The 71658-nt window shown below is 48.7% G+C and overlaps 1 protein-coding gene across 1 annotated transcript; it reads left to right on the forward strand.

Moving 5' to 3' along the window:
- Positions 1 to 8225: 8225 nt before the first annotated feature.
- LOC128948606 (serine/threonine-protein kinase pim-1-like) lies at positions 8226 to 52852 on the forward strand (the record flags this gene model as incomplete). The annotated part of the gene is made up of 5 exons (XM_054293377.1): positions 8226 to 8291; positions 51279 to 51359; positions 51483 to 51533; positions 51731 to 52097; positions 52740 to 52852. Coding segments are annotated over exons 1-5 (678 nt in total), but the record flags the coding sequence as incomplete, so codon positions are not given.
- Between the last annotated feature and the right edge of the window lie 18806 nt (positions 52853 to 71658).

Raw genomic sequence — 71658 nt, forward strand, 5'->3', positions numbered from 1 at the left:
GGTTGCAGAGCTGCAAAGTAGGTGGTCAGGGCCTGGGTGTGGGGGGGCTGTTAGAGGCTGAAGACAGCTGCACTCCTTGGTTTGAGCCTGCAGCATCACTGATACAGGACAGTATCCGGGGCCATGCTGCTAGGAGTAAAGCATGCCCACGGGGCTGTGGAAGAGATACCACTGATCCAAGTGTGTGCTTGGGGTCTGAAATCACGCTGCCACAGCCACTGGGGGGACAGCTATGCAAGCTGGCAGGGCTCATGGGAGCATACAGGAGTAAATGTGCATGTGCTGATCAGCTCAGCCCGGATTGCACATTCCTTCTCCTCCTCAGGTCATACTGATAGAATCTTGAACCTGACCATGAGTCCTGATGGTACAACAGTGGCCTCAGCAGCTGCTAATGAAACAGTGCAGGTCTGGAGCTGTTTTGAGATGGATCCCATAAAGAAGAAGGAGAAAAGAGAAGGCAAACAGTGCCAAAAGTGGGATTCTTCACCAGAGCATCCGCTGAGAGCACGAGATTGTTGTGGGGAGGGGGATATTTGGTTTTACACACTGTACAGTATTTTAAATGTCAATGAACTGCTTAACTTGACTTTTTCTTAATGGAGTCTTATGGAAAAAGAGCCGTGGCTCCTAAACCCAAGTCCTCCCTGAGGCTAGGGATCTGGGCAAGGAGTGGAGACCTAGGTCTTAAGGGCCAGTTTAGAGGCCCCTGAGCTTAGCACAGCCTAGCAGAAGGATGCTGTGCAAGGGCTGTACTTCTGTTTCTGTCCCAGATAAGACAGATATGTCACCTGCCCCATCTGGATGCTGACTACAAGCATAGCAGCTCCACCACAGGCTCAACTGAAAGCACAGCATGGCTGTGGCCTCAGTTTGTGTTGTCCTGGCCTGTCTCACAAGCCCAGAGACACCTTATCATGGCTCTGCAGGCAGATCTCAGTTTGTCTTGTTAGCTACAGGCAGCCATCACTGCCTGCCTATGGTGCTGGAGTAGAATAGCTGTTGGAAAACAAAGAAGGGAGAGAAATATAGAGCAACAGCTGTAATCACCCCAAAGGCTGGAAAGGGGCTGGCTCTGGCATGAAGCCTGATGCAAAACAAAAGGTTAGCTTACACTGCCACAGCCAGCCTGGATGTCATGCAAGAGCCACGCAAAGCACCACCAACCCTGTGCTCAGCCTTCAGTCACGTATTCTTCCAACAACTCTGATCTCCCTTCCCCTCCTGCTGACAGGAGGCCCTAGTGCCTCACTGAGGCTTCATGCAGGGGAGCAGGCACCAGGGCTCAGCTGACATTTATTGGGGCTTGACTCCCCTACACTTGTAAAAATGCCTTTTTTCCAGGCTGAACTGTGCTGGAGCAAGTTGCAGAAAATATATTTGAGCCCTTACCCGACCAACAACCAGCTCAGCCATGCTGCTTTGCACGGTGGAGCCGCAGTGTCTGAGGTTGCGGGGCTGCACCAGACCCATCAAGCCTGTCCTTCAGCTGCACCAGCATTGCCAGGGGCTGCTGGGGACACTGCACAGCTGATAAGCACCTTGGCCTGTACAAAGCAGCTCCACCAAGCCTGTGCCTCCCATCAGCCCTCAGTGATTAGCTGAGGGTGGATTATTAACTGTTTTCACCTTTCCCTCAGCACAGTGTCACACTGTGCCTAGCACCAGCTCGGCCTCCTGAGCCTTACAGCAGCTGGAACCTTCCAAGGTTCCGACTTGTGCTCTGCCAAGGCCAGTGAGTGTGTAACCACACCCACCACAGCACCCCCACACACACACATAAAGCTGATATGGGGGGCACAGTCTCAAAAACAGCCACTGAGCCAGCACCTTCCCAGCAGTGCTGCTGGTGCATCCCCATTTGGCCACTTGGGAAAGATCAGGAGGTCCAAGGATGGAGCTCTCCCTCAGACACAAATCCTAGGGCCACAGCTGTCTCTAAAGGGGAAGCAGGCAGGAACCCAGATGCAAGGCTGGGCTCTTCCACAGAGCTGTGCTGTTGTTGTAGGAGCCCTGCCCCACACCCCTGCACTTGGTGCTGGGAGTTAGCACAGACTTGCTTTGTGGGGCCACAGCTGATTAGGCCTTCCCTGGTCCGTGACCTGGAAGGAAAGCTTTATATGCCAAAAAGTTCCTGTCATTTTTGCAGTCCCATGTAAGAGCAGCTCAGCTTTCTCACAGACTCTTTCTTTCTCCTTAGCACATGCCCCACACCCCGATGCTGTGCATTACATAGCCCTTAGAAGACCTCTGAGCATTACTACAGAATAATGATACTGCAGGGTCTTTGACCCCATGCTGGTCTCCTACAGTCCTGGAGTGAGGAGGAGCAGAGGAAGGAAGTGGGCACTGATCCAGCAGGCCCAGTAAACACAGCCCTGTAAGGTGTGAATTCAGTTCACAGCATGACAGCATATTAATTACAAAGTACCATGGCCAGCCCATAGAAGAGCACAGCTAACAGTGTTATGAATCAGAAGCCTGACTAGGCCAATATTCAAGCAGCAATCAATTTATTATTTATTATGGCAAAGTATGAGCAATACAGCGCTGGGTACAGTGGGGGAAGTTTTCCCTCCAACTGCACACTGATAATTGAGGATTACAGGTATTTATAGGGGTACTCATCAGTTTTTTTCAGCAGTTTCTATTTCCAATCTTTTACTCATCAGCAATTTTTGTTCGAAATTTTTACATCACAATTCTATACACTACTGTGATTTTAATTTCTCAGGATGTATCTCAAAGGAGTATCCCCAGATGGTGACGGTCCCATTTCCAAAAGAAGAAAGATGAATCACATCTGGTGGGGTCCAGCTCCCCAGATGTGTGTCCACCTTTTAATTGCAGAGAATCCAAATCTCATAACAGTGATGTCCAGCTTCCCTTTGGTCAAAACCATAAACCCTTGAGGTGATGTTCATCTTTTTTTCTCAAACTGTTTTTCTCTGCTTCAATAAGGTGTGAGATAGGCATATTTCCTTTATATATATTCCAAAGCTACAGTTTCAATAATACAAGTAATATTCTAAAATTATACTTCAAAAGGTTATTATTGCAGAACTCTTTATGGATTAAATGCAAGCAAAAAGCAACATCTATAACACTTTAATTCAAATGCTCCTAAATCAACTAGGGTTGATTTGCAAACAAAAGATAGGTTCAAAAGCCTTTTTCCATGCTTTATTTTCCTCAGTTATTATTAGAATTAACAGCTCTCCCATTGTTGGGGTCCATGCATTTTGCATTCACAAATACACACATCGCCTGTTTGTGCCTGACACGAAACACAGCTTTGCATCTCACAGCCAAGAAAATGCACTCCTTGCTCTTCTGACACAGCTCTCTCTGTTCATGATGTGGGACAGCGAGTGCTGATGATGTGCAGGAGCTGATGCAAGGGACAGGGATGAGGATGCAGCAGGCACAGTGCCAAGCTGACAGAGGGATGATCTCTGGCAGTGGCACTGAAGGAGAAGAGTTTGCAGGCAGGACAGAAAATGGCTCTTTGTTTCACCTCTTCTTTCGGTGCTGCTAAGAATGTAGCCTGGAGCAAGCTGGGAACACCAGAGCCTGGAGCCCTTTCCAGGCAGGGCTGCATCAGACACAAACCAGCAGGGGACTGAGGAGCCCCTGGGGTAGCAGTGAGCAGCCTCGGGCTCTGCTCACTGCTGCTGGCATTTTCTATTGAACCATCTCCAAGGACTTCTGTTGTGCTCTGTATTTCTAAGGGTTTCCCCCCTTGGTTTTTTTTTGTTGTCTCCTGCACCTTTTTTTCTCCAAATTTTCCTACCCTGTCAGCAGCAGCTCCTGTCCAGAACTGGCTCTAAAATATCAGCAAAGTAGCTAGGAACAACAATGGGTGGAATCCTGCGGCTCAGGAATTCGTATGCCAGAGCCCTGCCTCTGCGTTATGCTTTGTCAGGACCTCCTTCTCTGTGCAAAACAAGGGACTAGTGGAGTCTTTTGCCAAAGAGCTCCTGAGAAGCAAATGTTGTGCTAGGTTTCTCAGGAGTGTATCCGTTAAGTTCATTGCCGGCAAACAGTAAGTAAGGCCAGGGTAGCAGAGCAGCTGGGAGCTGGTCACTCCCTGCAAAGGGCTGGTGCAGGATGTGGGAACACCAGGTTCCAGGATGGGCGAGCAGGGTCAATGTGCTCAAGGTGCTGCCAATGAGGTTTGGGTTCACTTAGAGAGTAGTCAGGAGCAGTGAGCACTGCAAGATCCAGCTGCAGTCCCCATCCACGTCCCTTTCAGTGCTGGCTTTAGGGTGTCTGCAGCCTGGATCCAGAGCTCCCTGGGGTGCTCCTGAGGCTGCCTTTGCACTCAGGGTGAGGATGCCCAGGAGCCCCTGAGGCCGGCAGTGGGCACCAGGGCTGGGGCTTGTGGCCTGGCAGGTGTGGCTCTGGGGGCTGTGACATGCCAGTCCATGGGTCACTGTCACTGCCCTCCGCAGCCCTGGCTAGCTCTGTGATGCTCCAGGAACAATGGCAAGAGGGGGGAACTGGCTAGGATAGGGTTTTGCCTGAGCCAGAACCTCTAGGCCAAATGCCGAGCAGTAGAAACCCCTGGAGGACCGAGTGAAGGAAGCAAAGGAAGCAAAGGAGGCTCTTCTGCGTTGTAAAGGGCAGCAATTTCATCAGGAGAAATAGGGGGAAGGTTCACAGCTGAGAATTCCCAAAGGAACAGATGTTGCAACAACCCCCAACATCCCTGTGACCGGATTTTTAAAATCTTTCAAAACAGGGGGTGGACACCATACAGTAACCAATAAGCGACTCTTGGGGTGCGGTTTTGAGGGCTACAACAAATCAGAACAAGGGGAGGAGAGAGCGTTGGGATAGGGATTGGATCTTAGGGTGAGGGACAGGGAACTTTCTGGAGCAAAGGGTAGGGTTTGGGCTGATGGATGGGGCAAAGGGGCGGGGTTGTCTTGACAGACAGGGAAAAATCTGGTGAGGAGGGAGGGGATTCCTTGAGGGACACTTGGTTAAGAGAGCATAACATAGAGGAGAAGCTAACTGTAATAACTCGGGGAGCACTTGAACATACCACTATATAACAGAACATTTGGCTCAATAAACTAACTCACTGCAACACAGAAATTCAGGCTTTCGGCAGCTGTGAGGTGGCACTATTAGAACCCGCAGCAGCTGGTGAAAGCCATCTCTCTCCTTCAGGTTCTTGCTATGCGGGAAGGTGCTGCGAGTTGTGGTGGCTGCACTCCCCCTTTGCTGGAGGATGATCTGTACCAGGGCAGAGCAGAAAGCTGCCATGGTGAGCAGAACATGCTCAGAGCATTGCAGTTCAGAGAATGGCACTGCCCCTGAAGGGCAAACAGCTTGAAAGCATAGAATTCTGTGCAGAACTGTTGCACAGATTTTCTCTTCTAGAACATGCCCATTTTTGTATACTGTAGATGAATACTCTGGGTTTTATAGAATACATGGGGTTTTTTCTTAAGTTTTTTGGGAGAACTCTCAAGTTTATTTCTGTTTGTATTTTACATCCCGCCTGCATACAGTTTTTTTTTTATTATGATTATTTTTCTTCAGTAAATACTTAGGGAAAAATACCTAAGCATTTTTTAATCCTTTGGGGTATTGTGATTAATATTCTTAGAAAGAAAACCTTGTTGAACAAGTGTGAAAACACAGAGAGAGGGAAAACAGTATAAAAGTCTTTTAGAAGAGGGCATGTAATAAGGACTGCAGAACTGAGTAATTCCTCCAAGTGCAGAATTAGCAAGATATATCCCCAAGAGTAACTGCCAAGATACTTCCTTAAACCAAGGGAAATGTGACCTGCAGCCATACGAAGCACAGCCAAAGCAATTGAAAACCTTTGGAAAAGAGGGAATTTTGCCAGTGACATCAGTCTGTCTGGATAACTGAGGGATGCCCATCAATATTGCACTACATTCCTCAATATTTGAAATGTCTTTTCTCCCAATTTCTGCAAAATGAATAAGCTGCAGTTGTTTACCATTAACTTAAGCTCTTAGGGGAATTACCAAGCACCATGTATGTTTTTCTGTAGCTGAGCAGGACTTGAGTTTCCCAAATCTTCTACAAAGCGGAAGGGAATCACACAGTTACTTGTGCTAATGTCAATGAAGGATTTAATGAAAGCAGGTGAATGAGAGCATTGCATTGTAAAACTTCCACATGCAAGAAAACAGGAGTCCACTTAGAATAAAACATAGAAGGCTAGCATAACATCAGAACAGGATAAAATGAAATTGCTAGACAGGAACTGATGCGTCAGAAATTAGGTGTATCATTTCTGATACATCTGCATGCATTTGCAAGCTAAAACAGAAAAGGAAGGGCAGAGATAATAAGGAACGAAGATTTTAAAATTGCACTGTGCAGAAGAGACACACAAACCACCAGTGTGAACACAGCTGGGAGATTCAGCTTGGAGATGGATTAGAGTGGAATCCATTCACTGGAGGTCTCTGGTGCACATGAGTGCAAAGACTGAGGAAAAAAGGAGAAAAGTTTAATTTCTGAAAGCTATTTAGATTCCTGGAAGCATTGTCTAGAGATCTAAAAATCTAAAGCCTCAGAGAATCTGAACCTAAACCATCCCCAAATGGATTGATCAGGTATGATGTGCACATCTCTGCTGTTTTCAGAGTCAATGAAATTGTCAGTTAGTGTCTGGAAATTAGGAATGCCCACCCAGATTTTATCTCCCTTACTTTAAGAACACCTTAATAAGGCACTTCAGGAACTGAACACTGGCATTCTCACCCTGCTCTATTTACTTTACATTTGAATACAGGCTGGTAGAAGGAGAAATCGGGCTTTAATTTCTCCCCAAATTACCTGTTGCACTTTCAGGTTAGGAGTAGATGTAAAATTCAGCTAATCACTCTGTCTATCCATGAATATTCCACTAGTGAACTGACCTACAGAACATCCTTTTTCTCTTTTGTACCTTCCTAAATGGTGCCCAATGAACAGAACACTCGCATAAATTGAGATGGACAAAACCTCTTGTTCGTTACACAATAGGCAACCATGTGATTGGAAAATACATGGTTGGTTATCCGTATGATAGTGATTCAGAGATACATGGTCAACCATATGATTAAGAAATACATAACCGCATAACCTAAAAATATATATATATATATCAAGTTACTATTGTTTGCTAAATTCAATCATGTATTGCGCAAATACTAACCATGTGAAAGGCTGAGGTTTTAGGAACTAAGAAGAGCTAGCCGAGAAACAGAAACTAGCCAAACACCACCCCATAAAAGGAAGGCAAGTACTCCGAGGTCAAGAGTACAGGCCTGAGGAAGACCTCAAGCCTTCATCCAGTGACCACCAAAGGGAAGAAGACGACCCCCTAGCAACAACTGGAGCATGCGCCAAGGGAAGGACACGTCTACGGAAATGGACTAGTATAAAAAGGGGACTTGTGAGATACCGGGTGCGGCAGTTGGTGGAGCGGGGACTCCCCTGTCGCCCAGCGCTGAATCTTTTGCTTATGCTGTATGCAATGAATTAATAAATTCAAATTGGAAATATATATTGCTCCTTTTTGAGTCCGTCTATAACAATTTGGTGCCGTGACTCGGATGGTGAGGGAGCGACGGTGTTTGGGAGGCGCCCCACCCCATCTCCGGGTGGCCCAACATCCGACCTTCCTACCTCACGACCACCGACAAACCTAAAACTATACTCATAAGCGAAAGGGAGACACCGGTGAACCCCTTAATCTTCTGTGCACAGAGTCCGGACGAAGACGCAGGACACGTAAGTCACGTAAGCCGTAAGTTTGGGTCCCGGGGTATAAAGGCACTCCGGAAGAAATGAGATCCGTCCAATTGGGGTTGAGATCCTGGGGCAAGGATCCTGAAGTGCAAAGGGCACTCCGAAGGGATGGAACAGGGGAAGAAGTCTCCTGCATGCTCCAGATGAGCCCTTGGAGGGCGAGAGATCCTCGAGTGCAAGCAAGTGAGGTGTACATGAGAGGGGAACCGACAGTCGGATTCCCCAAGTGAGTGTGGACCCTCAGTAGTGCGGTTCCCATTGGTCCGCGAGGACGCGGGCCACGAACAAGGGGAAGCGAGTGGTGATTTGTGTGTGAGAGGCACTCCAAAAGAATGGGACAGGGGAAAAGCAAGCCCCCTATTTCTATTAAATTTTCTCCGGCACCAAAAGATAGTCTGTTGGAGTTTATGCTAGAAAATTGGAGACATTTTCCGGAGATGATTCAGTATGATGTTGAGTTTGAGAAGAAGAAGAAACTTTTAAGAGTGTATATCGGCCCATCAGTAAAAATCCCTTTCTTTAGTCAGGAAGAAAGTGATTATGTAATAATATGGGTCAAGCAACCAGGTACATTGATGCTTAAGTTGGCAGAACGAAAGGAGTATGAGAAGAAGAGGGAATCTCCTGAGGAGGACCCCCTGATACCTCCACTCCCCCAAGATCCCTCACTCCCACTATACCCAGACTCACCGCTCGGGCAGGCACTGCTACGATCGCATTCTGTAACACAGGCATGGGAAAACATTAGACAAAGGCTGGAGAAAGTAGATAATTGGCAAGGCAGAGGTCGAGATGAATTGCTGCAGGAGATACAGCGCGTGTTTGCATGGAAAGATGTCGCCCAGGAGTTAGGGGGAAATGGGTTTGGAAAGCGAAGGCAGGGAAATAGTCAGGATACTGAAAGGAAAGGGAATGGTCAGGACACTGGGATGAAGGAGCCTAAAGCCTGCTTTTATTGCGGAAGGAAGGGACACTTCAAACGAGAGTGTAGGGTCAGGATCCGGGATGAGAAAACCTTTCAGGAGAATCAGAGAGGGCGGGAGCTAACGAAGAGGACCGAAGAAAGGGCCTTGATAATAAATCTAAGAGTAGGTCCTCAAGACGAAGAACTTGCATTTTTGGTAAATACAGGAATTTCTCGGTCGACAGTGGCAAAATTACCCCAGGGATGTGAGATACGTAGTGAGCAAGTTCCAGTAATTGGAATTACGGGAGAGGCTTTCCCTGTTCCTGTAATAAAAGGAGTACAAATTGAAGCAGGTAACAAATTTAAAGTAAATGATTTGCTGTTGCTGCCAGAGGCCGAGAATAATATGTTAGGCAGAGACCTAATAATAGCCTTAAAATTACAGATAACACCCTGTGAAGGAAAACTCAAAATTCATTCTTTAACTGAAGAAGATAATCTAGAAATCAATGACACAGGAGGGCATTCAGGTGAAGTGGGAGAAGTTTAGGATAAGGGAGTCTGGTCCCCTTAGTCCCTCCTGGTCAGCACAAACCTGAGAATTTTATAAAATCGGAAGGGGACTTAATAAACATTCAAAAGAAAGGGTTAATATAATTGATAATTCAGATATTGGAAGCTTTAAAAGGGTTCAAAGAAAGTAGCAGTAGTTCATGCAAAAGAACATCAGAAAGGGAGGGATATTAGAGTTAGAGAAATAATTTGGCTAATAAAAGAAGTAAAAAGAGCAGCCCTAATTGGCAGTTATAGGAAAATGAAGAACAACATTTAAGGAGGAAGAGTGAGTTTTTCCTGATGATGATGCCAAAAACCAATGGCACATTAGATTTTAGATAACTGGTATAAACAGACACACTGGGAAACTAGAGCCTTTTTGTGATCACTCTTTAAAATTTTATGGGTGTATAGGGATATTTGAAATTGGAAAATAAATTACCCAGGGGTGTCTTACCTGTTAAACGGTAAATAAGAAGGTGTTAAGATTAGAGAGGTCAGGGGCTCTATTTAATAGGGACTCGGAAACAACATAATGAGCCCTTGATAAAACTTAAGGTGGGTCCCCAACACTAGGAAATATCTTTCCTGGTAGACACCGGGGCTGAGAGATCAACTATTCAGTTTTTACCAAAAGAATGTAACTTATCTAAATAGCAATAGGGGATTTTCATTGGTTCCAGGATTTTTAGAACCCTGTATGTCTCCTTTTAATACGCCCATTCTTCCTGTTCGGAAACCAAATGGTACCTATCATCTGGTACACGATTTAAGAGAAATAAACAAACGCACAGTGGCCCGATTTCCAGTAGTGACTAACCCATGCACTCTCTTGAGAAAAGTGGGGCCAGACAATTTGTGGTATAGTGTAAGTAGACCTGAAGGATGCCTTTGGGGCATATCCTCTAGCAGAAGACAGTCGGAACTATTTTGCCTTTGAAAGGGAAAGATCCAGATACTGGATGGAGACAATAATTGAGGTGAACTGTGTTACCACAGGGATTCACGGAATCTCCTAATTTTATTTGGGCAAGCTTTAGAACAATTAACCATTAAAACTACAGCTCTGCAAAACCCTGCTGAATTCATAAATGGAAAATGGGGCGCAGAACCATTAGAGCGCGATTGTATAATCACCATAGAAGAACAAGTAAAAATAAGACCAGATGTGGAGGAGGAAGAATTAGACACCGGAGAAAAGTTATTAAATACTAGAGTCAGGGCCATTAGATAAATCTTAGTCAGCCCAGGCGTGTGAATTATAATCCGTACTGCGTGCTTTACAGATTCCAAATATTGTTATGGAGTAATACATACATACGAAAAAAATTATGGGAAGAGAAGGGGCTGATAAGTTCTCAAGGAAAGGATTTGGTTCACAAAAATCTTATCTCAGAAGTATTAACTCATGGTGGAAAATAACCAAGGGAAGAGAGACAATTAATTTGCTTGTCTTGTTATGATTATGTATTTAGCTAGCTAATTATGGAACATATTGCTAGGATTTATGTTTGGGGATATCTTTGAGATTGGGAGACAGGACCCTTCCGGCCGCAACTGGATCGATAGGGAACCTAAAGCAATTGGTTCCTGAATAAAATTCAGGAGAGCCCTATGGGGGAAAGGGAATGATTGCTCAAAGATCTCTTTTGGATCTTGCATTACATCAGGTAGAGCGTGGAGATTGGGTCCTGGTCCACAGCTGGAAGGAGAGCCCCCTCACACTAAAGTGGGAGGGATCCTATCAAGCCTTACTAACTACGTCAAGCTTTACTAACAACGGACACCGTAATCAAAAACCACAGAAAAAGGCTGGATCCATGCGAGCCGAATAAAAGGACCAATAGAACAATCACCTCGACCAGGGGGCCAAACTACAAAGAACTCTAAATGGGAAGTAAGCGAAGTACCAGGAAACTTCAAGGTGAAACTGAAAAAGAAACAGACCTTGAATGCTAGGACTGGGCAAAGATAAGTGGGACGGTTTGCACCACTACTACCAGGGTAGTGATGGCTGTTATTATATGTGGGAAGGAGGAATACCTGTAACAAATCTAGATGTAATAAGTGACCTTGGGGGTATGTATGAATGTTGGGATTGGGTATATTGTACCTTTTTACTGGTGGACAGGAAATCAGGAAAAATAATTGAAGAAGGAAAAGGATTACAGAGCTCAAGAATAAGGGTTACATGTAATGCTCGGGGATGTTGGGGAAGCTGTAATCCATTTGTTTGCTTCGAGTGCATAATATGTAATGAAAGGTGGTGGACCCATTGTCGTAACGGTTATCCTCCTAGGGGAGCCTGCCATAATTGTTACAGAGAACAACGAAAACTAACCGAACAGACATTGGTAACTCGAGTAGCATCTGAAACCCTTAAAGTGGGCTCCAAAAATTGGTGGAACATCTATACTAAGGGAGTAAACCCCCAGTACTACTGTTACCATTCAAACGAACCAACACTGTTCATTACAAAAATTGTTGCAGGAGTTTGCCGGGGGTGGATCCCTGACCCGAGCTGTCTAGCTCCTCAGGTGAAAGAAGCAAAGTGGTATCAATATCTTCAACGAGCCAGGAAAAAGGGGCGAAAAACTCCTCCTGAAGACTACCCTTGCTGCCGAGAAGATGGATCACCCCATAGCTCAAACCAACCAAGTTGATGGGCAAGGCAGAGGGGCTGATAACTGTGGGGGAGAGGGCCCTAAAATTAGACCTGGACAAAATTGGGACCACTCTAAGCAAAAGCAACAGTATCAAAAACGACAAAATTTGGAACAAGGAAACTATGGCAGCCGCTATGACAATTGGAAAAACTACCTTAAGACTTTTAGAATACTCTTAATAATGTTAATGATTGGGAACTGTAAATCTCAAACACATGAGCCCTTTAAATGGTCATTAATTAGGTGGGAAGTCCAAGTTGTAATCAGTAGCATTACCCAAGCGGGACCCCCTTCATTTAAAGTATATCTGACACAATTAGTCACCTTTTGGGGAGGTCAAGACAACCCCACAGATCATTGGAATACAGGAAAGAGGTATAAAGCTTTCTACATGTGCCCAGCGTCAAACCCTGGGAAAACTTACTGCAACTACCCGGGGTATAACTATTGTAGGTATTGGGGCTGTGAAATGATAGCTTTGGGATTTACCCCAGGGGGAGGACCTGACAAATTTTTGCAGGTTGGGAGAGGCCCTCCAGGATGTACACCTCCACAATATGCAGCTGGTGGAAAAATTATAGGAGAGACTCGAGTAGAACGCCCAGGATGGTGCCAATATCTGTATTTCAATGTCACTCAGCCAGACGATATAGGTTGGCTAATAGGGAAAACTTGGGGGATTCAATTATGGGGACCAGGAACAAATAGGGGAGGTATGATACTCATTAAAAAGGAAATTGTTCCACATGACCCCAAACCTGTTGGACCCAACCATGTGATAGCAAACCTAGGTAATAGCTTAGGAGGACCCAACTCTGTGATAGCAGATTCAGGTAATAGTCTAGGAGAGATGAGGAATGAAACTGAAATCAACAAGAAGCAGGTAGAACAGATAGAAGCGACTTCGACTGATGAGGGAGATAACATACTTTGGAGAATCTTACACACTACATTCGAGGTACTAAACAGTACCTATCCTAACTTAACAAAGGAATGCTGGTTATGCTACAGTGCTAAACCTCCTTTCTACGAAGCCATAGGGAACACTGCGAGGCCCAAAAGAATAAATGGGACTAATCCTGCACAATGTTTGTGGAAAAAAGGACAGGATAGAACTCCGGGAATTACCCTATCACAAGTAACTGGGAAAGGGAGATGTATTGGAACTGTTCCAGAGAATAAGAAACATTTGTGTCAAATAACTAAATCAGTGCAGGATACCTTAAGACCAGCTGAGTGGTTAATTCCGGCAGCTAATACCAAATGGGTATGTAATACCCTAGGCGTGACCCCCTGTATCTCTATAACAGCCTTTGATGAAAGTCATGAATTTTGCATACAGGTAGTAGTAGTCCCCCGGATTATCTATCATCCTAAGGAATACGTATACTCTCAAAGCCATATTTCAAAACATCATTTGCAGAAACAGGAACCCTTTACAGCCCTCAGGGTTGCGGCATTACTAACCATCGGGGGAGCCGGAATAGGAACAGGCACGGTGGCGCTTGTACATCAGCAACAGGGGTTTAAAGCTTTAAGAGCTGCTGTAGATGAGGATCTTAAGAAAATTGACAAATCTATTAATGAATTGGTAAACTCACTCCGATCACTTTCGGAAGTAGTTTTACAAAATCGAAGGGGGTTAGACTTATTGTTTTTGCAGCAAGGTGGCCTTTGTGTAGCCCTTCGGGAGGAATGCTGCACGTATGTCGATAGTACTGGAATAGCAGTAGATACCATGGCCGAGTTACGTAAACAAATAGAGAAAAGAGAGAAAGAGAGAGAATCCCAACAAAACTGGTATGAATCTTTATTTAACTATTCCCCATGGCTTACCACCTTGTTGTCCACCATCGCAGGACCGGTAATCTTGCTGTTGTTAGGGTTGACCTTTGGGCCATGTATATTCAATAAAATAGTTAGCTTAGTGAACTCCCGATCTGAAGCAGTCCATTTAATGATGATGAAAGCAGAGTATAAATCTCTAGATACCATAGAAGTAGAGGACTATTTGGACTTGAGTAGAAAAGAACTTCAAAGGTTTAGTGAACAGAATGATAAATAAAGGAAATACTTGGAACTAAGTCGATTCGAATTAACTAGATTTGACGAACAAGAGGATAAAAAGAAAAAGGGGGGATTGAGATGGACAAAACCTCTTGTTCGTTACACAATAGGCAACCATGTGATTGGAAAATACATGGTTGGTTATCCGTATGATAGTGATTCAGAGATACGTGGTCAACCATATGATTAAGAAATACATAACCGCATAACCTAAAAATATATATATATATATCGTTACTATTGTTTGCTAAATTCAATCATGTATTGTGCAAATACTAACCATGTGAAAGGCTGAGGTTTTAGGAACTAAGAAGAGCTAGCCGAGAAACAGAAACTAGCCAAACACCACCCCATATAAGGAAGGCAAGAGCTCCGAGATCAAGAGTACAGGCCCGAGGAAGACCTCAAGCCTTCATCCAGCGACCACCAAAGGGAAGAAGACGACCCCCTAGCAACAACTGGAGCATGTGCCAAGGGAAGGGCACGTCTACGGAAATGGACTAGTATAAAAAGGGGACTTGTGAGATACCAGGTGCGGCAGTTGGTGGAGCGGGGACTCCCCTGTCGCCCAGCGCTGAATCTTTTGCTTATGCTGTATGCAATGAATTAATAAATTCAAATTGGAAATATATATTGCTCCTTTTTGAGTCCGTCTATAACATAAATCTCACAGAAAATCCCCAAAATTGCTGAAATTAACACACAATTCCATGATAAAAGCTTCTGAGAAAAGGCTTGACAGGATCACTGAACAAACTGAAACTTGGAAGAGAAACACGCATTTCTGCACTGATCAAGGGGAAAGAAAAAGAAATGCTGTAAAAATTCCAAGTGGAAGGTAAGGAGAAACACAGGAAGCAGAGAAGGAACAAGGCCCTGTCAGATGACCTGTGCAAGGTAACTTTGTGCCCCAGCATTGTTAGAGGTCATTCCCTGTCATTGGTGCAAGCAGCTGGAGACATAAATGCTGATTGATTTGTGGGCCACAGTTTTGATAAGTGCAGAGGTGGTTCAATAACGTGACATGAGGGAGTTCCCTCAGAGCAACTGGGATGCCAGAAAGAAGTGAACAGCTCACCACAGCCCGGCCCGCTCAGCTGCTTTTCCTTCTGACCCCCCTGGGGAGGCTCTGACATTTCCTCTTCCCTGATGGAAGCGCAGCTGCTGCCAAGGGAAACGTCCCCACACTCACTCAGTGTTCCCTTTGCTTGGCAGATGTCCCATCTGCTGTCCCTGCCCAGGAGAGCTGCTCTGCTCGGGAGGAGGAGCCCGAGTGAGAGCCTGGGAACATCGGCGGCTGCAATCCCTCCTGATCTAGCGCTGTTTATGGATGTGTAGTTAGATTTGGATAGTTACAAGTATAGGGATATTTACATACACTGACTGCTATTTGCATAGGGATAGTATGTGTGTATATTGTTATATTGATGCGTGTATATTCATCTGTTTACATACTTGTACAGCTCTGTAGCTGTGCATTTCTATTGCTGGGGTTGTATTGATGTTTTTATTGGTCCATTGACATTTGTGTATTTATAGACAGCTTTGTTATGTTTGTATTATATTGTCATGTTATATGTCATGAAATATGTAATGCATGTTTACATCTCTATATTATTATGCCTATATATGTATTTACTTCTATTTATTATGTATGGAGTTGTATAGTTCTAAAATTCTATTTATTTAGTTCTGGATCTGAGATTCTTTAGAGAGGGATATTGATGTTTCTGTATTTGTATATGGGCTGTATGGTTGTAGTAATATGTAATAAATTTAATTGCTAAACTTCAATTCAGTAACTTCAATATTTGTGTACAGTGAGTTGTTGCAGAGGGTTGCAGTAAAGTAATTTTTTTTTCACTGAAGTTGATATTTGCATATATTTACATAGCACAGTTCTCAGAATAAATTAGATTTTAATCATAAATTGATATGTCAGTGTTTCTATATTGGTAACACAGGTGTTGTAATTTAAAATAAATTTCATTTTTAAACATAAGTTAATGTTTGTGTATTTGTACATTAGTAGTGCGGGTGTAACTGTCTGCAATAAATGCAATGTTTCAATGAAAGTAAGCGTAGATTTGTGCTACCCAAAGCCATGGGCAGGTGTAAATGCTGGAAGATTCTGGCCATGCCAATCTCCGGCCATGCCCAGCACATGCCCCACCTGCACTCAGGCTGGGCAGGGGAAGCGCAGATTTGGGCTGGCAGCAGAGCCCCACGTTGGCTCAGAACTCGCTGCAGAGGCTGCTGAGAAAACTCCGGGGCTCCATGAGCACAGAATCCAAGCAGGAGCCACCCGGGGAGGACAAACCCCTCATCCCACAGGCAGCTCTTTAGGAAAGTGCTCCAAGTGTGCCCCTGAAGCTCATCCCGGAGACCAGAAGCCAGCAGGGATCCTGAGCCAGCTCTGCTGCCTTTGGCACCACTTTGGCAAATGAGCTGCAGCAAGGGGGAGGCAGCAGCGACTGTGACTGCTGCAGGCCATGGACACAAGTGCTGAGATGCTCCAAAATCCAGAAGGAGGCTGGAGAGCTGGGAATCAACTTGGCATTTCAGCGCCAAGCTCTCACAGGCACTGAAATGATGGAATCCCTTTGTGTGAAGTGACCTGGAAGAACTGACAGGGAGTTGCTGCTAGGATCAGCAGTAGCAGAAAGCAAAAATGTACAAACACTAGGAGATAATCTAATATCCCCCACAAGCAATGGCTTCAAAAATGACCTCATACATTCATCATATTATATTAATTATATTTTATTATAATATATTACATTACATTACATTACATTATATTAATAAAATATATAATACATAATATACATAATATTCATGAAATTTAATGCACATGTATTTTTGGACAATTTTATTTTTTGATATATATTTTCATTTAAGATACATATTTGAAATAGCCTTTCAGCTTGGGAGAGTGAAGATTTACAACAGTGCAAAACCATCTGCACACACAGCAGTCAGCCTCCGGGTGTGTGCATGCACACCCACCCACTGTGCTTGCTCTTCTCAGCATCTCGGGGCTGCTGTTTGCACAGAATTGGGATGAATTTCACTCGACAGAGACACGAGTGGGCTGTCCAGCTTGTCATGAACACTCATGTGGCAATGAACAACAGAGAGCTCTCAAATCCCATTATCACATGTCATTTCATTCCTGCTGGGCAATGCGGAACTCTAAAAAAGACAGAGAAAAGGGGTGGAAAACATTGGCATCATGCTACTGCTGGTGTCCTCCTGGAGGAAAATCTGTTGGGTTTCTTAAGGTGGTAGCTTTCCAAAACCTAGGAAAACTGCTCAGCACTGGTAGCCCAATTGTGAATGGTTTTCTTGACTTGGCAAAGCTGGGGTGTTAACAATGGACTCTGTCCTTGGTCCAAATCACCTGCCCTCACCTGCAGACAAAAGCACCACCAGCAGCAGCAGCTACATCTGTCAGTTTTCTCAAAAAGCTGTGTTAAATTTGGGAGAGGAAAGGAAAACACATCAGACACTGTGGATTAATGACAAGACTCAGAGGAACAGTTCCAAAGCAAAGGGCAGCAGCTTCTCTCTGGGCCACTCCTTGTGCCCCAAGGCAGCTGGGCTGCCCTGGCTGCCCAGGACCCTGCGCCCCGCGGGCTCTGCAGAGCTGCACAGCGGGGAGGCAGCTTCGGGCACCTCAGCCCCTGGGCAGGAGGGGCTGCTTGCTCTGCAGGGCTGCCTGTGGGCAAAAGCAGGGTGCTGGCCTTCTGCTCTTGGCCCCAGCCTGGCCTTGCAGGGCTAATCCTGTTCCCTGTCTCAAATGTGCTAAGGACAGGCTTGTTTGTTTGCAGCTCTGCACAGGTGTGATTTGCACCACAAAGTACTGAAGGACTAAGGCCTGAACAACAGACCCTGACTGAAGCCTCAACAACAGGACCTGAGCCAAAGCTGCCCTCTAGATGACCTTTCCAACCCAATGTTCTATGTACCTGCTCCTTAACCAAGTGTTATTATCAAAAGGATCATTGCATCCATTCACTGGTGAAACATGTCTTCACCTTTCTGCATGAGGAAAATGGACAAGGCCACACCTGGCCTTGGTTCCTCCTTGAGCCCTGGCCAGCCCTGGGGAGAAAACCAAGAGGAGAATGACACCAGCTGTGCCTCAGCAGAAGCTCTGGCACATTGCTCATCCAGCACTGTCAGAGCCGGGCTACTCTCACAGCGCACTCGGGAGCCTCGTGGCCGCCAAAGGTGGAGGCACCGCAGGATTTCCCGGTTCCCGGCCGTGGCTCTGCAGGGCTGGGCTGGGACAGCTTCCCCCAGCTGATGTGCAGCTGTGGATGAAGGGGAAACCATTGGGCTACCTGGTGATGGATCTTCCTAAATCACCAGAGGCACCCTTTTGTAATAATGCTGAGGTGCATTGCTTAGATTATCCTTTCCTGACTCTTTTTTGCACTTCTGCATTACAGTAAATTACACTGTTCCTTCAGCTGGTGTCTGTGTCTACATCTCTGACCCTCTCCACCACCAAAACAAACACACAGCCAGTTTAGCACGTGACCTGCCTCTCTGCCAGCCCATCTCTTGGCAAACACCCCTGGTGGCCATCTCCAAAAATGAAATTCCTACTTTGCAACTTCCTTTTCTGCAGGCAGGTGAGAAATGAGCCACTCCCAGCTCTGGACACCTCGAGAAACCAGCTGCTTTCAGCAGTCACAACCTGGAAATATCAACCTCCTTCCTTAACCTGCCACTGGGAGCTCCCAGCAAGAGGCCTTTTGTCCAAGGATACCCACAGAAGAGCTGGAGAAGGGAGCAGTTTGAAACACAGCTGCTTCAGAGTTTAAACCTGCCTTTATCAAATGAGCACACACCAACCTGTCCCAAAGGGAAAGCAGGCAGGAGAGAGAAGCTCCACTGCCACAACAGCAAACTCTGTGCTTCCTTCTGTTTCAGCTGGAGAGTGGAGGGCATGGGCTGCACCTCACTTTGGGAAGGAGCCCTGGGAATTGGCCTGATCTGGGAGGGCAGCAAAAGGAATTCCCCAAAAAGTAGGAAAAGATTCTCTGGAAGGAATACATGATGACAACATTTCTGCAGAAAAGCAAAAAAAAAGAATAATTGAAGCATTTCATGAAGTGCCCAGACTGAAATTTGTTTGCCAATACGACAACCCCAAAGTCTCTGTGGTGTGTCAGCAAGCTCAGGAATGAACCTGCAAGGCTTGGATAAACATCATTGGTGTACGTCCTCCAGAGCATCAGCAGCTTCCCAACAAGATTTCAAGACTAAGGGACAAAGCTTCCCCCTTCAGCTCTCCACAGCAGCTCCAGGGAGTCTCTCCCCACTGCAAGATCTCCTTTGTCAGTCTACAGTGACAAGAGTTGGCTGCAGGAGACATTTGCATGGGAACTCTCCCCAGATTGGGGGGAAGAAAAAGAAGAGGTGATTCCTGAGGAAAGAAAAAGGCAACGCCCTTTGGGAAGACACCAATGTGAGTTTGCTATAACTCTAGGCCCGAAATCCCCTGAAGAAAGCCCCATCCATCCATGGGGCAGCACTTTGGCTTTGATATCAATGCTGACAAAATTGCTGCCCATTCCTGCTGCCGTAGCTGACTCCAATTCATGAGCAATGTGCCAACTCTGCCAAAGACAGGCAGACACGGTGAGATAAAACCAGCTAGTCTGCTGAAAAGGAGTCCACATGAATGTTTTCTAACTCCCCCTTTTCATCCTTTCTGCAGCCAAGACAGAGCAATGTCCTTCCTCTCTGCCCCCAATGGTGACCCAGGCATGGGGTGCAGCGTGGGGACAGAGCCTGTCACTGCTCCCAGTCCCCTGCCCTGCCCTTCCGTGCCTGCCTTGCCCTTCCCTGTCCTGCGGGATCCTGCTGTGCTGTGCCGAGCCTGGCCAGCGGTCACGCATTTCGGGAATGACCCTCCCCTGTGCCGCCCACCGGCGTAATGAACACACCACTTTCTGACTTTGACTAGTTAGAGAGGCTTTGTCCCTGATTTTCAGTTTTAACAATTCAGGGAGCTTTTGTTTTCCCTGACAGTACAGTTGCTGCCAAGGGAAACACACCCTAAGACCAATAGTGACCCAGCCTTCCCTTTGCTTCCCTTTTCCTTCCCTCACTGCTACACAGCGCTCTCATACCAGGACCTCAGTGCTGCCTCACCTGAGGATTCAGAGCTGCCTCCATGCCCTTCCAGGCTAAGTGCAGGTGCTCAGGACTCTGAGGTTTTCCTGGCTTCTTGGGAGAAGGTGTTTGCTTCATCTGGACTTCTTGGGGTTTCCTCGGAGGAGCCAGGCACAGGCAAATTTCATCTCCACTGTGAGCTCTTCATTCTGCTTGTTCCCATGAAGCTTAAATGCCAACCTGAGCTCATCATTCCTCTGGTTCCCGTAGACCATCACAGCCCTTCCATGGCCTCTCCAGAGAGAAGCAGCTGCACATCTTCAGAGCAGCAGTTGCCAGCCCGCATCCCATCAGGGAGGGAAAGAGCTTCTACCCTTGCTTTCCAAGCAGGTCCTGGTTAATGACCCTTTAAAATGTTTTCCTGCTGTGCTCTATCATGGGTAGATCTCAAGTGAGAATCAGGTAGAAAGGGTCAAGTCGCCTAGGAAGGGGGACCTTGAAAACAGAAAGATTCTCTGCCTGCTTTTCCTGTCCTTGCTGCAGATTTGGATGGTGTTCTGGGCATTTTGCAGACAGCCTCTCTGTAGGGGTACAAGGGCAAGGTGGAAGATATTGCCTAACAAGTGGTCAGTGTTAGGTGCACTCTCCTCTTTCTTTGAATGAAGCCATACTAGGACTCTGATAGGATATTGCAGATGTTTAAGACTGCCTGCCCTGCAAATCAAGCCGTGCCATTTGACGCTGGCAGGGGCTATGTAGAAATCACGAATGGGCCGGGACTGCTGAGGAACACGCCTTGAGCAGTTTTATTTTCCAGCATCAGTCTCATTACATGGGTATGACAATGGGAAGATGCCAGCAGCTCACATCCCAGGCAGCAGACAAAGAACTTAATGTTACAACTTACTTTATAAATTTTTTGACCAATCACACAAAGCAAAAGCACATTGACAGTAGTTCTATCCAATCACTATAAGCACATGTTCCTTTGGTTAAAACAATGCTTGCTTATTTCGAATACAATACCTACGTGTAAGCCTTAAAACACAACACACTGAGCTCCATTATTAAGCTTCAACCTTCCCAATATCTTGCTAGATAAACTTTTCTGTAGCTTAGAGAGTTATTCTAGACCAGCGTTAATACACAGACCATTGTTCTATTTGTCCTTGCTTTTCTACAGTTTAAATAATTTTTCTGCTGACCTATCTCATGGCTGCTGCTTGGCTCTAATCACAGTTCTACTGTATCTGAGACCTGCCTATTTCAGCTTTCCCAAAACCCTCTAATTTTGTGGATTCCCTCAGAGGACTCAGTGTCAGAGCCTCTGGAGAAGCGTGGAGGGCAGGGCTCAGGCAGGTTGTGCCAGTGCAGGATTTGAACTCAAGGCACCAGGAAGCACCAAGCCTGCAGAGAGGAACTCAACCCTTCTCATCTCCCTTACTGCCAGAGGCAGGCTCAGAGCAGCCATCTCACCCCTCTCTAAACCAGTGGGGGCTCTGTCCTTACCAGGCTCCTCAGGCTCCTGGGAATTGTTCCCACAGCTCTCGGTGCCAGGCGAAGCTCCCTCTGCTGCAGCTCTGTCCACAGGCTCCCCTCCTGAGCACTCAGGGGCAACATTAATATTCCCCTTGAAAGAGAAACAGAAAGGAAGAAACCCTTCTCACCACTTACACAAAACACTTGGTCCAACAACTCCATGGCTCACACACTTAATCCCTTGTTCCTAACAAGAACTCTGGGCCCCAAAGCCCTTCAACAGTCAGAAAAATTTGACTTCTCAAACACAGTCCAAAAGCTGTCAAAGCTGACAGTGACAGTGTGGAACATGGGGGTGACACTGAACACATGGAATGGCTGCTAAGGAAATCCATTGCTGCTCTGTTCTGTAAGGCTGCATGTCTGACAGCACTAACATCAGTCATCATGTCACTAATTGCAATGGAAGTCGCACTGTCTTCTTTCTTCAGCCAACACCCCAATCGGTGTAATGGTTTCAATGCCTTGCCCGAGGCAAGTTGATGTAGAAATAAATTCGATGTACCTCATTTTGCAGGGCCCTAGGGTCTGAAATTGCTATTACAGTTTTCTTTATAATGATGGGCACATCTTTTTTCTCTGTGTTTTCTCTTGATGGCTTTTTTAACGATAGGTGCTATCACAGTGAGTTGTCTGATGCTACATGGGCCACATTTAATTTCTGAGGGAATGTCCTGCCAGGCTCTATCTCCACAAATGAGCCAATATTCTGTTGCTCATTGTCATGGGGACTCATCTAGGTCATCCACTCGTCAGCAGTTTCACCCTCAGGGGGCACTGGGGTAGTACAATTGCACCACAAACTTGAGTATCTGTCCTCAGGATGATGGGGTATAACATTTAACTGTGGATCTCCCTGGTACTGAAACTCAGCACAAATTCCATCACCAATGAACCAGGAATTCCAATTCTTGAGATTCAGAAGGTGCTTTAAGAAGATCAGGGGCCCAATGATGCCAGCTGGTTATGGGATTGGTCTCGTTGGCAGCCTCGCACCAATATTTGTCACCATTGGGTATTGGCTACTCCTTGGCTGGCACAGGCACACCGACCAAACAGGTTGCAAAGGGTTTGTCTGGGCTCAAATTGGTCAAACACATGGTGTCTGAGCCTGCTGACTTGGCTAAAGCAAGGCAAGCATTCATTTTTGGTTGATCTACAGGCATGTATGCACAGCAAAAGCGAGCAAGAAAAACCAACAAGTGCCAGTACATCATTTGATCAAGCTCCATGTTCCTGCTCAGCTGTTTTTTGGCAGAAGCTTCCCCATCTATTTCAGTTCTCAAGCAAATCTTTTAGCACTTGTTCAGGGACTGGCCAACTATAGGGCACTAAACTGTCCCTCTAACCTTCAATTTTTACAAATTTGGCTATCTTAGAATTCTTTTGAACACAATGGACACCACGCTTTTGATGAAAGAGATCTATGATACAAACCATTTTCGCAGTCCAAAAATGAACATCAAACTCAAGATTTGTAGCTTTCACAGGCTGAACAGGGAACGTCTGGCATGAACCGTCGCTTCTCCGTGCGGCTCACGTCTGCGTGCTCATTTCCCTGCTGGTGGAATTGTCGGTGCACTCTTGTGTATGAGACAGTTTCACGTCCTTCGCGGGGAGCCAGTTAAGTCTGGCACCTGTGCAAATACAAGCCTACCCTTTGCCCCGAATGATTAGCGAAAATGGTCCTTCAATTTGCCCTAACTCAAGGTTTCTGATCAAAACTGAAGGATTTTCTTTCAATTTTTCCTGTGTGCTGTTTGAAAAGTGCCTCAAAATTAGAGGATTAGGTCCTGCAAATGAGCTATTCAAAACATAAAGACATATAAAGCTTTGCTCAACCTTATCAGAGGTGTTGCTTGGGCCACTTCCCCTTTTGTTGACCTAGAATGGGTTTTAGAGTGTGGTGCATCCTTTCAACAATTGCCTGACCTGTATGGGAATAGGGAATTCCAAAAGTGTGGCAAACGCTACAGTCCATCAAAAATGTGGCCAATTTCTGAGCTGTGTATATGGGACCATTTGTTGTTTTTCATCTCGTGGGGGATCAGTTTGGTGAGCTCTGGACCCAGTGACACTGACAAGAACAAAAGCAAAAAACAAGAGGCGCTCTCTCTTCCCAGGACCAAAGTCCCACAGCTTTAATGGAGAACAGCTCCAGGAGAGAAAGGGAGTGTCCAGGAGAGGAAAGAGGATGTCCAGTGGAGGAAAGAGAGTGTCCACCTTGTGGCAGGAGATTTTAAACCCTCGGGGAAGGGGGTGGTAGAAAGGAACTACCATAGTTCAACATAATAAATCACCACACTGTAGTTTTCTGCATAAATTGCTGCACTTGTTGCAAACAAAATCCTAAAATCTCCCCAAACACAACCGTGCAGTCCCAAATGACCACAGTGTGGGAGAAAAACCACTCAACCCCCTTGTATACCCAGGCACCAGGTGTCACAGGGAGCACCAACCCCTGCAATTAGAAAGTCCACACACACAGGCTCACTGGGAAAGGAGTATCTCGTTACGAGGGGACAGAGTGCTCACTTTTCTCAACACAACACACACCATAAATCACAACAGATCCATCCACATCATCTTCCTCAAACATTCACACACTGAAAACACAACCACAATTACGACACACAGGAAAGAATGCAGCAATAAAACAGGATTTGCTCCATTCACCCCCAGAATTGCTAGCAGGTCCTTATTGACACAGAAAATCCTTTCTGCCAGCAGCCAGACCCAAACCCAGACTGTACAGGCGTGTGTTGTGTGCAGGACGTCTCTGTGTGACTTATGAACAGCCCTTCCCCTGTGTATGCCTTACGGGTTACTTTATACAGAGTTAAACGTTCCCTTGCTCCACAGTCCCAGCAGTCTTGTCTGTTGCCCACGAGGAACAGCCGAGAGCGGAGGTGCCTCCAGGAAAGGAATGTCCTGGCAGCGCCCAGAGACGTCCAGAGCCCGGTTGTTCTCGCTGGAGCAGAGAAGCGTTCCTGCCGCGGTCACCAAATGAGGTGTGGAATAGAACTCACCACAGTTAAAGGTAGAAGGTGGTATGTTTATTACAGCCCGGCACAGGAGGAGTTGTCTCCTAAAGACATGTGTGAAGAATCACTGGCTCTCTCTCTCATCTCTACTCATCTAAAATATCTTACACATTCATATAATTCCCAAAAAACCTAACACATATTCATTAGATAACACTGCCTACCCTCCTTTGAATTAAAATGTATTATAATTGAGTCCAAAGTTCCTTCACATTTCTGCAGTCTTTCACTTCAAATGGGTTGGTGGGTTTCAAAGTGGGGAATGGTCTCCTTCTGATGAAGGCCAAGACGTCTTCCTCAATTTGACCTCTTTCCTTATGACCTGTTGGCAGGCTTTCGCACCGCTTAGCTATAGCTGAAGTTTCAGAGCCCAGATGCAGGCTACGGTCCTCTTCTTTGTCACAGAGAAATCCACATCCCATCCTGCTTCTTTAAACATAGTAAAGACAGGCAAGTGATATATTACCCTAGCCTTAACTACCTTACCTGCAAAAAATTAACTATCCCTTATTATTTCTACTCTTCTTCCTATACTCTTTCCCCATAACTAAATCTTGCTAAAATTTTAACTCTTCCAGTTCTTTTAAATCCTGGATTCATTGGCCTCATCTCACTTGTCAGCCATGTGTGAGCCGATGCTATAACTGGGAAATTCCACTCCTGAGCAGGAGATACAAGGCCTGGTTCTGAGCTGGAAGGGTGAGAAGGATGAGATGCACAGCGTTTTGATCCAGGGGATGTCCTGAAAGTGCACTGCCTACCTGCCCCTGCTGCTGAGCACCACGCTCCACCTCCTTCTCCTGCTCAGCAGATTTTTAGGAATCCAGTGGTTGCTGTGCATTATTTGCTATTGCAACAAATAGAATGAATTTTCTTTTCAAGCCCCGTTTTGTCCCGGGTTATTTTGGGCATGGGTCTCCTCCTGAACCTGTGACAAAGGCCAGCAGGGACCTACAGGACACTCCTATACTCATGTCAGTAAATATGTCAGATACTTAAAGCACTGAGAAGTGCTTTAAGTATCAATAAGGCAAAAGGTATCAATGAGTTAATAAAACAATTTGGGGGAATATTTAGCCTGTGAGTTTCAGCAAAGTATTGAATATGTCTTAGATCCATGGATACAAAGTAGCAAGTGAGATTGCTGGATGTGCACGTGTTAGGGATGTGATTCCCCACACACCCAGTGCTGGGATCAAGGATTGTCTCTCTTCTAACCCTGAGCTGGCAGCAGGGATCAGGCTCTGCTTGGTAACATTCATTTTGAAGACTTCTGTTGAGCAGGTAAGAATGGTCAAAATGAAATCTTGTCCAGCTGTTTCCCTTTGGTTTACCTGTTTGAGGGTTAAAATTCTGTGCTGCAGGTGTGCTGGGTGTGTGCAGAGCAGTGCAGCCCCAGAAACTCCTTGGCTTGCCCACAAGTTGTCATGCCTTGTTGCCAGGTGTGCCCAGCTGTGGCAGGAGAAGGAGCCCGCAGCACAGTGGGCACCGTGCCCTGCCCAGCCGGGGCTCTGTGGCACAGAGCAGCAGCAGCGCCAGCACCGTTCAGCCTGCTCCTGCCTTGGCTTCCCCTGGCACACAGAAGCCTCTGGAAATCAGCACCGCCAGTGGCATTCCCAGCTTGGAGCAGCTGCTGCTGGCGGGAAGATGCTGCCAGTCCGACTGCTGCCAAAGGGGAAGAAAGGCAGAGATGTACCCGCACTGGAGCCCTGGGCATGTCCAATAAAGGTGCAAATATGTGGGGAGATTTGTTAGGAAGCATTTCAGCTGTGATGCCAACAGTGGCTTCTCTCCTGGTTCTGTGTGTTCTAGACAAGTAATGCAATGGTTGGCTCTGACAATTAAAGAAGCAGATGTTATGTGGATGTTCAAATGTGCAGTGATGGTATTGTAATATATCCTCCCATAGTCCTCTTTCCCGTCCCCCTTGTAACAGCCTTGGTAGTCAGGGCATTTGGGGAGGGCTGGCTTGTGACCAGCAGGCAGGGTGTAACAACACCTGACCTCCAGTCAGGATGCAAGAAAGTAATCTCCACCAATGGACAGCAGAGAAAGAGTTGACTGACAAAACTTTTGGAGGGGCTATGGGTATAAAAGGCAGAGCATCCTTTTTGTAGATGAGCATATGGCTGCTAGTCACAGAGACTCCCAATGCTGCAATTTTTCCTTATTCAGTCCTTTGTTAAGGTTTAGTAAACCTTTAAAATGTTAAAAGTGAGAGTCATTTCTCACATCTGTAATGCTGTGGGCCATTTTCTTGGTCTGGTTTCCTTTGCTTGTGTCCCATCTGAGTGCTCAGCTGGGGTACAGGCAGTAGGTGCTTGGGGCACCCTTGGTATTCCTCTTGGATCCCTGAACAACAGGGTTTGGCCCATGAGGGGAGTTTGTGCTGCTTTGTGACAGAGAAGAACTTCCCAGGCTCGTTTGTGTTTGCTGTAGGGAAGGTTGATGATTGCTTTGCATAAATTCACAGACTAACATGCTTTGTGATGCTTTGCTTTGTCATACTTTACTTTGTGATATCAGGGCATGGTTGCCGCATTTTCATGGTGACATCAGAAGGTTGCCTTGGTGCACGGAAGGTCTCAGTGCCAGAGCAGCCCTAGGGCTTGCTGAGATCAGGCGCATCTTCCTGATTGTGGCCTTTGTCAGCGTGTAGCTGCACTCTGACAGGAGTCTTGGTTTTTGTAGTGTTGGAGTAGACTTGAACAACAGTGCTACAATGATTGAGCAACTCGCTGCTGCAGTTTGCACTGTGTATGGCACTGTTTATTCTGCCTATTTCATTACCAGCCTGGCAAGTAAGTAGAGGTTTCAACTCTGTTTAGATTAGGGTGTAACCTAACCTGGCTTTTGTATGTCTTCCTGTTCTTTCTTGGTGGCTGAGTTTCTGATTTTGAAACAGAAAGAGCATTAGGATGCCAGTGGTTTGGTAAAGCTCCTGTCAAGGCATTCAGCTAAAAAGGGGGTGTCTGTAGCCACAGGGGCAGCATTTGCAGGGGAACCTGCAGGGCTTCCGTTCCCTCCACGGGAGAGTCTGTGGCAGCAGAGTCTGTCATTTCCTCAGTTTGCTGCGACAAGCAGGACAACTTACAAAATGCAGACTGGGAGGCCTTCTCAGAAGGCCTTCTAAAGACTTTGTAGTTCTCTCCAGAACTCAGGGAAAGCTTCTTTTATTCCAAATTTTGTAATGAAAGGATTTGACTGTCCATTTTGACCCTTGGCTGAGTGCTAAAAGAGTGATTCCCTTTGCAGTGAAGTGCAAACACCAAAGCAGTGAGTGTCTGCTCCTGAGCCTGGAGCTGCTGCTGTGCTGTTTCACAATAGAACTGCCACAGCTCAGGGGGATTTGGGGCAAGCTTTTCTGGGTGACTGTTTTCAGCAACTTAATGGGAATTAGTGCATGCAACTTCTTTTTTTTTAAAAAAAAAGTACCTGAAAGACAAGAGAACAAAAGCTGCTTTATCTGTTGGACAGAACAGAATAGAAGCATTGAGTGTTAAAGAACAATTTGCATTTTCTTGATCATATTTGTATTCATTTACTGGCTGAACAGGCTGAAGTGTAGGCACAACCAAGATTATTGTCCTGATCTCTTGCTGGCTGTGTGAAAGAACTATGTCACGTGGAGGGATGTCGATCAAGAAAAATACTCTCTGTTTGGGTTGACTTCTTCTCTTCTGTGAGATTCAGCAGCCCAGGCAGTTTTCTCACAGCACTTGTTCATTTTCCGTTGCCCACTACAAGTCACCTGAAGCGTGTATTCAGAGGTGCTGATCCTGAGGTGAGTGAGAAAGGAACATTTCATGTTCCTGGTGCTTAAGAATTGTAGAGCAAGCTGTGAGCTTGGCCTGTGGCAGTAGAGTGTAGAGGGCCAGCTAGGAAGGCTGAAAGAAAATCCATTTCCATGTCTGCAGCAGCAATAACAAAGGCATCCATGGCTATTTCCTAATTTTTCATGTCAGAACTTTCAAAGAATGAAAAGCTATGTTGCAGAGAGAATGTTGCTTCTCGATAGTAGCCAGGGCGTAATGTCTAATTCAGAACTATTAGCAATTCTGTTGAATTAGCCCATTTAAATTTAGCCACAGTGACTTAGAATCCCATTGTTATCAAAGTTTCTGATTTGTCCTTAGTAGAGCTGGTTGTAGAAATAGAGCTGAATAGAATAAAGTGCTGAATAGAAATAAGGTTATAAATTATAGGTAACTTTCTGTCCCCCACACTGCTGTCTGTCCACAGATCACAGAACCAACAGCAGTCTCTCCTCTGGCCCCCTCTGCTCATGGAGAGGAGGCCGAAGAGGAGGCAAATGAGGTGGATGAGCACCAGCCTCCATCAGTGCTCACACCACAGCCTGAACATTCTGAGCCAGTAAGTGCCAGCTGTGTGTGCTGCTGCCTTTAGTGCAGGGCAGAGCTGCAAGTTTCTGACCAGCCAGCACTTTACTGTTGCTAGCAGGGCTGAGGATGCTGAGTGCTGGAGTCCTGCCAGGACCCAGTGATTGCCCCCAGCCTGTGACAGCTGGACAATGGGCTTTGGTCTGTCATGTTTAGGCACCAGCTTCTTGGCATTTTGATAGGGGCCAGCCTGAAGCACGAAGGCTCCCTGTTCCCAGAGCAGGGAGCATGTCACAGACACTGTGCTCAGCCTTGTTGGATACACAGGGGACACTGTGGCTTGGAGAGACCTGTCCCCCTGCACAAACTGGCCAAGTAGCTGCAGGCACAAAAAAATGTTGATCTGACCACACAAGTTCTTTGCAGTACTTTGTCCCCACAAACTTCTTGGGTGTGCTTACTTGGGAGTATTTCAGAGACACACTGGGGATGTAGAGTTGCTGCTTGAAGTCAGGGATTTTGGTGCCTTTGTTGCCAGGTTGCTCTTTTGCCTCTTCAGACAGAGCAGCCAGTAGCAGAGCAGATAGGTGCTCTGAGTCTGCCTGTTTCTTGGTCCTTGATAAGCACCAAGGAGATGACTGTGTTGTCCATGAAGCTGTGGGGGGCCATTCTTGTCTAGTGTGGCAAAAGAAACAAAGTGAGTAGTTCTGAATACTTCTTCTGAGGCAAAAACCAGACGCTGACTTTGTCTGTTGATACTTTCTATTGTGTAGTCTGCTTTGAAAACTGTATTGGAGCCCAGAATGGGAGCAAAGCTGCAAGTCCTTGACTGCTTTCTTGTAATGCTAAACCCAGGATGTACACCTTGCAATGGTGCCTGCTGGATCTGAAGTGAAATGGGCACCTTTGTGGCCGGGGAGCTGCGTGGCCCAAAAGGACGCAGGGCTGGCGGCCTTGAGCAGCTGAAGATGAGGCAGCGTGGGGCCAGGGGGCCAAGAAGGCCAAGGGCACGGTGGCTGTGCCAGCAGCAGTGGGGCAGCAGGAGCAGGGCAGTGAGCGTGGCCTGTGCTGGGCAGCGCTGCGGCCACAGCTGGAGTGCTGTGTGCAGCTGTGGGCCCTGGGAAGCAGAGAGTCATGGAGGGGCTGCAGCGAGTGCACAGAAGGACAGGGGAGCTGGGCAAGGGGGTGCAGCACAAGGTCAGGGAGGAGGTGCTGAGAGAGCTTTAGCCTGGACAATGGGGGCTCCTGAGGGACCTTCAGGCAGACTTCCATAGATCCCTGCCTTAGATCCATAGATCCAATGCTCAGCACAAGGGCTGTTTCAGTGCCAAACATCCCTTCACTGCATCCAAGTGCTTTAGACACTGGAGTAGGTAACACTTTCATATTTTGTTTGTTTGTTTGCTAGAAGGGGAAGCCTTGTGTAATTTCTCCTTCTGCAGGGAGCAAGGGAGCTTTTTCTCAGTTTTCCTGCCCTTTTCCAGCACTGGCAGAAACACATCACTTTCAGAGTAACGGCTCCCGTGTCTTTTGGCAGCCCAGGGAATCAGTGTGTATTGTGTTTGAGAATTGAGCAGGAAATCAATGCCCTTGCATTCCAGCTGGTGCTCAGAGATCACAGGAGCTGGGAGGGGCTGGGCTGCATTTCTGATTCCAGCCACTTCAGCACCACCAGTGTGATCGAGTCCAAGAGAGGAACTTGCCCGAGAACAGAACACAAAGAGTGCAGTTCCCAGTGCAATGCTCTGGGTGTCTGGTTGCATTCCATAGGGACCCACATGCTCCAGATTCCCCAAGAGTGTGCTTTTTTGAAGCAACAGGAGAGCAATCTCAGGATTGTAGTTGAGCGGGGCACTGGCTACCAAGTTCTGATGTGTGTAGCAACAGAGAGGACAGTAAAGAGAGATTTCAGTCATGAGATCTGTCTGTCTATCTACCTATCTATCTATCTATCTATCTATCAAACTATCTATCTATTTATCTATCTATCTATGTAACATTTACATAATTGAACCTTCCTGGCTCGGGTCCAAGGCAGCTGGAGGTGCAAAGGTCACCTAAAGCATCCCTTTCAGGAGAGGATTAGAGACATGCTCCCTCGACCAATTCTGAGCAGGTGGAGATGTTTTCCCCTCCAGATATGGTGGGTTTTTTTCCCCTCAGAGTTGTTTTCCTCCTCCGGCCTCTTCTGCCCTCAAGTCCCCAGTTAATTCTTTCAATTTCTGCCTGTCCTAGAGAGGTGCAACAATTCCATGTTTAGGTGGTGTTTGGTGACTCTGGTCACACATGCATTATGTGACACATGGTTTCCTTCACTGTCATCCCCAGGGCTGTGTAAGTGCATTTGTTCATGGGGCCTTAGGAGGATCTTCTTTCCCTCAGCAGCAGCAGCAGCAGCAGCAGCAGCAGCAGCAGCAGCAGCAGCAGCAGCAGGGAGCGGTGGCAGGGTCAGGACGAGGAGGAGGTGGCTGCCCTGGCCCTTTGCTCCCGGGCCCCAGGCCAGGAGGGCTCTGGCTGCAGCAGGGCGCTCTTCGGGCAGCCCCTGGCAGCCTCTGCACGGAGCACGGCACGGAGCTGCCCCGTCCTGCTGGTGCCACTTTTCTTCAGCAATACCCTAGCTCCTCCTCACAAGGAAAAAACTCCAGCAATCTAAAAAGAGATCATTCAAGTACAGTTCTACCTGCCTTTGCATTGTAGTTCAGGGCATGTGTTTTTTTGTCTATAATTTCATTATTTTTATGAAAACATGCATTCACATCTTCACATTTTTGTGGTTTTAATTATTCATATACCTAAACACTCCGTTTTAAACTCTTGATTTGCTGCAGTTGGTAATTTTGAGGTAGTATATTTTAAAATGTCACAAAACAACAGCTTTTGGGTAGTTTTTCTCACTCTTAAAAAAACCCCATAAGCCATTTTAGTCTCTGTCTCTCCAAGTTGGTTCATATCTGCCTATTTTAAATCAGGGCTACAATATTTTTATAGGATTTAGAGAGGTCCAATGAAATGCACACCAGTGATTCCTCTTGTGGAACATCACGGCCCTACCATAAAGCCTCTATTTACTTTTTTTTTTCTCTCATTAGCTCAACTGCAAACACATGTTTAGTTGAAAACTTACACAAGAAGAGCAAAATCAAAATGATGTGATGGGCCGTTGGGAGCTCCTTGCTGATCTTTCTGCTTCTTCAGCTGAGCAAGGCTCCGATCCAGGCAGAGATTGCACTTAGTGCTACACAACCATTTGGCTTGAACTCTGCTGATTTCTAGGAACAGCTGGAGGCCTCTATCTCCCCAGGATGTTTTGGCTGAGCCAAGCTTTGCTGGGTTTTGGCTGCAAATACCTTTTGCCCTTGCTTTCTTATATGCACAAGTACCATGGCTGGGCAAAAACTGCCACGTGGGCCATCTTCCAAAGGCACTTTGGTCTGGAGTTTGTGAATGAACGAGAGCCTCATCCACTTCCAAACCACATGAAAAAAATTATGAAAGAGAACTTCGCATCCTTAACAAACAACTGACAATTCACAAGTGGATCTAGAGCTTCTTTACGCAATGAAAAGGAAGGCAATCTTCCAATGGAGCTGTGCTTTCGCGAGTTTTTCTTCTGACTCCCACTCCCAGCTGGCACTGGAAAAAGTCACGTCTCTGCAAGCGTCAGTGTCTTCTGTCTGCCTTGAGTTTTTTTGCTGCAACAATCAGAACAGGCATCAGGCTGGAGAGAGGCTCAGCTGATGCTAGCAACAGGAGCTGCCCCAAGGAGAAAAAAGACATGAACTTTTACCTCCCAAACCCATCTCCCCAGAGGCTCAAGCAGGATTCCTCTGGTTCCCAGAAATACAAAGAAATAGGGCTGAGAAGACCCTTTGCAGCTATGTGTTCATGCCCAAGACTTTGCTGATGGCATTTGAGTTTTGCCTTTTTTCTTTTCTGTCTTTTCTGTATTCCTTGCACATCAATTTAGAGCTCTGTAGGCTACTCGATTAGTGACTACTTTTCCAGGTCCTTTTCCATGGCCTTTGCCTAAGCAGAAAGACAAACTTCCAGAGCTCCAAGCGCCAGGGGGTAGAAGGCTCCAGTGTTATCTTGGTTCTTCCTGGGACAGACCCCTCCAGGGAGCTGGTGGACTCACCATCCCTGCAAGCCTTTGAAGGAAGACTGGATGTAGCACTCGGTGCTGTGCTTTAGTTGAGGTATTAGGCCATAGGTTGGACTCCATCATCTTGAAAGTGTCTGTCTTCCAAGCCAGTGATTCTGTGAGTCTGTGACTGAGGCAGCTTTTCCTGCAGCCCTGGAAAGGGCTGCGGGGGCCCTTGGCCAAGGACGGGGGTCAGGGCTCATGGAAAAGAAGCAAAGGGCTCAAGGCAAAGGCTGACAGGGCAGAGCTGCCCCAGCGCGGCGCAGAGCGAGCCTCATGTCCTCCTCCTCAACCTGGCCCTCTGCGCTGCCCTTTGCGGCGCCGGCGGCTCCTCTCGCTGCGGGGCTCCAGGGCGTGCCCGGGGCCGGGCCCCTCGTCTTCGGGAAGCGCCGGAGCCTCGGAGGCGAGCGGCTGCTGCTGTGGCCAGCAGGGGAGAGCTGCGGCTGCGGCCCCGGGCACGGCGAGCTGCCGCTGTGGCCGGCTCCTGCCGCGGCTCCTGCCTCTGCTGCGGGCTCTGCTCCTGCCCTGTGCGCACAGACACGGCCGAGGGCTGCCCGGCAGCTCCATCCCGCTCCGCAGCGGGCCCGGCTGCTCTCTGCGGCTTCTGCCCGCCGCTGCCGGCCCCGCCGCGCTCCCGCCTGCCTCTGCCGCAGCCGGGCCAACACAGGAGGCAGCACATTACGGCTGGCTCGGAAAAGCCCTGCCCGCAAACCGCCCGCCATGGCCTCGGCCTCAGGGCACAGGCTGCCGGCGTCCTCGCAGCTGCGAGCCGGCCCGGGCCACCTGCCGGCCTCGGCCACAGCTCCCGCCTGTGTCTCCACGGCCGTGGCTGCTCGGCACAGCAGGCCGAGCACAGCCAGGGCCAGCAGCAGCTCCTCACGGGCCCAGGCCCTGGGCGCTCCGAGCCCACCCAACCCCGAATTCCAGCCCTGAGGGGCTTTGCGTCCCAATGCATCCCCTGGGGACAGCAGAGTCGGCCACTGAGCTCAGCCCATGGTGACACCACCAAGTGACCAATGGAAAATTCACCAAATCCTCATCAGAGACAAGACAAAACTCCCATGGTGCCTGACAGCCTGAAGCAACTGCCAATTCCAGATCATTCCATCCATGTAGGAAAAGAGGCTTTTGCATTAAAGCAGAAAAGAGTTATCGAAAAGGAGGGCAGGAACAAACAACAAAGTTATTTGGACTCATGCTTCTTGTGTCTGTTAGAAAGGCCAAGAAAATGCACTCCTTGCTCTTCTGACACAGCTCTCTCTGTTCTGTGGGACAGCGAGTGCTGATGATGTGCAGGAGCTGATGCAAGGGACAAGGACGAGGATGCAGCAGGCACAGTGCCAAGCTGACAGAGGGATGATCTCTGGCAGTGGCACCGAAGGAGAAGAGTTTGCAGGCAGGACAGAAAATGGCTCTTTGTTTCACCTCTTCTTTCAGTGCTGCCAAGAATGTAGCCTGGAGCAAGCTGGGAACACCAGAGCCTGGAGCCCTCTCCAGGCAGGGCTGCATCAGACACAAACCAGCAGGGGACTGAGGAGCCCCTGGGGTGGCAGTGAGCAACCTCGGGCTCTGCTCACTGCTGGTGGCATTTTCTATTGAACCATCTCCAAGGACTTCTGTTGTGCTCTGTATTTCTAAGGGTTTTCCCCCTTGGTTTTTTTTTTTGTTGTTGTTGTCTCCTGCACCTTTTTTTCTCCACGTTTTCCTATCCTGTCAGCAGCAGCCCTTGTCCAGAACTGGCTCTAAAATATCAACAAAGTAGCTAGAACAACAATGGGTGGAATCCTGCCGCTCAGGAATTCATATGCCAGAGCCCTGCCTGTGCCTCATGCTTTGTCAGGACCTCCTTCTCTGTGCAAAAACTAGGGATTAGTGGAGTCTTTTTGCCAAAGAGCTCCTGAGAAGCAAATGTTGTGCTAGGTTTCTCAGGAGTGTATCTGTTAAGTTCATTGCCGGCAAACAGAAAGTAAGGCCAAAGTAGCAGAGTAGCTGGGAGCTGGTCACTCCCTGCAAAGGGCTGGTGCAGGATGTGGGAACACCACGTTCCAGGATGGGCGAGCAGGGTCAATGTGCTCAAGGTGCTGCCAATGAGGTTTGGGTTCACTTAGAGAGTAGTCAGGAGCAGTGAGCACTGCAAGATCCAGCTGCAGTCCCCATCCATGTCCCTTTCAGTGCTGGCTTTAGGGTATCTGCAGCCTGGATCCAGAGCGCCCTGGGGGCTCCTGAGGCTGCCTTTGCACTCAGGGTGAGGGTGCCCAGGAGCCCCTGAGGCCGGCAGTGGGCACCAGGGCTGGGGCTTGTGGCCTGGCAGGTGTGGCTCTGGGGGCTGTGACATGCCAGGCCATGGGTCACTGTCACTGCCCTCCGCAGCCCTGGCTAGCTCTGTGATGCTCCAGGGACAACAGCAAGAGGGGGGAATTGGCTAGGTTGGGGTTTTGCCTGAGCCAGAACCTCTAGGCCAAATGCCGAGCAGTAGAGATCCCTGGAGGACCGAGTGAAGGAAGCAGAGGAGGCTCTTCTGCGGCATTAAGTGCAGCAAATTCATCAGGAGAGGCGGGGGGAAGGTCGTGCAGGCAAGAATTCCCAAAGGGAACAGATGTTGCAAAAACCCCCAACATCCCTGTGACCGGATTTTTAAAATCTTTCAAAACAGGGAGTGGACACCATACAGTAACCAATAAGCGACTCTTGGGGTGCGGTTTTGAGGGCTACAACAAATCAGAACAAGGGGAGGAGAGAGCGTTGGGATAGGGATTGGATCTTAGGGTGAGGGACAGGGAACTTTCTGGAGCAAAGGGTAGGGTTTGGGCTGATGGATGGGGCAAAGGGGCTGGGTTGTCTTGACAGACAGGGAAAAATCTGGTGAGGAGGGAGGGGATTCCTCGAGGGACACTTGGGTAGGAGGGCATAACATAGGGGAGAAGCTAACTGTAATAACTCGGGGAACACTTGTACGTACCACTATATAACAGAACATTTGACTCAGGAAACTAACACAGTGCAACACAGAAATTCAGGCTTTCGGCAGCTGAGAGGTGGCACTATTAGAACCCGCAGCAGCTGGTGAAAGCCATCTCTCTCCTTCAGGTTCTTGCTGTGTGGGAAGGTGCTGCGAGTTGTGGTGGCTGCACTCCCCCTTTGCTAGGAGGATGATCTGTACCAGGGCAGAGCAGAAAGCTGCCATGGTGAGCAGAACATGCTCAGAGCATTACAGTTCAGAGAATGGCACTGCCCCTGAAGGGCAAAAAGCTTGAAAGCATAGAATTCTGTGCAGAACCGTTGCACAAATTTTCTCTTCTAGAACATGCCCATTTTTGTATACTGTAGATGAATGCTCTGGGTTTTATAGAATACATGGGGGTTTTTTTCCTAAGGTTTTTGGGAGAACTTTCAAGTTTATTTCTTTTTGTATTTTACATCCAGCATGCATACAGGGTTTTTATTATTAATTTTCTTTAGTAAATACTTAGGGAAAAAATACCTAAGCATTTTTTAATCCTTTGGGATATTGTGATTAATATTCTTAGAAAGAAAACCTTGTTGAACAAGTGTGAAAACACAGAGAGAGGGAAAATAGCATAAAAGTCTTTTAGAGCAGGGTGTGTAATAAAGACTGCAGACCTTAGTAATTCCTCCAAGTGCAGAATTAGCAAGATATATTACTGTGATAAATAGGTATGATTTGTGCTGATAAAGATTGAAACAGTAATCAATAATGATAACAGTAATTATTATTTGAGAATAATAAAATAGTTAAAAGTTGTGATGCCAAGGAGGAGAGGGAGAGGAGGGGCTCCACCCCCCCCGAAATGAGCCTTGCTTGGTCTTATCCTAGGCAAGCTATTACAGCTCCAGAGCTCAGTCTCCAAGGGGACTGGGTGCCAGAAGCCAGCTCGCTCTCAGACCAAGGCCGCAGGACAGCCCTAGCAAGCAGGGAATATTCAGCTCTTAGTGATTAGGCAGCTCTTGTGATTTCAGCATTGCTTGCTAGGTAGCTTTTCCCTTGGCCTAAGGCTCCAGCAGACGGTAGAGAGAGAAGAAGACGCCGGCTGTTCCACGTGTATGGCTTTATTGGAGGGTCCATGAAGGGTCTCAGCTCTTCTTCTTCCGAGTTAGTAGGGGTACAGTATGCTACTTTTATACCCTTGGCCTGGAATCAATCCTGACCAATGGCAAAGGTGTTAGAGTGACCATAAGTGACCAATAGTAGGGTTAACAACATATTGCCTTACATGGCTATAGGGATAAGGTACAAGGCGGATGTCCCTGGAGACAGGAAACTTCTTTGCTGCTGTGTCAGCATTCTATTCTCCAAGGGGCCCTGGCTAAAGCTGAGGGGTTTACTACACCTCCCCCCCCCCCCCCCCCCCTTCCCAGCAGGTGTTCTCAAGGACCACAGGAAAGAAGCTGAAGATACAGTTGCTAAAAATTACCAAGAACCTGGTTGGGTACCAGAAAATGCTAATTATATGGGATTTATTGCCTTGATATGTAGATGCAGTGATACGTTAGTCTTGGCTTACATTGTACTGGCTTGATGCGCATGTGTAACCCAAAGGTGAATTAAAAGACAAAGAGGAAGAGGAGAGGTCTTCATCCAAAAGGACCCCCAAAGACTTGTGTGAACACCAAACCGAGTGGTGGCGCATGCGTGATAAGGGTGGTAATGAGGGCGGAAATAGAGATACGATGAACCGAAAATGAGAAGAGATGGTATTGACACATGACATATAAGGGGTGATTTTCATTTGGCAAGCTTGTACGTGAGGTGGCAAGAGTCCCAGAACTCTGCCCTCCGTACCCTGCGGTTATCGTTTGCTTATGCGCTATTATTGGAACCAAATTATCTCTTATTTTTATCAAATTATATTGTATCAAATTTTAATTTTTTTTATTTTAACTATTGAATTAAAATTGTTACTACTTTTAATACTTTTTGGCTTTTTTATGATGGGATAATTGAGCAAACATAACAATTTTTGTGCCGATACCCGGGACTCTTTTAAATCCAGGGAGGTGGATAGCTTCTGGGAAGGAGCTCCCCACCAGACTTTTAAGTGGTCCCAAGGCTAGACCACTCTCCCTTGGGAAAAGAGAGTCTTTTTTACAATAATGCATAAGCAAATCAGTTTTTAAGAGCGCGCAAGAAAGGCTCCCATCAGAGTGCCGGCTTGTAGGAGAGAGAGTACCCATAGAAAACTGCTTTGTGCACGAAGACCCTTGTGAGAAAAGGAGGCTGTGAGTATCATGAGGTTTTGGGTCGGGGGGCGGCTGTATGCATGTGTGAGTGTGTGTGGAGTGTCTGAGATGGGGGCTGGGCAGTCCCGGACCCCCGAAGTGAGTGGGACCTCCCAGTACCGCGTTTTCACGCTGTCCGAGAGGAGGCCGGCCGGGAAAGGAGGGAAATGAAAGAAAAGTGAATGAGTGGGGACCCCGGGAGGGTTTGACCCAGGGGGAAGGAGGGGATCCCTGGTCCAGGCACCTGTGGGAAGGTCCTTGGGCAGGAGGGATTGACTCAGTGGGGAGACTGAGAGAGTGAATGAAGAGGTTCAATTTCTTTGGATGGGTTGGTAGCAGGCAATTTAGTATGTGATTAGATGGTGAGAGGACGGGGCTAATAGATTGAGAAAGAGGAAGAGATAGGAGTGGAACAAGTAGATTGCAGAGGGAGAGATAGGAGTGGAACAGGTAGATTAAAAAGGCAGTGTGGCAGAGTAGTAAGTGAGGAAGTTGAGTCATGAGGTGAGTGTGGGAAACTAAGACTCTCCTGGTACCGGGAATTTCTTAGTTTGTTGCTGCCAGAAATGGGTCAGGGAAAAAGTTCCTTGACCCAGGGGCTGCGAATTGTAGGAAAAATTCGCAGTGGTTTGAGGTATCTGGGAACCGTGAGGGGGGTTCTCGGGGGGGGGCATTCCTCAGGACAGCCCACTGGGGATGATGATACGGTTTTGGGATGAATGAGAATCCCAAAGGAGAAAAAGTAAACAGAAAATAGTTAAGTATTACATGTTTAAATGGACAAAAGAAATGATCCGGAAAGATAATTTATATTGGCCCAAGTTCAGATCATTTGAGGATTGGATTTGCCAGGCTCTAAATATGTATGTGAGTTCAAAAGTCCCTGTTAATCAGGAAGAGAGTAAGTCTGCTGCCTTTTGGAGTCCTGAGGGGCGGCATCAGGAAGAAGCTGGAAAAATTAGAACACTGGCAGGACAGGGGACTTCAGGAGTTACTGAGAGAAGCACAAAGGGTGTGTGTGAACAGAGATGAGGAAAAGCAGAAAGCAGATGCCAGAATTTTGGTGGTGGCAGTTAGAGAAATGCAGGCAGCTTTGAATACAGAAAAAAAGAAAAAAAAGAAAAAAAATCCGCAGGGAAAAACAAACTGCAGATGTCAGGATCTATTTTTAAGAACACAGGACCTGTGTGTTTTTTCCCGCCACAAGAATGGGCACTTACAAAATTCTTGCCCTGCCTTGAGGGGTGCAGGACCCACCTGTTTTTACTATTATAAAAAGGAGCACCTACAAAAAAAGTTGCGGGAAGAAACAGCATGATGAGGAAACTTTTCCGGGAGGTCAGGGGCTCTGTTTAATGAAGGCGACAGAAATGCCACCAGAAGAGCCCTTGATAAGTTATATTTTTAGTAAATATAGGAGTTTCTCAGTCGACAGTGACAAATTTACCCCAGGGATGTGAGATAAGTCGTGAGCGAGTTTCAGTAATCGGAATTACGAGAGAAGCTTTCCCTGTTCCTGTAATAAAAGGAGTGCAAATTAAAACAGATGATAAATTTGGAGTAAATGATTTATTGTTGATATCAGAGGCCGAGAATAATTTGTTAGGCAGAGATCTAATAATAGCCTTAAATTTACAGATAAAACCCTGTGAAGGAAAACTTAAAATTTATTCTTTAACTGAAGAAGATAATCTAGAAATTAATGACACGGGTTGGCATTCAGGTGTAGTGGGAAAAAGTTGAGGGTAAAGGAGTCTGGTCCCCTTAGTCCCTCCTGGTCAGCACAAGCCTGTGAATTGTATGCATTACTCTGTGCATTATTAATACTAAAAGGGCAAGAAGGGACTATTTTTACAGACTCCAAATATGCTTTTAGTGTAGTACATACTTTTAGAAAAATTTGGAAAGAAAGGGGACTTATAAACACTCAAGGGAAAGGGTTAGTACACGGGGAATTGATAATTCAGATACTTGAAGCTTTAAAAGGCTCAAAGAAAATAGCAGTAGTTCATGTAAAGGAACACCAGAGAGGGAGGGATATTAGGGTCAGAGAAATAATTTGGCTGATGAAGAAGCAAAAAGAGTGACCTTAAGAAAAAGAGATACTGAAATAATGATCTTACAAAAACTAGAAATTCAGCAGGAGACACTTTCCCTTCCGCTAGCAGAACTGGCAACTATAAAGAAATTAGGAGCAACATTTAAGGAGGGAAAGTGAGTTTTTCCTGATGGCAGGATTATGATGCCAAAACCAGTGGCACATTAGATCTTAGATAACTTGCATAGACGGACACACTGGGGAACAAGAGCCTTTTGTGATCACTTTTTAAAATTTTATGGGTGTATAAGGATATTTGAAATTGGAAAGCAAATTACCCAGAGGTGTCTCACCTGTCAAAAAGTAAAAACGAAAGTGTTAAAAACCCCTCCCTCTGGAGGATGCAAAACAGCCAACAAGCTATTTGAAAAGATCTAGGTTGATTTTATAGAATTGCCTAAAGTGGGTCGGTGGAAATATTTGTTAGTTATAATAGATGAATTAACTCAGTGGGTTAAAGCATTTCCAGCAGCTCGGGCTACAGTTCAAACTGTAGCTAAAATATTGTTGGAACATGAAATTCCAAGAATGTGATAATATGGTGGGATTTAAGTTGATTTATATTAACCCTGATTTATTAAGAATGAACTAGGCATCCTGGATGGCTGCTAACCGCAATTCCCTTGAGCTCGGAGGCAGAAGAACGCCGGTGGAAAAAGAATAAAAGACTTTCTGAACCAGTGGGAACGGCCTAAAAAGATTAAAGATCTCCTTCAGGGTCATGCACCAGCAACATTATTAGAATTGATTACAGAACTGCAATTCCAGAAACTGCGATTGATAACAGCTGTTGTTGAAAGAGAGCAGAGACAAGTAAAACATTGGGAATGCAGTAAACATGGTTTAAAGTGTCATCCCTGAATATGTATTGTTTGCACACTTTGCTTTAACTCATGGTGGAAAGTAAGAGAGAAGAAAAGAAGAGACAATTTATTTGCTTGCTTTGCTATGGTTATGTATTTAGCCCGCTAACTATAGAATGTATTGTTAATAATTTTTTTTGAGATACCTTTGAGACTGGGAGATGAGACCCTTCCAGCAGCAATTAGATTAATAGAAAACTTAGATCAATTGGTTCTTGCTATATTTGCTATAGCACAAATAAGAGAACGAGCAACTCATAATATTATAGACCAGTGTCTCAAAATTGATAGTTGTGGTGGAGAAGAAGTCTATACACCACATCATAGGCGCATTCCAGGGGCACATTGGCGCCGCGAGTGTGCCTATTGGAGATGGTGACTTAATGCATTCCCCGCCCCTGAAGCACAAAATAATTAGAAAAATCTTCTTGTAGTTGGCACATCCCTGAAATTTTGGAAAATACAGGTTTATGGTATTCTGGCCTAATCTTTTCCCTGTTCTTTTTGTTTTAATTATTGCTTCTTAACCAGCTAGAACTGGGAAACAGCATTTAAAAAGAGACAAGCAAACTCTGTGGGGCTATGGGTACCAAAAATACTAAAAGCACCGGTGACTAGATGCCGGGATATTACCTTTGCTACCGAGAAGACTGGCATCTCGGCCCTTGGCTGCAACCCAAGGGGCCTTGAGAAAGGTAAAATGGTAGATTTCCTGAGGATTATTTTCACTGTGATCATTCTGGTACCCTGGGCAGTTGGCCAAAGCCAGAAAGCCACACTGGACAGAGTTTCAGCAATGAAAAAGCAAACAAGGCAAAAACCAAGTCCCAGCAATTGCAACATTTGTGACTATTGTAATCAACCTGTGTGGATTAAGGACAAGGTGGAATCTGTGTTTGTAACACACCCATATGCTAGTTCTGCCTGCTACAATCGCAGCAGTGTTATAGATGTTTGTATTAAGGAAGGAAAGATGTATTGAGTAGAAAAAAAATTGGGATATAATGGACGAGCTCCTTATCCCCCTAGTAATCAGATTGGCCCTCAATATGAAAGGTTTTTTTGTTTTGAAAGAAATCATAATAAAGATGATCCAAGTATAAGAATAGGAGGCCGGGCACTAAAAGAAAAATTGAAAAAGAAAATAAAAGAAAAAAAAAGAAACAAAGGGGAATAGAAGAAAGAACAAGAGAAAAGAGTCAACAGAATTAGCTAAATTATATAAACAGCTAAAACAGTACTACAAAGATTGGAATTTGCCAGCCTTGAATAAGAATCGGTTTGTAGGATTGATGCAAAGGATTGCTACAGAATTGGAATTATCCAAATGTGAGATTTGTAGAGGTCTAAAAAATGGCTAAAAGATGGCCGTAGAAAAGTGAGAGCTTAGCTCCAGAGCAATTTTTAAAGTAGAACCACACCCAAATTTCTGGAACATTGAAGAGACCTGAAGGATGGATTTTAAGCCATCAAGTAATTGGAACCATTTGTATAACTTGAGAAGGAAGGAAATTTAATAAAATAGTAGGGCATACTCCTTGTCAATCCACGTTGGTGGTTAATATGGATAATCATTCAAAAATTTGGCGACCTGAAAACCCCATCGGATATTGGGGACCAATAAAAGAAATAAATTGTGAATAAGATTAACAGACTAATTTATGCTGGTACAGAAGTCCTGGAGCTAACCCCTACCAGTCCATCAACAGCCTGAGGTCTTATTGGGAACAACCTGAGAAAACTGATAAGAAATGGAAAGCCCCAGATGGGATATATTAAATTTGTGGGCAACGAGCATACAGTGAGTTATCTCAAAAATGGGGAGGAACTTGTACTTTGGGAGTAATACAACCCTCCTTCTTTGTTTTACTGAGGTCTAGGAGCAATGTGCTAGGAACTCCACTGTATGAAACCATGCAGTGGAATAAAGGAGATTTGAATTTAAATTTTCCAACAGCAGGAGGGAATCAAAACTGGGGGGAGGACAAATAGCCTTCAGAACGAATTATAGCATATTATGACCCAGCAACATGAGCTCAGGATGGGTCATGGAGATATAGGACCCCAGTTTATCTGTTGAATCGATTAATAAGGCTCCAAGCAGTAGTAGAGGTGGTCTCAAATCGCACCTCCGATGCTTTAAAAATGTTGGCCAGGCAATATACACGAATGTGGGTGTTTGTGTACCAAAACAGGATCACCCCAGACTATCTGTTAGCAAAAGAAGGAGGAGTTTGTAGGAGTTTTAATGAATCTGAGTGCTATGTAGAAATTAATAATTATGGAGAAGCTATCACAGAACTTGCAAAAAAGATTAAAAGAGTAGCTCATGTGCCGGTACAAAAGTGGAATTCAATCTTGAAAACTGATTGGTGGGGTAACCTCTTTAGAAGTGTTTGGAGGAAACTGTTAGAGTTCATGTTGTTATGCTCAATTCTAGGACTTATGTTTCTGCCTTGTATGATTTTGTATTTTATTAGGCTAATTCACTCAGTGATTCAAAAGATGCAAATTTCAACAATGTCTCTAGATTCAGAATCAGCAGAAAAAGTAAAACCAAGATCTATAATGGTATTAAAAGCTAAATCGACCCCTGTTAAAGACAAAAAGGACTTAAAAAGATTGAAATAGACCAGGACATGCTAACTAAACTTGAAAGTGTGAAAGACTAGAAGCAGTAATAGAAATGCTAGAAAAGTTTGAAGCTGAAAAGAGACAACAAGAAAACCAAAATTCTGAAAAATATAAAAGACATCAGGGCACAGCTTTTTAAATGCAGCATGAATCATAATGATCAAAAAGAGAAATGAGAGATTTGTGATAAATAGGTATGATTTGTGCTGATAAAGATTGAAACAGTAATCAATAATGATACAGTAATTATTATTTGAGAATAATAAAATAGTTAAATGCCAAAGAAGAGAGGGAGAGGAGGGGCTCCATCCCCCCCCCAGCAGATGTTCTCAAGGACCACAGGAAATGAGCTGAAGATACAGTTGCTAAAAATTACCAAGAACCTGGTTGGGTACCAGAAAATGCTAATTATATGGGATTTATTGCCTTGATATGTAGATGCAGTGATACGTTAGTCTTGGCTTACATTGTACTGGCTTGATGCGCATGTGTAACCCAAAGGTGAATTAAAAGACAAAGAGGAAGAGGAGAGGTCTTCATTCAAAACGACCCCCAAAGACTTGTGTGAACACCAAACCGAGTGGTGGCGCATGCGTGATAAGGGTGGTAATGAGGGCGGAGATAGAGATATGATGAACCGAAAATGAGAAGAGATGGTATTGACACATGACATATAAGGGGTGATTTTCACTTGGCAAGCTTGTACGTGAGGTAGCAAGAGTCCCAGAACTCTGCCCTCCGTACCCCGCGGTTATCGTTTGCTTATGCGCTATTATTGGAACCAAATTATCTCTTATTTTTATCAAATTATATTGTATCAAATTTTAATTTTTTTTATTTTAACTATTCAATTAAAATTGCTATTACTTTTAATATTATTGGGTTTTTTTATGATGAGATAATTGGACAAACATAACACTTTCCATTTTCATTTCACCTGTGGAAAGCTGTTTCACTTCCCCAGGAATCTTCTCCACACTCCTGTCTGCCCTTTTCAAGAACCTTTCCTGGAGAACGAGGTGCAGCTTCTGTCACAAGATGTGCCCCCAACTGCAGCTTCTCTTGACTTTCCACACCGTGAGCAGCACGACTTCTGCAGCAAAGCAAGACAAATGTTTGGATTCCTTGACAACTTGTCCTTTCTTTTCCTTGTGGGCTGGACAGTTGTGCCATTGCTGAGTTTTTCATTGTGCCTGTTCTAACCCAAGAAAACAGGAGGTTTTGTTGGGGACTTGCTGGGGAATGCAAGCCTGATCGAATGCAGAAAGAATCTCCAGGACACTCTGGGAGCTCCCTGGGCTGGGCTCAGGTTCCCGCTGGGACTCTGCAGAGGGCAGGGCTCCAACTGGGATCAGCAGCAGTGCAAAATACCTCTGGGCATCTCCATTTTCTGCTGCTCCGAGGAAGCAATGAAGCCAGCCAACTTCAGTATTTTCGTTCTCCTGGTGGATTTTTTCATTTGATTTGCCACTCCAGAGGCAATTTCTGTGATGGTCTCTGTAGGTTGATTCTATTTCAACAGCACCAGCAGCAGGGCTGTGTTTGAGTGCTGCAAAAGTGGTCTGTGATGCTTTCATTCCCCTCGACTTGGTGCTCAAGGACTTGTGAGCATTTCAGTCTCTGCTAATCATGATGCCTGTGACAAAAACACTGAGTTCACCATCACAAAAGCACAGTGGGCAGCAGTGATTGAAAGAGGCAAGTGCAGTTGTACTGATAAAATTCAGGTGGCAAGCAGAAGAGGGCCAAGAGCAACCGTGATCTGGAATTCCCAAGGCAAAGGCACCAGCAGCCTCCTGCTGTCAGCTCAGGGTGAGTAAAAGAGCCTTGAAAACAGCGCTGGAGCCAGATCCTTTCTTCCTCTGAGGGCTGGCTCAGGGCAGCACAGGTGGGCCCTGAGCAGTCAGGGCTGTGTGTGGGTGCTGGCTGCTCTGCTCCAGAATTGAGCTGTTAAAAGCCCTTGGGAGCCGAGGCAGGAGCAGGTGGGAAGGGGCCGGCGCTGCTGCTGCTCCTGGCCGGGAGCCCCGGCTGGGCCGGGCCGGCGCCCCCTGCGCTGCGGCTGCTGCTGCTGCCAGAGCCGGGCGGGACTCGGGGACAGGGAACGGACACGGGGGGACAGCAAAGGCCTGGCGGCTGCAGGGATGGTGGCGCTGGGGCCAGCGCCAGCACAGAGCTTCAGCCCGCAGTTAACCCCGAGGGAAATGCTGGGGAAACGCTCCATTTCAGCTTTCTTTGCTTGTTGCTGTAATGAAGGGACTGAAATGAAAGGCGAACAAGCAGGGCCCGACCCCTCCTCTGGGAGGGGCCCCGGGACTGGGTCTGTAAGGGGCCGTGAGGGGCTGTGAGGGGCCGTGAGGGTGTTATGAATCAGAAGCTTGACTAGTCCAATATTCAAGCAGCAATCAATTTATTATTTAATATGGTAAAGTATGAGCAATACAGTGCCAGGTACAGTGGGGGAAGTTTTCCCTCCAACTGCACACCGATAATTGATGGTTACAGGTATTTACAGGGGTACCCATCAGTTTTTTTCAGCAGTTTCTATTTCCAATCTTTTACTCATCAGCAATTTTTATTCCAAATTATTACATCACAATTCTAAAAACTATTGTGATTTTAATTTCTCAGGATGTATCTCAAAGGAGAATTCCCAGATGGTGACGGTCCAGTTTCCAAAAGAAGAAAGACTAATTCCATCTGGTGGAGTCCAGCTCCCCAGATGTGTGTCCACCTTTTAATTGCAGAGACTCTAAATCTCATAACAGTGATGTCCAGCGTCCCTTTGGTCGAAACCATAAACCCTTGAGGTGATGTTCATCTTCCTTTTTCAAGCTGTTTTTCTCTGCTTCAATAAGGCATGAGATAAGCATATTTCCTTTATATATATTCCAAAGCTACAGTTTCAATAATACAAGTAATATTCTAAAATTATACTTCAAAAGGTTATTATTGCAGAACTCTTTATGGATTAAATGCACGCAAAAAGCAACATCTATAACACTTTAATTCAAATGCTCCTAAATCAACTAGGGTTAATTTGCAAACAAAAGATAGGTTCAAAAGTCTTTTTCCATGCTTTATTTTCCTCAGTTATTACTAGAATTCACAACTATCCCATTGTCGGTATCCACACATTTCTCATTCACAAGTACACACATTGCCTGTTTGTACCTGACACGAAACACAGCTTTGCATCTCACAAGGGGTTGTGAGGGGCCGTGAGGGGCTGTGAGGGGCCATGTGGGGCTGTGAGGGACCATGAGCAGCTGTGAGGGGCCCTTGCCCCTCTATGGAGACCTGTCATTCCTGTCCAGGAACCCATGGCTGAAATGGAATTCCACCCCAAAACTCCCCATATATCCAAGGGTTGCTTTCAGACAAAAGCTGCAAGGACAGACAGGTCTGGCTTGCCTTGGCCTCTGGGGACTGCTTCTCATGTGCTTTCAAAACCCTGGAGTTCTGTGATTTCCTTCCTATAGGAAAGAACTGTCCCCATTGTCCAGGTGCTCCTGGCCTCAAGCACTTGACCACTATACAGGGATGCAGTTTGACAAGAAAGTCTCACAGATGTGTATGCTTGGCTGAAAGATTTTTGAATGTAATGTCTGAAGACGAATATAAATGAAAGCAAGTTTTGATATAAAAGAAAAGAATTGATGAGCCAGTCTTTTTGGATAGCTAAGAAGGTAAAGTGTTAGTTAGAAGGGGTTTTTCTGACTTAGAGCAAAGGATAAGCCCACCTCAAACAAGAAGATTTTACCAAGCAGAAAGATAGCACAGGCAAACAAGTCAGCAAATTTTGCAAGTAGAAAAAAGGTCTCAGAATTTTCCACTGCAAGAAAACTGGAAAACAACTTTTAGCTTAAACTGTAATGTACTAACTTTTAGTGATTGGAGAATAGTAACATGAATATGGTAATGATAGTAGCTATGATTGGCTATAGGTAAAAATTAATGTATAGATTGGTTCTATTGTGTGAAGATGCTCAGCAAAGAAAAGTATATAATGCATTTGTAACCTAAACTAAGGGTCTCCAGGCCTGCAGCTGGAGCTGACAGCTGTAGCACAGCTCTGTCACCCATGACTCTGGACTGCTGTATCACCTTGGATACAATAAACTGCACTTTGAAGAGCCGCCTGGAGTCCCACATCCCTCATTTCAGCTCTCACAAACTGGTGTTGCCCGGAACTGCCATTGCCCAGATGCAGAAATTTCCCAGTGCTTGCAAAGCCCAAGTGCAGCAATTTGCTGGCACAGAAATACAAAACCTGGCAAATACCTGGGGCCGGCACCACCCAGATCTGGTGTTTTCCAGCACTGCCAGTGTCCAAACATGGCAATTTCCTGGTGCTGGCACAGCCCAATTCCAGCAAATTGCTGGCAAAGAAAGCCTAAATCAAGCAAATTCCTGGATTTAAAAGGGATTTAAAGCAACCCAATCTCATGTTTGCTGACACCGCCAGTGCCCAGATCCGGAATTTTTCAGATGCCTGCACAGCATAATTCCAGCAATTTGCTGGCAGAGAAGGTTCGCATTTGGCAATTTCCCGGTGCCAGCACATTCCCCACCCAGATCTGGTGTGCACTGGCACTGCCAGTGCCCACATCTGGCAATTTCCTGATGCCAGCAAAACCCAAAGGCAGCAATTTTCTGGCAAAGAAAGCCCAAACTTGGCAGCACCCAGATCTGCTGTGTTTGGGTTGGTTTAAAAGAAGGAGACCTCGGCTTAAGGCTTTGGGAAAACCCTCTTTAGGGTGAGCAGGAGCTCCCGCCCATAATCCTCTTGTTCAGGTATGCAGATTGTTACTAGAAAGTTCTGAGTTCTCTTTGCTACCATTGGTTACTTTTTGCCCCAAAATTGTAATATTCTTAATCATTCCTTCCTCTTGGATCCTTCCCTCAGATCCCACCTTAACCCCTCCCCATAAATAAATGTATAAATATCCCTGCTAGATCCTGGACCCAGGCTTTTTTCTGCTTCGCTCTCTGTACTGTGCACGCCATCCTGTTTGTTGTGTTTGCCTTCAGTAAAGTTCTGTTTCCACACAACCAGGTGAAAGCAGTCTCTGTCTGTAAAGTGGCCAGAGCTGGTTCTCAGGGAAACCACTGGCCAACGGTCCGGACGAGGACCAGAAGGTTTCGCTGGTGTTTGCTGGCACTGCCAGTGCCCCGATCTGGAAATTTCCCTGTTCCAGCACCACCCATGTCCAGCAATTTGCTGGCACAGAAAGCTAAAACCTGTGGCAGCTTCCTGCTACTGGGTCTGGCACCACCCACATCTTGTGTTTGCTGCACCAGTGCCCAGATTTGGAAATTTCCCGGTGCCAGCAGAGCCCAAATCTGGCAGATTTCTGTCACTGGCAATGACACCACCCAGATCTAGTGTTTGCTGGCAGCGCCAGCACCCAGATCTGAAAACTTCCTGGTGCTGGCACAGCCCAAGTCCAGGGATTTGCTGGCACAGAAAGCCAAACTTTGGATATTTCCAGGTTCTGGCATCAGCATCATCCAGATCTGGTGTTTGCTGGGACCGCCAGTGCCCAGACTTGGAAATTTCCTGATGCCTTCACAGCCCAGGTCTAGCAATTTGGTTTTAGCTAGCTGGGGCAGAGAAGTTCCTCGGACTGTGACTTTCCTTTTTCTTGGAATTGTTTAAACCCGCTCTGGAGGGAAGTCTTTTCCTCAGCTAGTAGGGGGAGGGGCCACTGGAACTTGCTTTCTAGACTGACCCCTTTTGGAGGTTTCCTTCCAAAATTTGCCTGAAACCAGCACAAACAGTCACAATGAAAACTTCACCAGTGGCACAACTCCCCAGCCCAGCAGGAAAAGAACGGACATGTAAAGTTCTCCTAACATTTGTCCTGCTTTGCTGCAGAAGTCCTGCTGCACACACTGTGCACTGTGGAAAGCTAAGAGAAGCTGCAGCTGGTGGCAAATCTTGTGACAGAGGCTCAACCTTGTTCTCCATGAGAGATTCTTGAGAAGAGCAGACAGCAGATGATTCCTGGAAAACTGAAACAGCTTTCCAGAAGGGAAATGAAAATGAAAGAAACAATCCAAGATGTTTTCCTCTATTTATTTCTATGCTCCTCTTTTCCATGTTGCACTGCTTCTCCATCCCATTCATTCCAAATGCACCTCACCTCTAAAATCTGTGACTTGGCAAGTTTTAGACACTCTAAAATCCCATGAGCTACACACAGTTTTCCTTTCCACACAGGAAAGCAACACTGGAGGTGTAAGTGCAGTGTTTGGGTCAGGTAGGAATCCTACCCCAAGGGAAGGTGCCCCGACAGTGTCTGACCCTCAGCAAGGACAATGCTCAGCAGCAAGCGAGGGGATCGCTGTGCCAGTGTGCAGGAGTCAGGGCTCTGCATCTGGGCTCAAGGCTGCAAAGTTCCCGTGTTTGGACAGACGGAGGGGCTGTCCCCGGGGCGCGCGGGGCTCGAACGTGGGGCTCGTGGGGCGAATGGGGAACAGACACGGGGACGAACGGCCCCGGTGCTTCAGTTGCAGCAGCGGCAGCAGCGGCGGCAGCAGCAGCGGCGGCAGCAGTAGCGGCAGCAGCAGCAAAACAGATAATTTTGAATAGTCTTTCTCTCTCTCTCTCTCTCTCTCTTTCTCTCCCTTTCCCGCTGTTGGGCACCCTACTCTCGGGGTCCCTTGCCCAGCGTCCCTCTCCTCTCCCCGCCTCCCTCTCCCCTGCCGGGCTCGGCCATGGCCCCGGCCCGCCCCCGGCCCCGGGCGGGGCTGCCCCGTGCCCGGCCCCGGCCGTCCCGCCGCGGTCTCGCCTCCGCCCGGCTCAGGCTGTACTGGCGGTGGCGCTGCTGGGCGGGCATCAGTGCCTGGGGCCGGGGCGGCATCGCCGCCCTTTGCCTCCGCCTGGCCCGAGCCCGGCCCCGGACCCGACGCAGGGTCAAGTCCCGACCCCGGCCCCGGCCCCAGCCCCAGCCCCGCCCCCGGTACCGGCCCCGGCCCCGGCCCCGGCCCCGGCCCCGGCCCCCGCTCCTGCCGCGGCCCGCGGAGGACACAGGCGGCGCGGCCGCTCCCGCCGCCTCCGCTGCGGCTTCCCCGGCCCGAGCTCCGCCGCTCGGCAGCGCGGCCGCCAGCCCCGAGCCTCCCGTGCCGCGTTCCGAAGATGGAACGCCTGGGCATGGCCGGCCCGGGGCGGGTGAGGAGCGCTCGGGGGCCGTTGCTGGCCCCGGGCCGAGCGCTGACAGCCGCGTCCCGCCCGCAGGGACGGCGCAGGAGGCCCTGCAGGAGCGGTACAGGCTGGGATCGCTGCTGGGGCGCGGCGGATTCGGCAGAGTCTTCGCGGCCACGCGGCTCTCGGACGGCGCCCCGGTGAGCGGCGGGGCCGGCGGCGGGCGCAGGAGGAGGGGATGGAGGAGGAGGAGGGCGGAGGGCGGAGGATGGGGCTCGCAGTGCGGGCGGCGAGCTCACCCCGCTGCTGCCCTTGGCTTGCAGGTGGCCATCAAAAGGGTGCCACGGAACCGCGTCCGGCACTGGGGCGAGCTGGTGAGTGAGCGGGGCCAGCAGCCGGGGCTGCCGGCCGGGGATGAGCCGGCGCCCGGCACGGTGGGAGCCACCAGGACGCCCCGAGAGAGAGCGGGCGTGGGGCCAGCGCAGGGCGCAGAGCATCCCGGGCTGGCTGAGGGCTTCCCCAGGCCTGGCACGGCACCGGCCCCACTGACGGCATCGTGCTCCTCCCGCAGCCCGACGGCACCAGTGCCCCGCTGGAGATTGTTCTGCTGGCCAGGGTGTCCACTGGCTTCCCCGGTGTGGTCCAGCTGCTGGAGTGGCTCGAGCTCCCCAACTGCATCGTGATGGTGCTGGAGCGGCCAGAGCAGTGTCAGGACCTGCATCATTTCATTCGGGCACGGCGGTTTCTGCCTGAGGAGGTGGCACGGGAGCTGTTCCGCCAGGTGCTGGAGGCCGTGCGGCACTGCACCAGCTGCGGGGTCCTGCACCGCGACATCAAACCAGAGAACATCCTGGTTGACCTGGACACCGGGCAGGCCAAACTCATTGACTTTGGCTGTGGCACCTACCTGCAGGACACAGTCTACACTCACTTTGCAGGTGAGCCTGCAGAGGGCTGTGCTCCCGCTGCTGACATCTCATGGCCCAACATCTCCCAGCCCAAGCTGGCTGTGGCAGTGGGGATTCTCCCTTTTGCTGCCAGTCAGGACACTGAATCTTCAGCTGGGTTGCTTTAGAGCAGGGCTGGGTGGGCAGCCATCTTCCAGCCCTGCTGGCAGCCTTTGCCAGCCACTCTGCCCAGGACTAGGGCTGGGCCGGGGCAGCCAGCCCAACCAAAAGCCCCGTGGGTTGGGGTAGCAGAGAGGGAGGGCGGAACCTTTGCCCCAGCCACTTTGGTATGCAGATGACAGGAAGGGCTTGGGCTGCTTCACTCGCCCTGTTTCCCTTGGCTTCATATTATTTTTGGGGAAATGCAGGCAGGGAGGATAAGGGCATGTTTTTTCCCCAGCATGGAGTGGGTTTTTCCTTTGCATGTCATGGTCAGGCCTAGCCAGGGCTGCCCTCTTCCAACACCAGAGGCTTCTTTTCCAACCCTAACTTTGTGCACAAGTCCCAGATGCTGGCGAGAGGGCAGTGGTCACGCTGTGTGCCCCTGACGCAGCCCCCGCACACCCAGGGATGCTGGGGCCAGGCTCTGGGAGCAGCAGCATCCCCCTGATGAACTCCATCTGTATTCCATAGGAACACTGTCCTACAGCCCCCCGGAATGGAACGACTTTGGCTGGTACCATGGCGAGGCAGCAACAGTCTGGTCCCTGGGCATCCTACTGCATCAGATGGTCTGCGGGGAGCACCCTTTCAGAAGGGGCCAGAACCTCAGCTGGGGCCAGCTCCCACTGCCACAAGGGCTCTCTCAAGGTGGATCCTCTTCTCTGGGCATGGGGGGAATCCCAGTGCTGGGAGCCAGCAGCGGGCTAGTGGGCATCCTGCTCTGGCAGCTGCTGAGGAGGTGGCACATGTCCTGCTCTCCTCCAAAACAGGGAATTGATGGGAAAGTTTAGGCCCAGCTCTGAGCACATCCAGCATGGCCTGGGCGTGGGAATAGGGGGGCAAAGCAGACAGGAGCCTTCTCTGGCTGACCGGCAGTTTCTGCTTTCTCTTCCCAGAGTGCAAAGACCTGATCAGGTGGTGTTTATCCGTGAACTCCTTGGACAGACCCACACTGGAAGACCTGTTCTGTGATCCTTGGATGTGGGATATTCCTCTGCCATAAAAGAAGGGGGAGAGCCACAGGCACACTTTGATCCATGGCCCTGGTAAGTTCCTGCTCCACATATGCCTTGGCAATGAGAAGCAAAGGAACCCAGAGCTTTTTGTGCTGCCTGTGTCACTGCACCGGGGTCATGGAATGGGAACACACAGCCCTTGTGCTGGAGCTGAGCTGCTCTGCCCAGCACTGGTGGCCGCCATCCCAGCTGGTTTTGCTTGTCCTGGTTCCCTGACAGTTGGGGCCCTGGGCAGAGCCCTGAGAGTCTGGTCTGCCCCCAGGGAAGGAGAAGGAGCCCCTGGAGAAGCTGTACCGGGTGGGGATGCTGCTGCTGCTGCTGCTGCTGCTGCTGCTGCTGCTGGAGACAAGACATCAAGGATGACAAGCTCTTCCTCAGCGTGGCCACTGGAGGCTGAAGGTGGTGCACTTTGATTCTGGCACCTTCTTCAAAGCCAAACTCCACAGGGAATTTGCAGATGAGTCCCACCCGGGAAATTCTGCCAGATCTGGGCATACCCCAGCATGGCGAGGAACCAAAGGCTCCCCCTTTGCTGGGGCAGATGCAACTCATTCTTCAGTGGCTGCCCAGCTGCTTTTGGCAGGGTGGGGCATGGGCTGGGGTGGGTACGAAATGGGATTGGGCTCCTGGCCCTGCCAACAGCCCCCAGCACCCACTGTGCCCTGGGCTGGGGCTGGGGCAGCCAGCCCGACACAAACAAAGCCCCATGGTGGGAGCAGAGGTGGGACTCCAGAACCTGTGCAGAGCTGCTTTGCTGTGCAGGCAAGGAAGGGCTTGGGCTGCTCCACTGCCCTTGTTTGCTTTGGGGTCACCGTGATTTTGGGGGGCAGTGCAGGGGGGAAGAGAGAAAGTGTGGGTTTCCCACAGCCATGGCTGGGTTTTTCCCTGGCATGCAGGGGTTGGGCCTTCCTCAAGACCCTGACAGAGATAAGACTTTTTACCAATTTTCTTGTTTTCCCATTTTGTCTCTAAACTCTTTTCAATAATGTGTTGTTTGTTATTCCAGAGGAAGCGTTCCAGGTGGTCCAGTGTGGATGGGGAAGTGCTTGGGAGCAGCTGTGGTGTGGATGGGCCGTGCCCCTGGAGAAGGCTGAGGCCATGGTTTGGGAGCAGCTTTTCTTCCAGCCATGGGTGGTGTGAGGTGGGTTCCCTGTGTGCTTGGCAGGGTGGGATCAGAGCTTTTGGGAGATGGCAGCGAGCACAGGAGTATCCTGCTCCGGGCAGCTGCTGAGGGCTGGATGTGCCGTGGCTGGCTGCAGGCTGGGCACATGTGCTGCCCTCCTGCTCTGTGCCTTTGGCAGCAGGGATGGGCAGCTCTGGGCACAGCTCTGGGTGCAGCCAGCATGGCCTGGGCACCGCAGGCCTTGGCACAAGGGCACAGGAGCCCTCAGCTGATGGGCACTTTCTGCTTTCTCTCCTTGCAGCCGGGCTCTGCGGGTGCTGAGGCTGCTCTGGGCTCTGCCAGGGCTCTTCTGGGCTCAGCCCTGGGCCCAGCTGGGCTGGCTCTGCCCTCACATTGCTCTGACAGCTCTGCATCAGACGAGCCCATTGCGAGCACAGTGCCTGAGCTTTCTGCTTTGGCAGGTGAGTGAGACTCTGCTGCAGGCCCAGAGATTGCAGCTGGGGACACACATGCAACTGGCAAGGACCCAAATTCTCCACAGTCCCAGCTGAACGCCTGGATCTATACAGGGTGTTTTGTGTGTCCCGTTCTTCCTTCTTGATTGGCTGGAATTGTGCAATTGCACTTTCTTCCTCCTCTAGAAGTGCCACGAGTGGGCCAAAGCTGGCGAGTGGGCCGTGTTCCTGAGGTACTGCAGTCTGGAGCTGATGGATGGAGAATTGCCCTTCTGCACTGCCAAACCAGAGCAAAAAGCTGTCAGTGGGACTTCGTGTCTCTAAGAAACTCCTGGCAGTTACAACAGGAATGTGCAGCTCATTTGCAGGGTGAGAAGGAAGGTGATCTTCTAAAGGATTTGGGGTTTGACAGAGTTTCCATTCCCAGTCCTGCTTGGAGCTGGAAGGGCACAAAGCAATTTCCTCTTGCTTCGAGCACAATTTCAAATACCAGTGTTGGGAACAAAGCCCAAAATCTTTTAAGAGGCTGCTGAGGTCAGTAAGATGGATCCATGCCATCAGCACATTTACAATGTAAAGAACTGAGTTCTCTTTTGAAAAGATCATTTACCTCTTAATGCAAAGAATGTGTCTTTGCCTTTATGTTTTGTTTTTTTCACTAACATTGTGTTATGTTTTTTCACTAACACTTGGATTTTATTCTTATCTTTTACAATTTACCTAGTTTTTTCCTTTTTCCTTTTTTTCCTTCTAAATAGAAAACATGTCCTACAGAAGAAATGTCCTTTGCTCCTGGTTCCTGTGTGGAGCAGCTCCCTTTCTGCTGGCTGAGCTGCTCAGGCAGAGCCCGGCAGCTCCTGGCCCTACAGGGCTGAGGCTTTTCCCCGTTGCTGGGCACAGACTGATGGAGCAGCACTGCTGAACACGGGCACACAGAGGGACCAGCAGCAGCTGCCTTTTGCCACCTGAGGCTCCAAGGCCCAAACTCTGATCAGCCAGGGCTGGAAGAGACTGGCAGGATTTGATCCCTCTGGCCTGGGGGTGCACAAATGACCCCACAGCAGCAGCACCAGCAGCAGCAGCAGCAGCAGCAGCAGCAGCAGCAGCAGCAGCAGCAGCAGCACATGGAGCTGACTTTGAGCACAGCCCCTGCCCCTATTCCCTCCCGTGTGCAGCGGTGTCACAGCAGCCTGAGGCACCTGGGAGCCCCCAGTGCCAGCAGGGACTGGAGATGGCAGCCCTGGGCTCCTGGAGGCTGTGCAAGGAACAGAGCTGGGCACTCCCTGTCCATGGGGAGCTTCCAGATGGAAAAGGCTGCTGTACCCAGGCAGCTCCAAGGGCACAGAAAGGAGGCTCTGGAGCACTGGATCTGTGCCAGTGCCACAGTCTTTGGCAGCAGCCAGCGAGCCCTGGGGGAACAGAGGGCACAGCAAGAGGGACAGAACCAGGCAAGGGCTGAGACTGGAGAGAGCCAGGCCTGGGAGCAGGAACAGCTGCTCCATTGCACTCTTGGAGAAAGCTCTTGGCTGGTTCAAAGCGCTGAAAGATGTGAAGGGCAGAGAGGAGGCCACAGCAAACAATGCTCCTGTTTGCACAGCCTCCCCTCTCCGTGTCCCAGAAGGAATTGCATGGACTGTGCTCTTCTCTCCGATTCGTCTCGTTCAGCATGAGCACCTCAGCACCAGGAGCTGAAGGAGCTGAAGCCTCAGGCCACAGGAGCTGGGCAAGAGGAGACTTTCTGAGCAAAGTAATGCTGCTAAAATAGCCCCAGCGGAATGCAGTGGACATTAGCATGGAACCACAGAATCCTTTCTGTTGGAAAAGCCCTCTGAGCTCACCCAGTGCAGCCAGTCAGCCAGCAGTGCCAAGCCCAGCACTAAACCACGTCCCTGAAGTGCCAAGGTCTGGACACCAGCCCTGAGTGCGGCCTGAACAGCAGGCCCTGAGCCAAGGATGGCCTCTGGATGAACCTTCCAAGCAAAGGTTATCTTTGTATCTGCTCCCTGATGAAATATGCATGGTCATTAGCACTGAGATACATGTAGCCACTCATTAGTGAAACATGTATTGACCTTCGTGTATTTAGAAGCCAGACAAGGCCATGAAATCTGACATCTGGCCTTGTTTGGGGCTGTATGGTCAAAGTCAGCTCCCTTGGTTCCTCCTTGAGCCCTGGCCAGGCTTTGGGAGGAACCCAAGAGGAGGATGAAAGCAGATGTTGCCACACTAGCAGTGCTGTCAGTTTGTTCATTCAGCACTGTCAGAGCTGGGCCCTCTCCCAGCAGGGTTGGAGCCTCACCTGGGGCTGGAGGCACCTGCAGGAATTCCCAGTGCCCAGGAGTGGCTCTGCAGCCGTTGGCTGTGACAGCTTCCCCAGCTGCTGTGTGGGTCTGGGGGATGGTAAAGGCTGAGGGTAAATGCTGCTGGATCTTTCTTAATCACTGCTGCAATCTTTGGTGGGGATTGCTGGGTGCATTGCTGAGCTGCTCCTGTTGCGATTCTTTGCTGCTCTGAACTGCAGGAAATGACACTGATTCCTTCAGCTGGAGTCTGTGGCTTTGGTGCTGACCCTGCCCACTGGCAAAACAAAACTGGCACAGTCTGGCCAGATCCCAACAAAATGTCACTTGTTCAGTGTAAATGGGAGGAATCGAGCCCATCAGAAATTCCCAGCTGGGAAGCCCTTTCCTGGAGTTCCCTGGCTCTGGAGTGGGCTGAGGTTGGAGCCCCGTGGGAGCAGTGGGGCAGTCGGGTAAAAGAAGCTGCACCCCTGGATGTCTTCAAATGCAATCCAAAAATTGCACATGGAAAAGGAAAAGACCTTGTGGGTTTGGGCAGACAAAGATGAATTTGTTGAGAGTACATAGGAAACAGCACTTTCAGAAGGAACAATGATTGTTGGAATGCTCCCACATGGAGCAAGAGAAGAAGGTTTTAATCTTGAACTGATATGCATTTGTGCAAGTGAAATATCTATATACATAATAATTATATATGTATTTATAGTATAATAAGACCTCAATGTATCTATTTATATAAATTTATTTATGTCTGTATCTATCTCTATTTCTATATCACTATCTATCTATGAAATTATATAATAACGTGAAATAGTGCTGACAATACTAATTTGGTAGCTTTGGCTGCTCAGGGATGTAACACTAAATACCCTACAGAACAGGACTGGCCAGGACCCTAATGTCAGTGGTCAACTTTTTGAGATTGTATACAATGAAAAAGGGAGAAAGGGAGAAAATTGGCTATTTTTGCAGGGGTTGCTGATACTGTGGTGCAGGGTGCTTTGTCTGTTCCTGTGAAAAATACTGTGATTTTGCCTGCAGGGTTTTTCATGTACCAGATTATGCACAAGCTGCCGGATTGGTTGCACGGGTGAAGGGGTTGTTAAAAGAGCAGTTGGAAAAATAAGGAGATGGGAACCTTTGTCCATGGAGAACCCATCTCCCAGATGTGCTCCATGCCCTTCACAATGGCCCACTGGGGAAATGGAACCCCCTGGCTGTGCATGGCTGCCCCCAATTTGCAAATCCAACCATGAGCAGTGAGACTTGGGCTGCCTGGGAAATTGTTCTGGCTGTGATGGCCCCTGGCAGGGCCAGCCCAGAGGCTGCAGGGCTGGGCCTTCATGCACTGGAATTAATTAGGAGAAATTCAAAGCCAATGAGAGCTGTCAATTCTGAAACAGGAATTCAGATTCCTCCAGGACATTTTGCTTTGGTTACTGCTCCCTTGGAGCTTGGCCTTGCAAAGTGTTCCTGTCGTGGCAGGAGGAAATGATGCAGAATATCAAGGAGAAATTACAGTAATTCTGTAAACAATAGTGCCAGGATTGGATTAGTCAACCCTGTGACAGGGTAGTACAATTATTGATACTGCATTTTTAGGAATGATTGTGAAAAAAGGAGATCCACCTCCAATCACCACTGTTTGTGCAAATAAAGGGTTTGGGTGCAGCAGTCCTAATAATGGAGCCAGAGTGTGGGTCCCGAGGCCAAAAGGCCCTCCCAAGGCAGCTGAAGGAGCAGCTCCTGGGAAAGACAACTCTGAGTCCTGAAACCTGGGCAGGAACAATGGGAATGTGTCCCTGCATCCAAGGATTCTGTGTGAGAACAAGGAGATCTGACAGGATATGGTTTTACACATCCTGCCAGACCAGATCTCCCTGTATGCCCCAAGGGCCCCTTTGGAAAATTTTCTGATCCACAGGGCTCCATGTGAAGGCTGCTGTGACACTGAGGGACTTGCACAGCAATTCCATCCAGGAGCCTGGGTGCCCCTCAGGGACTGGGACCCGGCCCCTTCCAGCCAGAGGGGAAAGGGCTCCCCCCAAGCCTTGTTAGCCACAGACAGCATGGTAAAGCTGAACAGCAAAGGGCCTGGGGGCATTATTCTGGAATTAAAAAGGTGCCAGCTCCATGCACAACAGAATTCTTGTTCCTAATTGGAATGAGATTGAGAAAAAAGAATGAAGAACGGTGTCACTAAAGTACTGCTGATGTCTGTAAGGTGTACCTTGATAGTCAGCCAGAATCTTTGTCTGCCACAAACACCTCTGGTGTTTCACCAAGGGATTGGTCATCAAAATGTAATGATGGGTTATGATGGATTGCTGAGCTTCTTTTGTAATTCATTGCTAATGATGATGTGCTTTGCTGAGCTTATCCTTTTGTAAATCTTTGCAGCTGTGCATGATATAAATGACACAATTCCTTCAGTTGGTGTCTGTGTCTTTGGTAGTGACCCTGCCCACTGGTGAAACAGGGCCCCCTCTTGCCTAAGTGTTCCCTGGGAAGGCAAAAGCCCTCCCTCCAAAATTCCCCCCTTCCTCCCTGTTCCCCCCTTCATACCCTGAGCATGATGTGCTCTGGTCTGGGCTATGCCCAGGTCAGTTGGGGTCCCCTGTCCTGGCTGTATCCCCTGCCCAGCTCCCCCACAGCCCCAGCCTCTCCCCAGCGTGGCTGGACGAGGGGCAGGACAGGCCTTGGCTGTGCTGCAGCTCAGCAAGAACAAAACCATCTCTGCGTGCTCAGCCCTGTGCTCAGCACCCGGCCCAGCAGTGTCTCAGTGCCAGGGGCTGTGCCCTCAGTCCCTGCCAGGGGTTTCCATGGCAACTGCCAGGCCAGGTGACCCAGGTGTCCCCCCAGTGCCGGTTGCCATGGAAACAGTGCCCAGCCCTGCCCCTTTCTGTCTTGCTGACCTGGCCTTTGGCCCTGGCAGTGCCATTGGCTGCTGGTTCCTGGTGCCTGAGCGGCCAGCGCGGCACAGGACAGGTGGCCATGGCACAGCCCCCAGCAAGGGATCCCCTCTGGCTCTGGGCACTGACACCAGCCCTGAGCAAGGGCCAGGGCAGCTTTCCATGGCCACCAACCATCACAACAGCTCCGGCATTGGTTGCCATGGCACCAAACCAAGGAACGGGTCCCCGTGGCCATTTCCATGGCACCTGGTGGCACCAACGAGTGTCACTGCAATTGTACCTGGAACAGCCCTGGCACTGCTTTGTCCCAGGGTTGCCATGGCCGCTGAGGACAGCAACAGCTCTGCAGGCAAGTGGCCATGGAACCTGGCTGCAGAAATGGCTCCTTGGGCTGGTTTCCAAGGAAACCTGAACTGATGGGGGTTGCCATGGCACCCAAACCCAGCAGTGGGGTCATTGCAGTGTCCATGGCAACAGTCCCTTGCAATGGCACCACTGCATGTTGGGATGATGATCCACCCTCACAGCTGGCCCAGGGCAGGTCTGGAGTGCTCCTGGTGGCAGCTTGGGCTTGGCACACACTTGAGGAGGATGTCTGTTTGCAATGGGGAAACTCAGGAGTTTTAGATTGCTTCAAAAATCAAAGAAGGAAAATCCCTCTTTGGCTGTGTGCAGCCAGTTCTTCAAGCAAAGCAGGTTCCAGGTGAGTGAGGAGAGACACAATGGGCTTGGGGAATGTGGAGCAAGGTTGTCTACACTGGCTCAGAGCTCAAGGCACAGCTTCTCTGAGCAGGCCAGGGCTCCTTAGGAGAGTCCCTGGATCAATATCAGTCACTGAATGCTGCAATCACCTCTTGTGTAATAGGAACAGCAATAAAAGACACCCTTTAAAATAGGACTACATATTTCCTGGAAGCTCTTTGAACTATTTCTCCATAACTGTCAAAGGAAACCGTCCTAATGAACTGCACTGGAGCAGAGGGAAATCAAGGCAGAGCCAGGGTTTGTCAGGACTTGCTTGATCCTCATGAGCCTCACTGTGCATTTGGAGCTGAGCCCTTGAACATCAGGGCCTGGCAGGAGATTGCACAAACCTTGCCAGGAGTCAAAGGCAGAGGAAACACCCCAAGTTTCTCCAGGCATTCATGGCTCCCACTGAGGTCCCTCTCCAACACAGGCTCCTCATGCACTCCTTGCAGGAGAGAATTGGTGGCCAGGATGGCACAAAAACCTCTCAGACACTCAGTGTGGAAAGGAAAATCCAAAGCATCTTCAGCACCTTGAGTGTCTCAAAGCATTAATGAGCCCCACTGAGTGTCAGTACAAAGCTCTCCAGGGACTAATTAACTCAGATAATTGGGGCCATGATTGGACAAATATCTCCCAGAGTCTATCCCAAGGGAAACACTAAGTACCTTAAAAGAACTGAAGTACCTTGAAGCATTAATGAGCCCCACTGAGTGGTGTTACTGACAAAGCCTCTCTAAGAACTAACTACAACACATAATTGGAGGCCATGACTGCACAAAGCTCTCAGAGACTCCAAAGCAAAAGCAAAACTCCAAGTCCTTTGAAAAGCCTGCAGTCCCTGCAGGGAGCATTCAGGAGCCCCCAGGGCCATTGCTGAGCAAGGCTCCCCAGGGACTCCTTCCAGCAGATCCTTGAGGCCACTGGGATGTGGGCTAGGGGGAGATGCTGAGGACCGGACAAGGGGGTGACAGTGCCCAGCCTGGCTGGGGCTGTGCCAGGAGGCCCCAGTGCCTCAGGACAAGGTGTCTCCTCCCAGCCCTTGGTGACACAGACCCTGCTGCTGTGCCCCAGGGCACCAAGACTTGGCTTCTCTTTGTCCGCAGCTGCCATCAGTGCCTGCAGTTCTCTGCTCTGCCTGGGGCCTGGGGACACTTTCCCTGTCGTGTCCCTTACAGGGATCTCTTCAAAGTACAAGAAACTTCAGTGTTTCAATAGAACTGAGTTCTTGAGGGTTCTTGAAGGTTCTGTGACATCCCAGAGCTGGCTGTGACATCACAGAGTAGGGTCTGAGGCCATAGAACACAGTCTGCCATCATAGAGGGTGGCTCTGTGGCATCAGAGAGTTGGTTGTGACATCACCTGGTGGCTGTGGAACATCATAGAGCAGGCTGTGACATCACAGAACAGATTGTGACATCAGAGGGTGACTTTGTGACATCAGTCTTCGGTGATGTCACAGCACTGCTGTATGACATCACAAGGTGACATCGAGTTGGCTCTGTGACATCAAAGGGGCAGTGTCACATCACAGAGAAGGCTGTGTGACATAACAGGGGCTCTGTGACATCACAGGGGCAGTGCGACATCACGGGGGCTGTGTGACATCACGGGAGCTGTGTGAGGTCACTGGGAAGGTCACTCTGCCCCGGCCCCCCTCACAGCTCCCCCCAGAGCACTCCAACCCTGCTCGTGCACAGCGGGGTCCCCTGTCCTCCCGGGTCCCCCCACCTCTGGCCCCGCAACCTCCCCCAGAGGATGTTCCACGAGATCGACCCCAGAGCCTGACACGGGGACGGGTGACCGGGGCCCTGGGGGTGGCACAGGGGGACAGGGACCTCCCGGCAGGGTCCCTGTGTCCCCCAGAGCCAGAGCCTGGGCCAGGGCTCCTTCACCCTGTTACGAACGAGGGCTTGAGAGCGCTGAAAAAATCCCCAGCAAGGGATCAGCAAAAACCAGATTTAATATTAAGGGACAGCAGCACAAAGTTCCTTGGCAAGAGTCGTTCTGCTCCTGACTGGACTCTTCAGGCACACCAGGGAAACAAAGCAACAACAAAACCAAACAGAATCCAGGCAATCAAACCAGAAATTAGAGAACTGAGAACTGAGAACTGTCCCTCTGTGTGTGTGTGTGTGACACAAGGACAGCAAGGGCAAGGATAAAAGGAACACGGCCTGAAAGCTTAACAGAGCTCAAACTTAACCGGACATTACTTATACATTAGCCTTAACTGATAGTTTCAACCTCACAATTTAGCAAAAGAGCAGAGCGTAACAGCATGTAACCTAACTTAAACCTATGACTTCCCAATTTAACAGAGGAATAACATTTAACAATATTGAACTTAACATAAAACTTATATTAAAGGTAACCACTTAGCAAAAGAAAAACTCTCAGCAGCATTTAATTTAACTTAGGCCTTGTGATTTAACCTTCCCTACAGGCCTGACTGACTCAGCTATCCAAGGCACAACAACTCCTCAGAGAGCAGCATTTCTGCCACATTTCCCCAGCACAGGCACTCGTGTGTGCACACAGACACCAAGAGTCAGTGCAAGGCACCTGTGAGCAATTCCCCTGAGGGCAGGAAATGCTCACTGTGGATCCTTTGGCATCTCCCTAGTGGGCAAAGGGTTGAGCCTGGAGGAGTGGGGGGATCAGCCCAGGCTCTGTGGTTGTTCAGGATCCTCGAGTGCAGCAAACGGGAGAGTTCCCGGCTGGGAAATGCCCCACCCAGAGGGAGTCGCTGGCCCAGGAGAGCTCCAAGGGCTCCTTTTGGGGTGCTGTGCGCAGGGCCCCAAGAGAGAGGCTTCAGTCCCAGCAATGATTCATCCTGGCCGCACTTGGAATCAACAGCTTTCTTTGGCAGTGTGAGAACAGGGATGTTGTGCCACTGAGGGAACAAAAACAGTTCCCAGGGCTGCTCCTACAGAAACCAGGAGCTGGTTGGGCAGCAGCAGTGGCTGGAGCAGTGTTTGTGATGAGCTGCAGAGGAGCTGAGCCCAGGGGCTGTTGGCCAAGGCCGAGGCCCAAGGAGCATTTCTCAGCTGGCAGGGCGGCCTGAGAAGGGGAGGGGGGAATGCAGCAGCACAGGGCCATGGAACCAAGGGACCATTGTGACACTGTGGGGCCCTGTGAGACCAAGGGACCATTGTGACACTGTGGGGCCCTGTGAGACCAAGGGACCATTTTGGCAATGTGAGGCCTCATGGTGTCATGGAGACCACTTTGACATTGCTGGGCCTCATGGAACCAAGGAGACTGTACTGACGCTGTGTGACTCCATGGCATGTAGGGATCATCATGACATTGAGAGGCCACATCGGGCCAAGGGTCCATTGTGACACCACCGGGCCTCATGGAACCATGGAGACCATTATAACACTTTGTGGTGTCATGGAACCAGGCAGCCATTGTGACACTGTGGGACTCCATGGAACCAAAGGTTCACTGTGACATTGCAAGGCCTCGTGGAACCATGAAAAGACAAATAAGACACTTTACAGCCTCGTGGAACCAAAGGGCTATTGTGACACTGAGGGGCCCATGGAATCACAGAGACCATTGCGACACTCAGGGGACTCATGGAGACCATTGTGATACTATGAGGCCCCATGGAATAAGCAAAGCATTGTGAGACTGTGAAGCCTCATGGAACCAGTGAGACCATTGTGACCGTGGGAGGAGCATTGTGATATTGTGGGGCCACGTGAAACCAAGAGGCCTTTGTGACACTGCAGGGCTGCATGGAACCAAAGCTCCAGGGTGACACAGAGTGGCCTCCTGTCATCAATGATCCATTGTGACACTGTGGAGCCAGAGGAGACCATTGTGACACAGCAAAGCCCCAGGGTCCAAAGGTCCATTGAGACATTGCAGACTTCATGGAACAGAGGAGTCACATGACATTGTGGGGCCTGGGGAACCATGGAGACCATTGTGACGCTGCAAGGGCTCATGGAATCCTTGGGACCATTGTGACACTGCAAGGGCTCATGGAATCCTTGGGACCATTGTGACACTGCGGGGCCTTATGACACCTGGGGGCCACTGTGACAGTTTGGGACCCCATTGAACCTGGGGGCCAGTGACACTGCAGGTCTTCTTGTAATCAAGGGGCCATTGTGACACTGCTGGAACCCATGGAATCAAGTCACCATTATGACACTGCAGGGCCCCATGGATCCAAGGCACCATTGTGACAATATGGAGCCCCATAAAACCAAGGGAAAACAGAACAGGTCTGGCTGCTTTGGCTTCCCATGGACTGCCTGACTGGTCCAAGTGACCTTTGCATGTTGAGGGTCACTTCTCATCTGCTGCTGAAACACTAGGGCTCTGTGCTTTCCTTCCCAATGGAAAAGAACTATCCTTCTGCTCCAGGCACCCATGGCCAGAATTGGGATTTCACCTCCAAAGTTCCTTATATCCAGAGATTGTTCCCATAGGCATATTGCCAGGATAAGTCTGGCTGGCAGTAGTTTCACAAGGGTCACCTCTCATCTGTCCCCAAAACACTGGGGGAGGCTCCATGCTCTCCTTCCCATGGGAAAGAACTGTCCTGCTTCTCCAGGTGCCCATGGCTGAGATTGGGTTTCCACCTGCAAATTCCCTAAATCCAAAATCTGCAATTACTGACAAGTCTAGCTGGCCTTGGCCTACTGCGGCTCTCACCTGCCTTCCAAATCTTGGGGCTCTGTGCTTTCCTTCCTATGGAAAGAACTGTCTTTCTCAGCCAGGTGCCCATGGGCACAATTGGGATTTCACCTCCAGTATTGCCTGTTGTGATAGACTGGAGGAGATTGTTGGCTCTAAACATTTTGTATGTGGGGGAGGAAGGGGCAGGTCCAGCCTTGCCCTGCCCTGTAAGCACAGCCCTTCCCTGCCCTGTGACCCCAAGGGGCCTCCAGTGGGTTTACGGTTTCTACCTGACCTGCGGCACACTGAACCCCCAGCACCACCGTTCCACCCTGGACACTGGGGCCCTCTTGGCTCTACTCAGTGCTGCTGCTGTACTCGGGGCACCCCAAACCCTGGTAGGGACCCGTGTCCCCGCACTCCAGGGATTGTGTGCGACTCACACTGCCCCGATCCTCCACGCACCCGGAGCTCCGTTTGGGGTTTGCGTGCTAACTCACAAATTCACCTGCCACCTTTACTCGAGTTTGGTGCACAGGGAAAACACCAGCCAGATATCTGCAAGAGGTCAGGAATTACACAAATTTTTACAGGCAAAGTACAAAAAGCCAAGAAACTTTGGAAGAGGATTTCATGCAACATCCAATTACAAAGAAAACACTTATCATAGCAATAACTTCATTAACTTAGTTCATTTGACATAGAAATCAATGAACACGTAAGCTGTTGAGGTACCCAAAAATGTTCCATATAAAGAGCATTAGAAGGAGAAGAAAGAGAGAGAGACAGACAGAAGCTCTATAGAAAGACACACATATGACTAACAGCTCCTAGGGTTCCAACGTGTGTGAGACACAAACCCCAGGAGAAGGCAGAGTCCATACCAGGGGCTGACCTTGCACTCCATGTTTTTAAGCCTCCAGGCCTTTGTGGGCCTCTCCCCAGGTGGGATTTCTGATCACACAGGCAATCAGGGCTGGGTTAGCACTGTACCCACTGTGAGACTGATTGACAGCTCATCCCAGAGTGTCTCAGGATATTGATCTCATCCATCCTCTGATAGTGACTATGGTGACAGTGGGGAACCTCATGGAACCACGGGTCAGTTGTGACCAGGTGTGTCCAAGGACACCATGGTGACATCAGGGAATCTCGTGGGAACAAGTGGCCATTGTGATGCTGTGGATCCCCATGGAACCAAGGGAACATAGAACAGGCTGATGCCTTCAGTTTTAGCTGTCATATTTCCAGATTCTCTACTGCATTAGTCTGTAACTCTGGACTTCATACACAGGGTTAGCAAGTTCTCTTCACAGTGTAGTCAGACAAAACAATCCTTTTCCAGCCCCAGAACCGGACACTGTTGCAGTTTCAGGCACAAAAAGTGCAAATAACAGCGAATTGAGAAAAGCAAAATGGGAGGATGGGACTGCATAATCTGAGGCTGTAACTGGACAACTAACCCCAATATTTAAATGGACCAAACCTTATAAAAGTGTGAAAACTCCTGACCAGTCATCTATTTTGAGTGTAGCCTCAACTGGGCTTTTGTCCTGCTCAAGGTGAATCCTTTGAAGGCCTTTTAATTAATCCCAGCAAGAGGAAGAAGCCATGAGAAAGCTGACAACTCTTTGTGAGAACCGAGATGTGGAGCAGTGAAAAACAACTTGTTTTTCCTGAGAAAGAGCTCTAGGACTGTGGAAAACAACCTACTCTCCCTGAAAAAGAGCTGTAAGACTGTGATTAACACCAGCCACCTGTATAAACTGTATTTTCCCTCTTAGACAGAAAAATGAAAACTATCTCTCACAAACAACTTTTCTTTCACATACACACCAGGGGTTTGAGTGACCAGTCAATACTGGGTAACAACTTGTTGCTGACCAACTGGGGATAGACAGAAGATGTTCTTAAAAAACCCTACAAAAAGGCCTATAAAAAGACCGTATAAAAATAGCACAGGATCGCTCCTTTCTTTTTGCACCATATAACATGTCCTGCATCCCTCTATATCGGGCGCTGTTGCAGTGCCCTTTTATTTCATAGCTTTTTGGATGGTCTGTTCCAGTTCACCCCCTGTATGTTGTCTTTCCCCAAGCTGGATTATTCCCAGGTTATATCCCTCCCCTTTTACCCTTCAATCATTATAATCCTCACCTTGTATTCCAGTGCCTTCCCTATCCATCCCTGTAAACTCTGCCCCTGTTCTGGACCCTTCCCTGTCAGTCTCCTGTAAACCCCTCCCCTGCAGGTTCCGCCCCTCGGGAATTCCCCTCATGGATGATGCCCCATTGGCCCATGTGACCTGCCCTCTCCACCCCCTTATCCCATTGGTCCCTGAGATGTATTCCCCTCCTTTTGCTCCTCTCTCCCTGATTCCCTATTGGCTCAGCGATCATGCCCACCCACAGTTCTAGTGCTCTATAAAATCCTGAGCACACTGGTGCTTGAGGCTCTTTGGTGCCTGTTCCCTCTGATGAGTAAAGCTTCCTCAGAATCTCACACCAAAGGCCTCCCTCTCCTCTTTAGTCTGCTCTCTGACACTGACACCATTCCAGCTGTGGAGCAGGTGGCTCCAAGGTTCAGCTCTCCCTGTTTCAGGGGAAGCTGTTCCCCACTCATGGCATGCGGCGCCCCTGAGACAGCTGTGTACTCCAGCGCGGTGTCAGTCCGGGGCTCCTGCTGGGCTGAGTCTGCCCTCAGGCAGGGCTCAGCTCCCCCACAGCATCTCGGTGTCACCTGTGAGCCCCGAGGAGAAGACACCTCTGTGCCCTCTGCTCAGAATTTCACTGCCAGGACAGCAGGAATGCAACCCAAACCTGCCTTCAATCTGCTGGGGTGGGCAACTCCTGCACCAGCGGCTTTCCGGCCATTCTGCTGCTCATGGCCAAGACATTTTCCCTGCCCCTCTGCCAGGGGAATGCCCTGTGCCAGTTCTGCAGTGAGGCTTCCTTGGGGCGATGCTGGCACCAGTGGTTCCTTCAGTATTGGAACTGGAGTCAGCGAACATGACTGGTGAGCTCTCAGGATGGCCGGGGACAACTGATCCACCTGGCCCACCCCAAAATTCACCCAAGTCCTGCTGGAGCTGATGGACCCAGTGGCCAAGAACGACCCAAGAGCCAGGTAGAACCACTCACCCTTTTCCAGGACACTGCGGTGGCTCTACCCCACCGTGGCCAGGCATTACAGGTGACCGTGTAGGGCCCCTCACCCAGGAAACCCCAGAGCCCCACAGTGCCCCATAGACAGGTAGACCCAGCAGCCCCATCCCGCCAGGAAACCAAATTTCAAGACCAATAAATAATTTAAACATACTTTTGACATAGGAAGATTTTTTTGGCATTTAAATTCTTTTGAGTAAATCAAGAATTTTGGGGGTGTAATATTCTATTTGCAGGGTTGCCCAACGAAGGCAGGAATGATGCATTTAACTCCATGTTCTCAGAAGGCTAATTTATTACTTTATAATACTATCTTATAATAAAGTATACTATACTATACTATACTATACTATACTATACTATACTATAATATACTGAAGAACAGAGAAAGGATTCTTAGTGAATGTTCAAAAGATAATAATGAAAACTCGTGACTCTTTCCAGAGTCTCGACACAGCTTGGCCATAATTGGCCAATGAGTCAAAATAACTCACACCAGAATCCAATCAAACAATCACCTGTGGGTAAACAATCTCCAAACACATTCTGCACATGAGCACAATACAGGAAAAGCAAATGAGATAAGAATTGTTTTCCTTTTTCTCTGAGGCTTCTCAGCTTCCCAGGAGAGAAATCCTGGGCAAAGGGATTTTTTCAGAGAATGTGAATGCCACAGTGTTAGAGATGAGTAATGAGATGGTTGGCTCTCCCAATTAAAGGGTGAACATGATAAGTATGTTAAGAGAAGTTGTACAGATGTATAGTTATGTTACTGCAATGTGTCCCCCCCACCCAGCATTGTTATCCCGGGCTGATATTGGTAGTCCGGGCATTTGGGGAGGGGCAGATTGTTCCTAAGAGGCACGGCCTAGCAACACCTGCCCTCCAATGCAGTTCCACGAAAGCAGTCTACACCAATGGACAGTGACCAAGAGTCAACAGACAGCCTTTGGAAGGAGCTAGGGCTGCCTGTTGCAACAGCAAGGATATAAAAGGGAGAGCAGCCATTGTGTGGATGAGCCAGCCACGTGGTTACCAGCCACCAAGTGGGGGAGGCTCCCAGCGCTGTAACTTTTTCCTTATTTAGTCCTTTTGTTGTAAGTTTTATTAAGTTTTTAATAGACCTTTCAAAATATTGAGAAGTAAATGGTGATTTCTCACGGGGAGAAAAAGTTGTAAAAGAAAGTTTCTTTGAAATTACTTCTTTTTCTTTTAAACCCAGGTCATTCCTACCATGCTGACAGTGAACCACTGCCTTTCTCACCACTTGGACATCCACCCCCCCATCAACCCACTCCCCCTGGACTCTGCACAACTCCCAACACACCATTTGTCTGGGGGAAGGCACAGACTGTGTAAAGGTAGCAAAGCCCAGACCTGGCCTGACTTCCCTGGACCACTGGAAAGGAGGAAATCCAGTTCCATGGACACAGAGCAAAGCTTTGCTCAAAGGATTTATTGATTCTTGATGATTGATTCTTCAGGGGAAATGGCCCATGGCTCAAAGAGTTCAGGGGTTTCCTCCAGTGATGATCATCTCCTCATGCCACTGGAGAGGAAAAAGTACACTGGTCCTTCACACCCTAAAAGACAAACCCCAGAACGTGACCTCTGGAGCCCACTGGGACATGGATGGGCTTTGTCTCCAGCCCTGTCCCTGCAGGCATGGCTCACCTAGGCATCAAGAGAGGCAGCCAGGCGCTTCTGTCGCAGGAGAGCCCGCAGCTCTTCAGCCACAGGAGGCTGGGGAAAAGGCAGCATTAGAGACACAATGGGTGCAGTGGGCTGCACTGGGAGGCAGGGGAGAGCAGGGGGGCCTTGGGGAAGGGGCTGTGGCAGCAATGGGGTGCAGGAGCTGCTGTGCTGCTGCCCAGAAGCACTGGGCTCCTGGCCAAGAGCCACAGCTGGGGCAGGGGCTGCGTCCTGGCTCATCCAGGGGGTCCTGGGGTGACAGGGATGGAATGCAGCAGGGCCCTGGGTGAAGGCTTCCCTGGGGAGGAGCCCTGGGGCAGGGCATTGTCTGGGCTGTCAGGAGGGGTGCACTGAGCTGTGCTGGGACACACTGGGATGGCCTGGGCTGTGGTGGCCATGCAATGGGAGGGTCTGGCACCGGCAGAACTCGTGGTACCCACCAGAGGTGTCTCCAGGACCGCGACATTGTCTAAATCCAACTGCAGAGAGACCAGGAGACCTCGCTGGTCACTGGGATGTCCCCGGTGCCAGCAAGGGATGGGGGGACAGCACTGCCCCCCAATTCCCTTAGGGGATGCTCTCCAATGCCAGCAGCCCACTCACCTCCCGCAGATCATCTTGGGTTCCTTCCAGGAGTGCCTGGAAAGGAGAACAAAGGCTGGGTCCGGACTGGACCTTGTGGGGCTGGGGTGGGAAATGGGTGCAGGGAGCAGGGTGCAGGCAGAGGGATGGGAATTCAGGGCCTCCAAAAAGATCTGTTTGAGGTGAGGGGAGACCCAAAAACATTGAGAGTCCAGGGGACAGGGCTAGGGGTGTGGAAGGAGCAGCGTGTGAGGTACAGGGGAGGAGAAAGGAATTGAGGTGTAGGGACATGGGAGTGCAAGAGAGGGGCTTGGTGGGGACAGGAGAATGAGGACAGGTGGGGACAAAACCAACAAGACTGGGAGATGGTGTGGGATTGGGGGGTGAGTCAGGGAATTGTACAGGGGGACCCCTCTGCAGTGGCCAGAAAGAAAGGCAAAGGATTGAGGGGGGACATGAAAGGAAAGGCCTCAGGAATGGTCAGTGGGAGGGCAGCTGGGGACCCTGAATGGGACACAGAGGAGGGACCAAAAGGGTGGGATGGGAGGCCAGAAAGGGCAGGATGTGGGGACAGCGTTTGGCTAGTGCCTTACCTTGGCCTGTGGATGGAGGAGGATGGAGAAGAGCAGGGCCACGCTGAGCACAGCCACCTTCATCTTCCTCTCGCTCTGGGCAGCGCTGCCTGAGGCTGCAGCAGGTGAGGAGCACCTTTATCCCTGCCGGGACTCCTCCCCGCACCCTCCCTGCCAGCCCCC

The sequence above is a fragment of the Melozone crissalis genome, unplaced genomic scaffold, assembly GCF_028551555.1.
Source record: "Melozone crissalis strain CALT ecotype California unplaced genomic scaffold, PUWL_Pcris_2 ptg000139l_1, whole genome shotgun sequence".
Lineage (NCBI taxonomy): Eukaryota > Metazoa > Chordata > Aves > Passeriformes > Passerellidae > Melozone > Melozone crissalis.